At 42.0% G+C, this 60,948-nt stretch overlaps 1 protein-coding gene across 1 annotated transcript; it reads right to left on the bottom strand.

Annotated features, from left to right (window-relative positions):
• Positions 1-23,455: 23,455 nt before the first annotated feature.
• LOC117543294 (alkylglycerol monooxygenase-like) lies at positions 23,456-59,085 on the bottom strand. The gene is made up of 12 exons (XM_034211472.1): positions 58,962-59,085; positions 58,617-58,768; positions 47,884-47,987; positions 46,974-47,069; positions 44,950-45,016; positions 44,715-44,780; positions 42,963-43,042; positions 42,462-42,596; positions 40,576-40,692; positions 37,226-37,308; positions 36,721-36,826; positions 23,456-23,745 (listed from the first exon to the last, which is right to left on the bottom strand). Exons 1-12 carry the CDS (start codon positions 59,066-59,068, stop codon positions 23,665-23,667), a joined length of 1,194 nt encoding a protein of 397 aa, XP_034067363.1. The 5' UTR covers positions 59,069-59,085; the 3' UTR covers positions 23,456-23,664.
• Between the last annotated feature and the right edge of the window lie 1,863 nt (positions 59,086-60,948).

The raw sequence follows: 60,948 nt of genomic DNA, 5'->3' as shown, positions 1-60,948 counted from the left end.
CCTAGGTCTACCCCTTGGTCTCTTCCCAGCTGGACGTGCCTGGAACACCTCCCTAGGGAGGCGCCCAGGTGGCATCCTAACTAGGTGCCCGAACCACCTCAACTGGCTCCTTTCGACGCGAAGGAGGAGCGGCTCAACTCCGAGTCCCTCCCTGATGACCGAACTTCTCACCTTATCCCTAAGGGAGACACCAGCCACCCTGCGGAGAAAACCCATCTCGGCCGCTTGTATCCGCGATCTCGTTCTTTCGGTCATGACCCATCCTTCATGACCATAGGTGAGGGTAGGAACGAAAATGGCCCGGAAGACAGAGAGCTTTGCCTTCTGGCTCGGCTCCCTTTTCGTCACAACGGTGCGGTAAAGCGACTGCAGTACCGCTCCCGCTGCTCCGATTCTCCGGCCCATCTCACGCTCCATTGTTCCCTCACTCGAGAACAAGACCCCGAGATACTTGAACTCCTTCACTTGGGGTAAGGACTCATTCCCTACTTGGAGTGGACAGTCCATCGGTTTCCTGCTGAGAACCATGGCCTCAGATTTGGAGGTGCTGATCCTCATCCCAGCCGCTTCACACTTTCATACAGATCATACTAATGCCCTCGATTGGTCTCTGTGTGTCATTCAAGCTCGGGAGTGTGTGTATGTGTGGCGCGAGCGAGCGAGGGAGAAAGCACGCGCACCGGTTACGTGTATTGTTGTTAGCATCTGGTGCTAGCTAGCTGCGCTAACGGATATCATGAGCTCTCAACAAGGTGGAGGAGAGTCCTCTGCTGTCAGACTGATGCGGCTTTCACACCAGCGCTTTTCCCTTTCTAGCTCCGAGCTAGAGCTTTTCTGGTTCAGCTCCGGTTTCCCTTTTCTGCTCCCGCTCTGTTCACACCGCCCAGCACCCGACTGGTGCTGCCGCTGCTGCGTCATGACGTCACCGTTTACATAGCTGATTTGCTCCCCAACGGCATTACGGCGCTCACAACAACAACAACGGGGAACTGCGTCGGGTCGATGATCGTGTTGCTTTTAATCACACGAAGCCAGATTAAATTGAATAACGACTTCTCCAACCTTATACTTTGCTCCAGAGTGCCGTGGTTCATTGTTTATTAATGTGTTTCTGCAGCATTTACCGACCGCTGCAGTGTTGGCTGCTCTTCCACGGGAGTTTATTCTCCTCCGTTAGCTCCCGGTTAGCTCACATTGCAGCGGCCGCTCTAAAGTATTCACTGTCCGACTCACACAAGCAGCTGATACATATCCCCAGTTCCCCTTAGCCTAAGTGAATGTGTGTCAGTCTGAATTGACGCTGTTTGGTATCACAACGCTGTTATGAAAGTTTCTCTGGTATAAAATGGGTGATGTTAGCATAGCAACCGAAGCTAAACTGACTACTTGCTATTGCTATCCTATTGTGGCATAAACCGTTTTCTACAGGCACATTTTACCGGCGTGTTTTTATTATGATTCTACTTGTGATAGTCGGACACGACAACCTGTGCAGCCCATGTATTGATTCCATCCGATAGCTGCTATAATACAAAACAAAATGTCTGCCTCTCTCCACAATGATCAATAACAGTGAACGGATGGTCAAAGTAAGGTACAAATAAACAGAATCACACGAAGCCTGGTTAGTGTTGCCTGACTTTATAAAGTGTGTTTATAAGCACTACTGCTTGTAGGCAGGCATGAGAGTCGACCCATGTTCAGGGGAGGAGGGTTTAGTTTCCTGCACGCCTCGACGTAAGAGAGACGTAAGCGACGCCACCTCTTAGCTCCGAAGCTCTTGCCTCTAGACCGACAATTTTTTGGAGCTGGAAGTGAACCCGATTCCGGAGCTAAGAGCCGGCGCCGCTGCGGTGTGAACAGGAAAAACCGACGCTTTTCAGGCTCCAGCTCCGAGCCGGAGCTGAAAAAGCGCTGGTGTGAAAGGGGCATCAGAGACTGATAACTACAACTCAGGTGAGGTAAAGTGTTTAGATAGTTAACTTAGTCTAAGTTCTCTGTGGGACTCAAACGGTTTGGTCACCATTTATGTAAACACATATTTCCATTTGAGAGGTGATTAGTAAAATATGCATGAATAAATTAAAAAAAAGTTAACTAGGTGAAAAAAAACAGGAAAAACTTTTAAAACTTGTTGAGAGCTAAAACTAGTCTTTGCTGCTGCCTCAAAGAGGAGCAGGGGGAGATGAGGGAGACAGGAGAGGCTGGTTCAGGAGCCCAGACACACTCACAACTATAAATGAACCAAAAACAAATAAATAAACAAGTTTCAGTGTTTTTTCATATTGGATATGGTACAGTATGTTATTGGTTATGGCCATGTTCTTATGATTTTATGATTATTATTATAAATGTATACAGTTCTGTTTCATATGGGTGTAGTCTCTTTATTTCCCCCTCAAAGTGCACCAGATTGATGCATTTAAGTCCAACATTTTAAAAACAATCTTACCGGGGGAGCATGCCCCCGGACCCCCCTAGAGGATTTGAGGTCCACCTCCACTTAAAATATGTTCACATGGATAGGTTCCTCAATAGATTTGCAATTTTTTTTTTAAATAGTGACCCATGTCCATATGTTTATTCTGGGGTAGTTTTAAAGTTTAGGGCTATCACTATGGGCAGCAACGCTGTAAATATTGACAAATAAATCCAGGAAAATGGCACAAAAGAAAACTGGTAGTGGCCTGGCTGGGTGTATAATTCCCGGCCTGACTTATTGTCCCAGTCCGGCCCTGCCGTGGCGTGCAGTTGTGACGCTCCTATGCTCCTTCAGCTTCATAAAGGGACGCAAATAGCTTTCAACTGATTTCAATGTATTCCCATCTGCGGCGAGATATATCATTTGACGCTCATGGAAGCACGGCATTCGTTTGTGTCGGCTGCCCTTAAAGGCAATGTGAGCGTCCATTCCCATTGGATAACGGAGAATTGTACACCCGGAAGTAAGTATTCCCCTTACTGTCGATTGATTTTACAGTGATATCTGCACTACTCATCGACTAAAAAACACCAGATTATCCTTGTTAATTACACAACATTGATTGGTTTAAATTGTGTGCAATGCTTTTGTATTTTCCCCTTCGATTCGGAGAAACAAATATTTTTTCGGAGTAAAAGATGGCAGAAGACACTACACTACCCAGAATCCCCAGCTATCGTTTAGGACTACACCATGTGCTCTGTTTGACAAACCCCATTTTTTTTCACCATTCATTCCAATGGCTGTGATCTTGTCACGTGATCTTCAAATTTCTCCCTGCAGAAAAACAAAACATGGCCGAACTTCGTTTTATTCTCGGTGGAAAATGCCTATTTTAAAGTTAGTTTGGCCATTAAAATGCGTTTTGATGTCATTTGATGCGAGAAATATGAGTTGTTATTTCAGATGATGTGTGCAGTGGATGTACATGATCTTTAGTTTGCTAGTTATTACGAAGATTACTTCAGGAAATTGCGTCCATAGAACGTTTTCATTGTTACCAAGGTGGTTGCTAGGGACGCTGCTATCGATATTATTTCTGTTATGTTGTGTAACTGTTTAATGGTGTTCTCTTTATTGCTACCCCCTTCCCCGTCAATGTATAGTGTTGGTCCACAGCGCAAACGTATTAGTTTAACAAAATCCGCATCTAAAGATACTATAGCGACCCTGCATAGGATGTCCAGGGTGTCACTCAGGCATCCCCCGTCTCTCTGCCAATCATAGAGCTGCACAGTGATGCTGGTTGAGGTGTTGGCCTGTGGTTAGGGGAGCGGACGGGGGAGGGCGGGGAGTTATGACGTAGACACTGCTATATATATATATGTGTAGGGGTAGGGGTTGGGTTAGTGTGAGGTTGAAACCACAAGTGTACATGTACCTGTGATCATCTGTTGTCAAACAAGAGTAATTAAAGCCTAATAACGAGAAGCCTGTTTCCGACTCACCTTGTGAACGCTACATTGGTGTCAGAAGTGACTTTTCGAACGGAGGACGTCTATCCTGACGGGAGTCCGTAACTGCGTCACGGAGCTAGCCGGGAAGCTAGCGGAGATGGAAAAGTTCAGCAAGATGGGAGTGAAGCAGGAAAGTAGTGATGAAGAGGAAGATGGAGCATGCGGGTGGTCGAAGGACATGAGTAGAGAGTTCATGAGTGCACGGCAGAGTCCTGCACGGGTCTGGTTTTTAAGACCCGCTCCCGCCCCGCACCCGCGACATGCAATACCGAACCCGCCCCGCTACCCGCACATATTGCCAATTAGTTCCGCAACCCGACCCGACCCGACGGCACAAGATCCGCAACCCGACCCGAACCCGCATAGCCTATGAGCAGTGAAAACGTGCAATTATTAACACACGCAGTTTCATATTTGTCTCAGAAAGCGTGGGATGTTGGTTATTTCCTCCATCTAGGATGACACAAAAAGCCTCCCAGACGTTGGATTTCGCTCTTGAGGAAGTGTTATTGAAAATGCTGTATTCTCCGCTAGAGAGCTTCACCTCAGCCATTTTGAATGTGGCGCGCACAGCAGCAGATTGATGCGCTGCAGAGGTTATGATTATGCGCGGTCCCGCGGGGGAGAGGTCTGAGGATTTTAAACATTAAACTAATTTATTATTATTTTAATATATTTATTATGCAATACCCGCGACCCGACCCGCATCATCTTTGTTTTACCCAGAACCGAACCCGGAAAAAAGCGTTTGAAAAAATACCACCCGCGAATCACCTTTTTTGCGGGTCACCCGTCGGGTACCCGCGGGTACCCGACCCGATGCAGGACTCTGGTGCACGGGAGGCGAGAGAGCGCCTGAGAGAGTCGGCGGTGAAGATGGCTAGAGACGCGGGAATGTCTCCGTCTTCAGCGGCATTTCGCGCCATTTCCAAGCTGGATGTAAACAACAATGGCGGCGCCCATCAACCAGCAGCAGCCGCCGCCGGGTCCGTGAAAACACCCAAATACTCGGGTAAGGCAGACTGGGAGGCTTTCCATGCCCAATTTGAAATACTTGCACATGCCGGGGGGTGGTCAATAGAGACTAAAGCACTACAGCTAGCTTTGTGCCTCACAGACGAGGCTCTTTCATGTCTGCTACTGCTTAGCCCTGTGGACCGACTCAGCTATGAAGCGTTAGCGGGGGCTTTGAAGAGGCGGTTTGGACAGTGTTTCCCGCCAGAGCTGCTCCGGAACGAGTTGAGTAACCGCTGTAGGGAGTGTGGAGAGACGCTGCGTGCGTTGGCTAACAACGTGGAGAGCCTGACGTGGCGGGCGTATGCACACATGCCACCCGGAGTGCAGAGTGAGCTGGCACGTGATCAATTCATCAGGGCTCTCCGCCCTGCGGACTTGAGGGTCGAGGTACAGCTGCAGCATCCACAGTCCTTGCAGGCGGCCTTGGAGATGGCTGTGGAGAGAGAGAACGTGTGGAGTGGAGCTGCTAGGAGCAGCGGAGTGCCGGCAGCACCGGCTGTGAGGAGCTGCAGGGAGGAGAAGAAGCCTGCATGGGTTACCGAGATGACGAAAATGATAAGGGCTGTTTCTCTGCAGCCAACACACAGACCAAGTACCAGGGTCTGCTGGGGGTGTGGTCAGCCAGGACATTTGGCCAGAGACTGCCCCAAGGCACCCCGGGCCCAGGGAAACGACGGGGGGGCCCGCATAAAGGAGAATATGTGGAACCAAGCCCAAAGACTCCCCAACCAAACCACAGCTCTATTGCCACCGACTCAGACATCCGAGGAAGGAGCCCGACAGCACAGCCGGGGGAGCCAGACTCTACGCTCTACTGAAGAAGATGACAGCACAGGCGTGGAGCCTGTCGTCGCGGTGGGCCGTGCTGGTGGGGACTCTTGCTATGTCCCTGTCGATGTGGAAGGGGTGCCCTGCGCTGCACTGGTGGACACAGGCTCTACAGTAACCCTGGTGAGAGCAGATGTGTTGCCCAGTGGGACTATGTTCGAGCCGACATCGGTGCGTCTACGCACAGTCACAGGAGAGTTGGCGGCTATGAAAGGAAGAGGCGTGCTGTCTGTGTCGGTGGGGGGAGTTGAAGTGCGGCACCCCGTGTGGATAGCGGATGTACAGGACCCGTGTATTCTGGGTTTGGACTTTTTGAAGGCGACGGGCTGCCTCCTGGATCTTCAAGCAGGCACAGTGAGTTTCCGGGGGGGGCCTGTGATTACTATGACCCGTATCCACAACCCTGCTGAGCCTGCGGGGAGACCCCCTACACCAGGGGTCGGCAACAGGCGGACCGCGGTCTGGATCCGGACCCAGACGCCGACCTATACGGACCCGGAGCTATAATCAATACATTAATAGGGTTTTTTTCGGCTCCTCCCGCTTTTTTAACGCTGATTTGGTTGACTTGTGTAATTCGTGGAGAACCGAAGAGTTTTCGTTTTGGGGGTGGGGGCAACTTCTCACTTCAAAAAAGAAGAAGAAATCTAGACCGCAAAAATAATTAAACAAGTGAGTACCTGTTTTTCCTGGCCAAGGACAGGTTCCTTGAACACAACACGAGCGTAACGTGTATGTCTCGTCTGAAAGGAGTGCTGACAGAGAGCACCGGAACGCCGCTCCAGCCCTTCAAATATTGCAGTACCGATAAGGAGCCGTACACATGCCGCAGTGTATGCGTGGCTCTGTCTTTGGTTGTAAGCACAGTGGCGATCTGTTGTTATTAGCATCTGGTTAGCTAGCTATGCTAACGAATTTAAAGAGCTTTTCTACAACCAGGTGGAAGAGAGCTCTCTCCTGAGAGGCTCAAATAACCTCAGCTCAGTGAGGTTAAGGCACATCTTGATATGATCATTATAGTTATTAATGAGACTAAATGAAAAACAGTTATAAAATACTATATGACAGTAACAAAAAAGTTGTTAAAAATAACAAGAATAGAGTTTAAAAGGGGAGTGATTTGTAAAAATATCCAAAAAGAAAAATATGCTTACAGTTCTGTTTCATATGGGTGTTGAGAGATGTATCCATAGATCTCTTAATGTTGCTCTCAAAGTGTACCAGATTGATGCTTTTAACTTCAATATTTAAAAAAAAATCTTCCCGGGGGAGCATGCCCCCGGACCCCCCTAGCGGAGGTTAGGTCCCCCCCCCCCACTTATATCATGTTCACATGGATAGGATACTAAATACATTTGCACACATCTTGTGTCTATATCTTTCTGTTTTGGTGGTCATGCCACACCGTGCACATGCATGCATACGTGAGTCATGGTGAGATATCTGGATTAAGAGGTTGCTTTTTCTTTGCACAGCATGAAAGAAAGGCCAAATGAATGGGCTGTGATTTTAGTTTTTTTAAGCAGAGGTTGAGTTCAATAATTTGTACGACCCTCGGAGGATGTTGTAAAAAGTGAAAGGAAAAAGGTTCCCCACCCCTGCTGTAAATAATAATAAAAACCCTTGATTTTTAACTTAACATCTCTGTCTCCTATTGATCTGAGTATATTATAAAGAATATCAGTTAATTGAAGCATTATAGCACAGGCCTTTGTCAGATGGTATTACGCTGTTTTTTTCTGCTTCAAATAGTTCTCTCTTTTTTCACCATACCTGTGTTTGCATCACTGTAACCAATGAGCACCTGCATGTGTATGAGAATGGCCCTGACTCCATGTCAGCCCAGATTTACAAACTCCTGGAAGGACAAGCTCCAGCTCAATTCTCACACTGAATTTAAAAAAAGTGAGTGAAGGACTGCAATATAAGAGGGAAAGAAAGAGAAACTTTAAACGGTTCAATTGTTATGATGTGTAAAGACTGATATTGTTCTATAATCGTCTGAAACTGTTAAGTCATGATGTGAAACGGTTAACAAAGAAAAAGGGAAACTCAAGCTGCTGCTGCACTTTATTTTATTTATCTAAAATTAAGCACTTTTAAGATGCACACATTTTCAAAAGATATTTTATTTATTTTCTCTATTTTATTTGTAAATGCAGCCCGAGAGGAACATTACACATATCCACAGTATTTAAGTAATGTTAATTGACAATAAATATTGTTGCTTTTGAATTGTACTTTCTTTATTTGATTGGCAGTCAGTTGTTGATTACATGCAGACGTTGATAAAGCTGCAGGCTACTTCAATATATATATCACACTAATTCATGAAGCAAGTTAGACATTTTGATGTTCCGGACCTTTGCATGGGGAGATTTTCTCTAACTGGACCTCGTTGAATTTTAGTTGAAGACCCCCGCCCTACACCCACCGTGAGTACCTTAGAAACCGAGGAAAACCCTCTCTCCGTTCCGGTATCCCCGGTGACGCCCACTCAGGACAATTCCCCACCTGTCACCCCCGGACTGCGCCACCCAAGCACAGCCCCCCCCCCCCCCCAGTTACCCCAGACGGAGGTAGAAGAGGCTCAGTCTGCAGTATTGGAGGTGTGGAGGAAGAACTGTGGCGGCCTAAATCCCAAGCAGCAAGAGCAATTGGGGCAGCTTCTGCTAGAGTTCCAGGGCAGTTTTGCCATGAAGGAGGAGGAGGTGGGCCGAACGCATCTGGTGGAACACGAGATTGATACGGGGGACTCGCGTCCCATCAGGTGTCGCCCGCGCCGACTTCCCCTGGCTCGTCAGCAGGCTTGCGACGAGGCAGTGCAGAGCATGCTGCAGGCAGACATTATCGAGCCCTCCGACAGCTACAGCACCTGTAGTCATGGTCCCGAAGAAGACAGGTGGCTGGCGGCTGTGCTCAGACTACAAACCGGTGAACGGGGTCACCAAGAAGGATTCATACCCCCTTCCCCGCATCGATGAGTCCCTGGACCTGGTCGCAGGGTCGTCGTGGTTCTCTTCCTTGGACCTCCGCAGCGGGTATTACCAAGTCCCTCTTGCCCCAGAGGCCAGACCAAAAACGGCTTTCTGCACCGGCCGGGGACTATGGCAGTTCAAGGTCCTCAGTTTTGGGCTGTGTAATGCCCCGGCCACCTTTGTGCGATTGATGGACAGGGTGCTGTCTGGGATTCCCCGCCAACAGTGTTTGGTTTACCTGGACGACATCCTGGTGCACGGCAGCTCGTTTGAGGCGGCCCTGGGATCTCTGAGAGTGGTGCTGGAGAGGATCAGAGCCGCTGGCTTGAAGCTACATCCAGATAAGTGTGATTTCCTGCAGAGAGAGGTCACTTTCCTGGGCCACAAAGTGGGGGGGGAGGGCATCGGCAACCTGCACGAGAAAGTGCAGGCGGTCACAGGCTGGCCAAATCCTCGCAACCAGAAACAGCTGAAGAGTTTCCTGGGCCTGGCCTCATACTACAGGAAGTTTGTACGGGGTTTTGCTTGCACTGCCGCACCCCTGTTCCAGCTGCTGCAGAAGGACAGGGATTTCCTGTGGTCTGAGCAATGTCAAGCAGCGTTTGACGGCCTTCGGCATGCCTTGAGTGAATCCCCGGTTCTCGCCCCAGCCAACCCCAGGCTGCCGTTCACCCTGGACACAGACGCTAGCGGCGTTGGGGTAGGCGGAGTGCTCTCCCAGACTACACCCGAGGGGGAGCGGGTGGTGGCATACTTCAGCCAGGCGTTCAACAAAGCGGAGCGACGATACTGCGTCACCCGCAGGGAACTTTTGGCAGTGGTGCTGTCCATCAGGCACTTTAAGTACTACCTGTGCGGGCAGGCGTTCACGGTGAGGACGGGTCACTCTGCATTACAGTGGCTCATGACGTTCAAAGAGCCAGAAGGGCAGGTCGCCAGGTGGCTAGAAGAGCTCCAAGCTTTCGACTTCAGGGTGGAGCACCGGGCTGGGGTGCGCCACACAAATGCAGACGCTCTCTCCCGCCGCCCGTGTGCCGCCGGCGGATGCCACTACTGCGAGAAGAGAGAGACTCGTGAAAAGGAGCTGCTGGAGGAGGACATCGTCTGTGCGGCAGCGCAGCAAGTGGAAGAGGTTATCTGCCGGGAGCTCCAGACAGTGGATGTGACAGAGTGGAAGCAACAGCAAGAGCGGGACGCCGTTCTACAGCCTGTACTGCATTGGGTTGAGTCGCAGCAGCGGCCACCGTGGGAGGAAGTGGCAGTGCTCTCCAAAGCAACCAAGGGGCTGTGGTCTCAGTTTGAGACTCTACGTCTGTGTCAGGGCGTACTAGAGCGGGCGTGGAAGGAGCCAGCAACGGGGGAGAAGAGGTGGCAAGTGGTGGTCCCGAGGGGTCTGCAAGAGGTCGTACTCAAGGCCATGCATGGAACGGCAGGCTCTGGGCTCTTTGGCGTCACTAAGACTCTCCGGCGCCTTCGTCAGGGCTGCTACTGGGGGCAGTGTAGGAGGGATGTCGAAGACTTCTGTCGCCGCTGTGATCCGTGTATGGCGCGGAAGGGCCCCCCTGGTCGTTCCCATGCTCCGCTGCAACAGTTTCCCGTCGGGGCCCCGATGGAGAGAGTAGCGGTTGATGTGGTGGGGCCTCTACCCTTGTCAAACAGGGGTAACCGCTACGTTCTCACGGCCATAGACTACTTCACAAAGTGGCCGGAGGCGTATGCTCTCCCTGATCAAGAAGCAGAGACAGTCGCAGATGCCTTGGTGGCTGGCATGTTCAGCCGTTTTGGAGTGCCGGAGACCCTGCACAGTGACCAGGGGAGAAATTTCGAGTCCCGGGTGTTCGCCTCCATGTGCTCACAACTGGGCATGCACAAAACACGCACCTCCCCCTTGCGACCACAGAGCGACGGACTAGTCGAGAGATTCCATCGCACCATGGGACAGCAGCTGGCCATCCTCACGTCTCAGCATCAGCGCGACTGGGACGAGCATCTGCCCCTTGTGCTCATGGCATGTCGGTCTGCAGTCCAGGAGTCCTCAGCCTGTTCGCCTGCCCTCCTCATGTTGGGGAGAGAGCTTCGAACCCCTGCTGTGTTGGCGTTTGGTCGGCCACCAGATTCCCTAGACACGCCTCCAGGTCTTGAGTACGCCAGGAGACTTCAGGACCGCCTTGATTCCGCTCACGCCTTTGCCCGCGATCAGCAGAAAAATGCTGCGGTGAGACAGAAGCGGAACTACGACACCAGGACCAGAGGGCAGCATTTCCGGGCCGGGGAGCTGGTTTGGGTCTACAGCCCACAACGAAAGAAAGGCCGGTGCCCAAAACTGGACAGTCAGTGGGTTGGTCCCTGCAGAGTACTGGAGAGGGTGGGGGAAGTGGTCTACAGGGTGCAGCTGCCACCAAAGGGGAGAAAAGTGGTGCTCCACAGAGACAGGTTTGCTCCATACAGAGGAGTCGCTTCCCCACAGACCCAAGGAACATCGGGCCCCACAGCCGTCCCCTCGACATCCCCACTCAGGCCCCCCGGCGAACAGAGCAGCAGTCCCCCCATTTTTTCGCCACCTGGGCCAGATCCGGCAACCCCGGTCCTCCTGACCCCAGTCCCCCTGCCGAGAAGGCAGACACGACCCCCGGGTCGCTTCAGAGTTTGTTTGGTAGAAAAGTTATAGTGAGACCCCTCAGTTCCTGTAGAGGGCAAGAATGCGCCCTGGTCTCACTGGAAGGGATGGTAGTCCACCCAGACCTTCCTAGTCAAAGTACAGTGTGTAGATGTAGTGTTGTGCTGTGTTTGTTTGTTACTCGTGGGCGAGGAACTTTATAGTGGGGGGTAGTGTAGCGACCCTGCATAGGATGTCCAGGGTGTCACTCAGGCATCCCCCGTCTCTCTGCCAATCATAGAGCTGCACAGTGATGCTGGTTGAGGTGCGGGCCTGTGGTTGGGGGAGCGGACGGGGGAGGGCGGGGAGTTGTGACGTAGACACTGCTATATATATATGTGTAGGGGTAGGGGTTGGGTTAGTGTGAGGTTAAACCCACAAGTGTACATGTACCTGTGATCATCTGTTGTCAAACAAGAGTTATTAAAGCCTAATAACGAGAAGCCTGTTTCAGACTCACCTTGTGAACGCTACAATACGTTATTTTCCCTTGTGTAATTCCAGTCTCACATCTCACAGCACATCGTCATTAACAAATACCGGAAACAGACCGAAAACATTTTTTTTTTTGCTTGCTTTTTTGCTTGCTTTTCTCTTTGAAAGTCATCACATAACGGCATTGTAATACACGGTTCGGCTGCATTAAATATTACATATCTGCCGTAGTTCTCTATTTATAGAGCCCTGATGAGAAGACTTCTAGACAAACATGAGGAACTGCCGCCAACACTGAAAACGTGACGTGGATCATAAATATATCAGCAAAGAGACGCGGTGGACCCGTTCAAATCCAGTTTTGGACAGTCTGCCGTGGTTCCATCCCATTTCAAGTGCTGTTCGACGCTCTGCGTAACCCTCGGAGCATACTCTCCAATCACAGAGCTTGAGGACTATCACGGGGTTTGTCAAGCGAAGCGGAGAGAATACTTACTTCCCGGTGTAATATTCTCTAAAGCAAATGAGCTGCTCCGACCCTCGGTCCTGATGGACTCCAACTTGTGTTTATTAATCAAACAAATAAATAAACACAAGGATAATTATGTGTTATTGTTGAGTAAATGGAGAATTGCACAGGGGAAAATAACGTAGGCTATCTATGCCACAATTTTAGATGCGGATTTTGTTAAACTAATACGTTTGCGCTGTGGACCAACACTATACATTGACGGGGAAGGGGGTAGCAATAAAGATAACACCATTAAACAGTTACACAACATAACAGAAATAATATCGATAGCAGCGTCCCTAGCAACAAGTAACAAGTAGTTAATAATAATAAAAGACATTAAGAAAAAGGCATTTTAAACAGTCATTAAAAAGCAACACAATCTACCTGCATGGCATTACTCTAAACGTGTAATAACGTGCTTTAACCAGTAGGTGGTTTGGGTTAAAAAGCTGTCAAGTTTACAGTGTTAACAAAATAAAATATACTGCTGTTTCTGGTTTAGTTTACGATGGATTTTAGTTATTGTTTTGATATTTGTAACACAAAAGCGATGGAAAAAACCCACAGCAAGACAGAAAAGATGGTCTTAACATGACCCAGCGGTCTAGTAGTTAATAAAAAACAATAATATCAAAACAAAATATTACTACTAACTTTATTGTGAAATTCAAACTGAACGGTAAAAGAATAGTTTCCGGTCTATTCTGAGCCCGATCTCTCAGTGCTTCTCAAAGTGTGGTCCGCGGACCACTGGTGGTCCGTGAGCGCCCCCTAGTGGTCTGTGAGTATATTGGTAAAATTTCACATTTGAAATAAATAAATACATTTAAGTTTTCCGCACTCTCGCGGGAATATCTCCGTAATGGAGCAAGCTTAAGTTTCACTTTCTATTGCGTGATATAGCCCAGGGCAACACCTTCGTCACACATGTTGCCACCTGTTTGTACCATTTTCAGGCGATTTATAATCTGTTCTAGAAAAACGATGTGTTTTGGGATATTTGTGGAGTTAGGTGGTCCGCGAGTGTTTTTTTATTGGTTAAGTGGTCCTTGGTATGAAAAAGTTTGAGAAACACTGCTGTAGATAAATAAAAATAAAGAACTACGACAGATGTGTAATATATTTAATGCAGCCGAACCATTTATTACAATGCATTCATCTGATGACTTTCAAAGAGTACAGCAAGCACTGCTGAATAAAGTATGATTTTATCTTTTACGAAACGTTTTTTTTTTTCATATGGAATACAGTTGGAGGCAGAGATGGGGACTCGAGTCTGTGACTCGGACTCGAGTCGCACTTAAGTCGCACACACAGAGACTTCAGACTTGACTTGGACTCCTGCTCAAAAGACTTCGGACTCGACTTGGACTCGTGTTTTGGGACTCGTGAACAATCATTGTATTTTCTATTTTTGGCGTATTAAAGGTGGGGTAGGTAAGTTTGAGAAACCGGCTCGAGATCGCTAGAATTTGAAAATACACAACCGGAGAAAATCTGCCACTTCCTCACAGAGCCCCTCCTCCAACACACACGAACGCACACATGACCAATGAGGGCACGAGATAAGTTTGTGCCCCGATGGGAGGCTGACAGGCAGGTAGGCCATCCAGTTACTTTAGCCGGGCCGGCTATCGGGATGTTAAGAGCATTCCATGGAATATAACAAAAAGTGTATCTCGAGCCGGTTTCTCAAACTTACCTACCCCACCTTTAACATTAACATCATGGTAACACCATGGCGACCGGCGGCACACCTGCAGCTGTACCGCTTGTAATTAGGTTCAACTATAAAAACTTCGAACAAAACGCCGGCGGCACCAACAAAAGGAGCGCACACTGCAAAGTCTGCAATATTAAAATCAAGGATGCTGGTGCAACAACGTCACATTTCATCAGGCACTTGAAAACTCACCCGGAGAGGTCAGTCACATTAACGCATATGGACGGTTAGCAAACATGTTTAGCTCAGCATCAGCTATGTAATGTTAACTTAGCTTGCTACTAGCTTTGTAACTGAATATTTGAAAAGATGAGTGAATGTTTGCTTGTCACACTTGTTTGCGTTGAGTGGCGTTGACATCCAACTCTTGACATGACATAAAAAAGGTCGGTAACGTTAATCATTACGTTCCGCTGCTACCATCTACTGGCTAACGTTAAACGTAGAAAAATACATAGTTACATACATAAATACATCTGTCGGTTTATAGGCAGGTTACAGGTTTATTGTTGACCACGTAACGTTAATGTTACAGGTTTATCAGGTTACCATTACACTGGGTTTGAGTGAGAGGATAGAGGAATATGTTTATTTATAGTAGACTTAAAAGATGTAATTAGAGACCCAGTGTAATTAAACAATACGGTTGCAGAGGTCACATTTTAACATTTTTGTCCACTGGCCAAATGGCTAGCCTAGTGAATGTTGAACTGTTACCAGCCACTCAATAGATTGCCATTGTTATTTATGGCTGGTGCGTGCAACATACAGTACCAGCCACTTGCATGATTTACCAGCATTTGGCTGGTAAATGGTGTTAATGGTAGATATCTCTTTTGGAACAGGTCATTTTTTAATATCACCAGTTCAGTATATTTCAGATAATATTGCAGCAATAGTTTTTTAGTTGCAAATGGCATAGAACAAATGTTTACTCTTAAGTACTTTTAACACAGTTTCCCTGCGGGGGATTAATAAAGTATTTGTGATACTGATTTCTGATTCTGAAGTGTTTTGCTTATAAGTTGTTTGCATTTAGCTAAAGTGTGATGTTTTTCCTCATATTGCATTGCAATAGCCTGTTTAAAGTGATCATATAACAAACAACTAATCAGTACTGATACTGTATGCTAATAGATATAGGAGTGATAATAATACAGTAAATGCTTTGAATTTCTTAGATATAGCTGTGCAGTATTCTTAACAGACTGGATAGCAGCAGACAATAGAAGGCTTATTACAACCAGAAGAGACATGAGACTTTTATTTTTTAGAGACTTGAGACTTGACTTGGACTCGTGACCAAAGACTTGAGACTTGATCAAGTCTCACCCCACAAAGACTTGAGACTTGACTTGGACTCGTGACCAAAGACTTGAGACTTGACTTGGACTTGCAAAAAAAGACTTGTGAACATCTCTGGTTGGAGGTCAACCAATCACAGAGCTTGAGAACTAATCACGGGGTTTGTCAAAAAGAGCACATGGTGTAGTCCTAAACGATAGCTGGGGATTCTGGGTAGTGTAGTGTCTTCTGCCATCCTTTACTCCGAAAAAATATTTGTTTCTCCGAATCGAAGGGGAAAAATACAAAAGCATTGCACACAATTTAAATCAATCAATGTTGTGTAATTAACAAGGATAATCTGGTGTTTTTTAGTCGATGAGTAGTGCAGATATTACTGTAAAATCAATCGACAGTAAGGGGAATACTTACTTCCGGGTGTACAATTCTCCGTTATCCAATGAGAATGGACGCTCACATTTCCTTTAAGGGCAGCCAACACTAACGAATGCCGTGCTTCCATGAGCGTCAAATCCCGCCGCAGATGGGAATACATTGCAATCAGTTGAAAGCTATTTGCGTCCCTATTGAAGCTGAAGGAGCCTAGGAGCGTCACAACTGCACGCCACGGGACCCTGACCAAACGTCGCTCCTGGACGATTATGGACTGAGAGTGTGTTGCAATGTCAGGTTAGAGAGAAGGTATGGAAATACTGCAAAATACTTTAAAATTGCTTAGAATATATATGTGTGTGTGGTGGGACTCCCCTCCTTTCCCCTGCAGACAGTTGGTGCAAAGCATTGAACTATATTATCAGAGCATGAGTCACTGGAACATGCTGTGGCTCTGAGGGAGCAAATCACATTTGTTCGCTCTTCCCATCTGCCATGTAATGAGGAAAAGAGGAAAAAGAGGGAGCCACGCAGACATACAAGTTGAGCTGTAGTGTGAATTTGGTTTAAGTGTTAATACAAAGATAAAACGAACATGTATAGATTAAACACACATTTAAATGTGATGACATACAGATACAATTACATATCATTGAGAATCTGCTCTGTTATTCTTTCCATTTTTGCTGCAGTGTGGGTCGGACTTATTTAGATTTCCGTTGATGCAGTTCGAGTATCTGCGGCTACTGTACTTTTATTTATCTTGACAGCTCTTTAAAATCACTTTGACATTATTTATCACCATCAAAAAGGGACGAACCAATGTGATTACAAATTAACTTAAAGTCACTTACCATTTCACCAATGATGAAAGTGCCAACTAAACAAGTGGTAGGCAATCTTGTAAATTGCATACTGTAATGAGGGGAAATTATGATGTAATGCAGGTGTACAGGGAAAAAATGTAGACAGAAATGTTAAAAGTAAGTAAGTCAAAGTTGGAAATTGTGTTTTTAACTAGCCCATGACCCCCTATCATTCTGAAAAGATGAGTACCCTGATACACATTAAAAGATTCAAATGTTGCTTTAAAAGTCATAACTCATTCACGCCACTGTTTTAAAAAATACTTCTTTCTCAACACTTGGTTCAAAATGTTGTGAATGCACTGAGGTGTACTAATGAGGTGAATCACAACCGTGAATCACAACCATGCATGTACCTCAAGTACTGTAGCAGTCGTCAGCACAACAAAGGTGAAGTTGTCTGGAGCATTCGGGCGTTCAAACGTTTTCCTGAACACTGCTGATGTGATTTGTACTCGACCCAGTGAGCAGAACACATTCTTACGCTAACGCAAGCACTGTGATGATATCAAACTGGCATGTGAATATCTTCATTCACATCTCGTGGGGAGCAGAAAGGGAGCTGCACTCCTGACTTTCTCTGCGGTAGGTTGACATTTTTTGAGTGTGGTTTTGTCTGGCCATATTTCATTTTCTTTTTTTATCATTAACAAATCCAATTTGTATCTAAGGCGCTAAGCATATTCCCCTGTAGCATAGAGGTTGTCCAAAAAAAAGCTTACAAGACTAAGATTACAGCCATACTAACTGCGGGGCTGTACTTTGAAACAGTAGCACTAAATTAATGTTAACACTAGCATAACGGCACAAAGACAATGTTAAAATGCTGGAAGTTACAGGAAGGTAGGAAGTTTACAATGGTTACCATCTTAGTTAATCATGATAGTGGTCTTATTACTTGTTGAGACATCTTACTAATGTAGCCTGGTCATAAAGGATAGAGCAAGTTTTTTACATTTCGTGACATCATCACTGTGTGCCTCTCTTTGCGGATCTCTAAATGTCAACAGGTCTCCTAAAGTGACAGCTGTTCATTTACAACAGTTTGTCAGTAACCATCTCTATTAATAGTTGTTCACCTGGTTACACTTATAACCCATGTTGTATAACCACATTTGAATTCCCTAAAATGAATCCTCTTGGAACCATGAATGTCTGTACAGAAAGCTTTGCTGTCTACATGCTGTGTGTACAACCATCAAAGAGCCACTGTTGCACTGACTGACACAATTCCTCTTTACCATGAACACACACATTGTAATATGCTCTAAAGAACCACATGTTTATCAAGAGAGAGACAGAGAGTTATTGCCATTCTTAGGCAATAGTTGAAATAAGATTAAATGTTTAGATGAAATAGTTTTTCAAAATGCATTGTTGCTATTTTCAGATAAACCAGAGACTGTAAACAAATAAATAACCACTGTTTGTTTTTTTGCCCTCTTTTACATTACAGCCAGATAATTCTCATTGGCTCACTCATTGATCGTCTTTCTCTAGCAACATTTCCTCGTTCCATTAAGCGAGACCCCCGGCAGAATTCCCTCACCGCCCATTAGGAGGATTTCATATAAAGGTGAAGGCCATATCCTTCCACACTGAGATCAATATGTCAGCTTCTCCACTGGTCGGATGATCGCTTCAATAACCCAGTGGATCATTAAAGAGCAGAGAATAAAAGCAGAGCAGCACAGAGAAGGGCTCTGCATATTTGCCTGTAAAATAGTATTCAGTAACTATAAGGTCACCTTTCATATAATGAAAAGAAAAATATCAGTCGATCAACGTGGGAGAAATGGGTTTATTTTTCTCTTTTATACCTAATGAGTAGATTACTGCTTCTGTATTTGCCTTTATGATCCTGATACTTGAAGTGTTTGAATTCTACTCCACAAATACTACACTTTAACTCCATTACATTTGTCTCAAATCTCTGGGTAAGTACTGTATCTCCATATTTTGAATGCTATTTTAGTGAAGGAATTTGAAGGACTGAAGTATTTAGTGTTATTTTAAGTGCTAAGAAATGATTCTACTTATTAGGCTGAATAAGCTATACTTACATTCATGTAGAAATCTATTTTGTGGAGATATGTGGTTCCGTACAGCCCAAGAGTAGTCTATATAAAAAGAGCTAAAATTAGCACAACATTAAACATTTAGACCAGAAAAATGCAGTGGCATTATAACTAAAAACATCTTCTGAATGTATACTTGTGAAATACTGACAGGGATGATTGTACTGCTCTATCTATAGTTTAAGTATGTTATGTTATAATTAGGGCCGGGACTTTAACGCGTTAATTAAGATTAATTAATTACACAAAAATTAACGCGTTAAAAAAATTAACGCATTTTAATCGCACTTATTTTTGCACCGCGGAACGTTTCTCACTGGATGAGTTTCAGGCGTACCGATTATACTGGAGCACCAACTAACGTTCATGACTTCAGACAACAACAAACCACAGTGAACAACAGTGGGAAATGTTGTTTTGAAAAACCGACGGATGGAAGCGTCGATAAGAGCACGGTTGTGTGCAAATTATGCAAAAAGGAATTCGCATATCACCGCAGCACATCAAGCCTCAAGTATCACCTCAATGTAAAACATATAGCAGCTAGCGTGGAAGCTAGCGTGGACGTTAGCCTCTTTTATCGCGTTCACACCAAAAAGAGCCGGTACTAAAATTAGTTCATGAGAACCTTTTTACCCCCACGAAAGTCCCTGCTAGAGAGCAGAGAGCTGCTAGAGAGCAGGGACTTTCGTACGGCTCTCTTGTGAGAAAAGAGCAATATTTCTGATTGGCTGGGCGGATTGCAAACCACGCCCCGTAAAACTCCCAAAAAGTTTTGTGAAGCCGCCATTTTATTATCCTCGCATTAGCATTATTAGCATTAGCATTATCCCAGCGCAGAAACGCAGAGAGACTAACTTATGGCAACACAAAATAAAACATGGGAGCGGTGGAGATGAGGAGGTGTCGGCGTTCTGGCGATTTACTCGGAAGGCTTCAGTAGAAGCTGCTGGGAGTCCCAGCAGCTTCTACTGAAGCCTTCCCCAACTCCGGGGACCTCCGGCCGGGGACTTTGGGCGGCAGTATACGCCGTGAAGTGGTTTGCGGCCTGCCAGTAAACCCAAAGCAGAAGAAGAACAAGTGACGTCAGCGGCTTCATTTGCCTAATCCACCCCCAGGTTCAAAGAGTTCTCATGAACCTTTGTGGGAAAAGTACTGCGGTGTGAATGCGCCTAATGGTATACTAAAATCCATGTGAAAAAAATTGCTTCTCACTGTTCTCAGGTCAAATATTTATGTGATTAAAAATGCGATTAATTTCGATTAATTAATTACAAAGCCTCTAATTAATTAGATTAATTTTTTTAATCGAGTCCCGGCCCTAGTTATAATATGTACATACTGTTACTCAAGAAGAGATTTGAATGCAGGACTTTAAATTTTGTTTTTGGAGTATACTTTAACCTAGGTAAGAATCAGAATACATCTTTCTCCACTGGATAAAAGTAACCTGCAAATTAATATACATTGTTTCAGTTCAAAGTTGAAGTGTAATCCTCTTCAGACAAGCTTCCTTTAACACTCAAACCCAGCTTCTTGTTCCTTATCATGTAGGCTATAGCTAAAGACATTAGCAAGTCTTGCTAGCTAAATGCAAAAGAACACATTTACCTGAAACGTTATTGCAGTCATGATACTCACATCTGTTTGTTGACATTTTCTGTTGTTGAAAAAGGCTGGGAAGAAAACTTCCAACTCCATTTACTTTGCATGTAGTGGAGGAATGAAGACATGCTAATTGCTGATACCATTAGCTTAGAGAACAGAGGGTCTAACCTCGGCTTTTTTCTGTGGTGAACATTGTGGGTTTCTTTACAAAACACAAAATGGACCACTCAAAATAATCTCAAATAAAATCCAGCATATTGTAATGATATAATATATATAAAAATGCATTCTATGTGACCCCCTCATGGGTTCAAACCATGGTTCAAACCTGTAACCATGAGTTGGCCACACCCTAATTAGTGATGTCACAGCAGGTGCTTGGTTTTCACCCCTGCTGGAAATTAGTGGCAGTGACATCACTGACCAAGACATGAACAGTTTCAAGATTCAAATTCGAAATAAACTATTGCTCAATAATAAAGTTGAGGAGGTTTCTTTTAAAATTGTACACACAATATATCCAGCAAAAAAGACACTGCAACGATTTGGACTTGATATTGAAGATTCCTGTACATTTTGTAATCTACAAGAAGAGACTATTGGCAATTTTTTTTATGAATGCTTGTATTGTAGAATATTGTGGTATGATGTAGAATGTTTTATTAGGAAAAAGACGGGACAAAAGGTTCAACTCCAAAATATTTAATCTGAAGTATCAAAATGTATTTTTCTTTCCTTTTTTTCTTTCTTTACTCTATGTAATGTCTTGTTGCTTTGTATGTCCGCCCCTGGACTTTGTTGTATGTATGTAGAATGTATGATGTTCATGTATGATGTTGAGTAGATGAAAAAATAAAAATTAATTAATTAATTAAAAAAATTCCATTTTTGATTTATATGCGCAACAGTAACAGTGAAGCATTTGCAGTGAAAACCTTTTTTAAATATGTTTATGTAATTGAAAGTTACACAAGTAGAACATGTAATGAGATTTTAAACCAAAAATAAAGCAAGTTAAAATATAGGGCTCAAATATAAAAACGACAATCAATTAAAGTAAAGTATAAAGCATTCATATTTGACAGTATTTCAAATAAATGAACTGAACTAATAAAGAGAGGTAGTACTGTATATGCACAATTATAAATACATATTCAAAGATGTAAACAGGAATGTAGTCAATGTAAAACTATTACTGCTTTTATTCATTTGCTTTTTTTACCTACACCATAAAAAGTGTTGCAAAATGTCATTGTACCTGAATATAAAAACAAAAAGATGTATCTTCTTGTAGTTATAAAACACAGAGGTGATTAGTGTTCTAGGTATTCCCAGAGTCATTTTAATAGTGCACATGTACATCCAAATGAGGTCATTATGTACCAACAGATGTGATGTGCACCTGTGGTGTGAACACATTTATTAAGATTTCTGATATTTCAGTGAAGCCCATGGGTACAGATGCTGTACATATGTACAGCATCAGATGCTGCATACAGATGCTGTACATATGTACAGCATCTGTAGACCTGTTAATATGACACATCATGAATATTCATACCGTTTTCACAAAATCCAGTCATTTACATAAACCGCATACAGTACTGTGGTGTTATCATAATTCTTTCATAGTTTCACACTGAAATTATAATGTTTACCTTAGTATGTAAACAGTACTGCTTTTATGAAATAATGTGTTGTGGGAATGAGATCAAACATACATATAATAAGATATCTTTCTCATAATTTCCACAAACTCATATTTTGCATTGTTTATCACTAAATCAATCAATCAATCAATGTTTATTTATATAGCCCAATATCACAAATGTTACATTTGTCTCAGTGGTCTTCACAGTGTGTACAGAATATCAGTATGACAATACTAAACAGTTGTTAATTATTTATCTAGGTATGATTTTGTGAGAGGAGGATTTTCCTATTATTTATAAATATGACTTTGATATATCAGGGGTTAATATTAAAGTTATGTTTAAGTAGTATCATATAAAAGTACAGATTTTACACACAGGGCGCAGGCATAGGATATTTTTGCATTTGGTTTCTTTGTGATGAGACTGATCTCACACCCAATAATTTATTTAATATCAACATATTTAAATGACATGGAATATTCATCTTTATGCATTACACCCGAATGAAATGAAATTATAATCTATCATAACAATATATTTTTAACATCTAACATCAAAGTATTTTTCCTGCTTTTTTTACTTGACCTTAATATTTGAGTGTATGACTTAATGCCTCCCAAAACCATGGATGTAGTGTTGTTGAACACAGCTGCCACTTGTAAACAGTTTGTGGATTTACAAGACTTTTGGCGGTTGATAACAGCACCATCTGCTGAGGACTGTGTGTCACTCCCACACAAGATCTGGAGGCTGGGAGGAGGAATTAATGCGGACAATCTGCTCTTTCCACACACACACACACATACACACACACACACACACACACATGCTCGCACACGCACACACACACGTCACAAACCTCCAGGTTGTCTGGTATTTTTAGGGAAAATTAAAAGTGGAGATTACAAATCTTTTATTGCAATAAGAAATTGAAAAACAATGTGTAGTGCAAATCAAAATTAAAAGGCAAAAGTACAAGCAGCATTTATATATATATATGTTGCATAGTAAAGGTAATATTAAAAATGTTAATGTATTAGTACTTTAATTAGCACCGCAGCACCTCTGTTATTACAGTGTAGACAAAAGCACAGAAGGCATTTATAAGGAGAGAGAAATGTGTCATGTGAGAGTCTTGTTTTATGGCTGCATGGTAAAGCATAAACAGACCTTAAACAGTTATACATAAAACGTATAAAGTGAATCAAGCAAAAGCTGAGATAACTGCGTCTCGTACTCTAAACATGGTAAAGCAGCGTTCAGTTATTATGTTCCAAATATCTGGAACAAACTCCCAGAAACCTGCAGGTCCGCTGCAACTCTGACTACTTTTAAATCCAGGCTGAAGACTTTTCTTTTTGTCGCTGCTTTTAATTGAACTATTCACATCTTAGACTGCACTGTAACTTTTATCCATCTATTTTTTCTTTTAATGTTTATTTTATTAGCTTTTCTTTTTAATGACTGATTTTAAATGCCATTTTCTTAATGTCTTTCATTTTTTGTAAAGCACTTTGAATTGCCTTGTGTTGAAAAGTGCTATATAAATAAACTTGCCTTGCCTTGCCTTACATGCAGATACGTTATTAAACAAATATTTAAGGTGATTAAAACGTATAAATATGGATTTATGTCAATGTCAATTTTGACTTAAAAAAGTCAAATGTGGTCTGAGTCTTCTTATGTTGACTCAGTCGGTCTTCTTCCTGATGCTGAACATCTGGGAGAAACTCCGCAGAGCCCAGTAGAGCAGAGAGAGGGAGACAAAGGCCTGGACAACACACACAGAGAGAAGGGTTAGCAGCAGATAACTCATTATACTTTCTTCAAAATAACGAATGTGGTACCATGTAGGAAATCAGAACGTGAAGCTACACTGATTTAGCCAAGATGACAGTGTAGGTGACTGTCAGAGAATCATTAAGAACAGACACCAGCAGTCTGTTCTCTAAACGGGTTTGAAAACCGGCTAAGATGTTTGACTGTAAAAGGGTTAATGAGCCGACAGTTTGTAGGGCATATAATAAAATGCTGTGTTGATATATTGAATATCCAGTGTTGGATGTTATTTTCATTTAAATGGATCGCCAATTAAACTGCCATTTAAGTGATTCATTGTTTGTTCTATTAAATATCAGAAAATAGACCAAAAAACATTACAATTTCAGAGAATAGTTTACCTATGTTTTTTTTGTTTGTATTGCTTGTTTAATGTTTAGCCCAGTTAAATAAAAAATGCTGTTGCTTTGTGAAATAGACGTTCAATTTTCTCGATGTTTACTTACATTTAAGTATAATACCGCCAGGGAATGTATTTATCTGGTTAGTTTATTTAGCTAAGTTTGAATTATGTGGGCCTTTACCTCCCCTCTCACTCCTTTTTTTCTCCAAGCACAGGCACATTGCCTTCTCCTGTGATAAGGCAGAGTCATTAACGATATCTGATTCAGATAATCACAGGACAGCGTTGATGGAGAGGGTCAGAGAGCAGGAAGGACATCTGGGTCCATCTTATCGGGGGATACGTCCCTGGGGACAGTTTAACCTGCCGGAGACAGGATTTACAGCGTCTTGTAGAATAATGGTGATTATGGATTAGGAGTGGTTAAGTATCAGTGACAGGGGAAGATAACTTTTGCGCAAAACTGTGTCACATCGGTGTCTCAGAATATGTCTATGTCAATTCTCCGGCTGTAAATTCCAATAAATCTAAAGTATCTGACATCAATTCAAAGCTCTCCTGTGTGCTCCTTGTATTCTTGTTCTTTGCTCCAGAAATGTCATCACATATTGAGAAACTGGAACCAGCAAAACTGTTGATTCATTCTCTGAATAATCAACTAATTGATATCTGTAAATGTGCCCCACTCTCGACAGAGAATAATCCCTTATTTGTAACAGAACAGTACGTTTTGAAACATTAACTTGACCTTTTTCCCCTTGCATGATTTGAAGTGATTTATTTATATACATTTTCATGTGGATATTAACTGACAAACATTTCTGTACCTCGACAGGACACTGAAAGCACTACGTTGGTTGACTAGAGAAAAATTATTTTGATTCTGATTTGCATGCTGCAAAATGTTACACTGAGTAAAAACAAGATGGTTTTCATATAATAATAAGAAAGTGTGAAAGGTATCATTTACGACCAGTCAACACAAACACTGAAAGTGAATCCCTAATTGAAAGATAACAGTGAGAGGCTGCGGTCTCAGGATTATGTAGAAAGTGGGCTCAGAGGTTAAGGAGCAGGTCTTCTCCCCTGATGCTCTCACGATGAGGTCGAAAAGGTCTCCGTCACGGGGGACTTCGTTTTCCGAGCAGGGGGGGGGGGGGGTTGTGCCAGAATACGCCCTCGCCTCCACCCCTCGCTGTGCTCTGGCTCATAAACTGCATCCTACATCGCAGGCCGAGCCAAAACCAGACCGCTGTCCATCACAGGCAAAAAAGCCTGATGGGAAAAAGCAACGTTTCCTCCTGGAAACCGCAGCTGTTTTCCTCTGAGAAAGACTCGGAGTGAGAGAATATAACACAGACCCCTCTCTTCTGTTCAACCTCGCACTACCTGCCTCCACTGAGGGACAATAAAAGATTAACGATAGAAAAAAAGGAAATAAAACAACTTTTTAAAAAGGTGTTTTTTTAATCCACTTACACCTACCTGTCAAATGTGTGCGTTCCCACATCATTCATATACCTGTACTGTTAAACTTGGAGATATGAGATCAATCACAAGATTATAAAACTATATTCTGATCTTTGGTGGAATGTATATATTTATACAGAGTATTTTCGATTATTTATTGAAAGTATTTGACTTTTTACTAGTTTATTTTTCAAATAGAAGACAATATGATGAGCTCATAAAATATGTTGAAATGTTATAGAATAAGCAACATATATATTATATATATATACGTAGCTATATAGTAAGTTAATACCTTAACTTTAAAACTTTAAGAACATTTCGCAATTAATATGTACTTTTAAATAATCATAACGGAATACTTTTGCAGTCTGGCATTTACCCAAAGTAAAAGTAAAGGAACTGAATACTGGATTACCCGCGGGCTTACCGGGAGTTGTGGATACAAGTAGTTTCCAACAAGGGAATCAGGACTCATATCAAAAGTAAACATTATACAAAAATGTGGCTTCTACTCGATAAAGTTGTAACCCACACCCTGCTGCTCCTGGTAAATCCACTTAACAATAATTTAAATATGACAATTAAAAGTCTAAATTCATTAAAGGAAAAACAGATGCAACAATACAATTACATGGGGCTTATTTGCATCCATCTTGGAGATGGATTGGGATTGAGAGGTTTTCCTGAACCTTGCAAATCACATTTCAGTCTGATTGAAACATGCCAGAAGTTTCTATCAAAGCCGCATGTTGAGGCAAAGGAAGGGCACCTATTGTTCTATGTTCCCATCTCTCCTCTAGCCCCACTACGCTACATTTTAATGGACTATGGAGGAAATTCATGTGGGACAGATTACATAGTGGAAGGAAGCGGGTTTGATCGTCTACAAATAAGCACTACAGCCAGACAGCAGCGGCTCCCAAAGTAGAGATCTCAGCAAATCGTCTCACACTCACTTTGTTTTGGGCAGAAGGTACTTTGTTAAGGGAAGTAATACAATAAAGGCACGGACATGTGGCTTTTGTAGGGTTTTTTTTCCTGCCTCATTGTTGAAGTTTATTTACTTAGGGGGATACAGCTCTTAGTCTTTTACTGGCCAAACGTTCTTCAAAATAACTTTGACATGGCAGATGTTAGGTAGCACTTATAGTCTGACAAGTACATCAATATTGGAGTGTTCTCGAGGGGATAACATCCACTACCAACGTTTTTAATATTTCTACTTTAACATTATATGCACTTTGGTATCATTAATGAAAGTACTAACACTTTCTGCCACGCTCCATGAACAGCACACTTTCTGAATGTTGGTATGGGATGCAAAAAAGTCAGAAATGGACGTCATTCTGACTGTTTTGTATTCTTATGCCACACTAGGAACAAACGTCATTTATTTTTTATCCCAGTAATGGTAAGTATCCATGAAGAGATACCTGAAATAAAACTGGTAAAACAAGCTATCCTATCTGAGAGTACTCACAACAGTCCCGTAAACTGTGATGTAAATAGCTGCACTAATACAAATAGGAAGACAGTAAAAAGGGATATTCCTATTTATCACCAGAATCAACGTAGCAGCAGGATGGTCAGACTGGCAGCTACTTGTATGTGTTCTTTTGCTATTGAAAATACTGTGAAAGTTGTATCAGACTAACCCATTGTATTTCTATTGTCTATGCACATTACAAGCGCTATGTCATTTTTAAATAGTCAAATTATTATGGCAGTTCAATGCCAGTTCTACTCTCGATATGTTTCTATGCACTCTGTACACAGTTTAAAGGACTATTGTGACTCCAGGTGGCTTGCTGGCTCTGGCTTGCATTCATCTACAAGGGTCATAGACCTTTTGCTTTGTATTTGATGTGGTAGCCTGTATCAGTGTCTGCGATGTATTCAGGCAGCTAATGTTAGCTTGCTAGCTATCTGAAGATTTCCAAAATCAAAAACAGCAGATTAATTGATTGTGCAGATGTTCTTACTCTATCTGAGCTGAAACGGATTATTAAGTTAAAGCATGTGGTACTGACAGTCCATAACTGGATCAGATAACCTGTATTTTAAATATGTGTAACGGTGCTTTGCAGGTAGTTCAAGACTTGTATTATTGTTGGTCAACTTTCTCGCCTTCAATAACACCTAAAATGTGATGCTTCTGAAATAGAATAATTGTAAATCCTCCCAAGGATTGAGAAAATTTAATTTACATGATTTAAGGGTATACTGCCAAGCCCTAGATCTAGGAATAACAAAGTTGTTTTTCAACCTTTAAAATAAACATTCAAATATGTAATTCAACTAGCATTACAAGCCTGGTGTATTGTATTGCAAGTTTCTTAAATCCCAAATGTAATATTGTTGAACTAGCTGCAACAGAAACGACTAGTTAAGATAAGAGCTTCGTTAACTTAAGACATATCATTTCCCATCTTGGGAGTTTTATTCTCCCAGACGGTGTCATCATTGTTCTAAATATCTTTGCCTGAAAGGGAAAACTCTCAGTACTTAAAAGATGGTTAAATATTAAAATAATTATTAACAGCCATCTGTAGCTCCAACATCAAAATATCAGTATTGAACTCCAGAATAGAGCTGCTCAACTCAACAGGGATCTGAGTCATTTTGTGAGCTGGTGATGGATATATAGCATTGGGCAGCAGATACATTAAACACCCAGAGTGCATTCTGGTGACTTCCATCTTCCAGCCTTCAGCGGGTTAACATGGCAGAGCCTCGCTGTTCTGAAACGCAGCTGCAGTCGTGATTGAAATGAAAACAAGGCAGAATGGCTGCTGTCAGACGTGTGATATATGACCTGTAAATGGGATGTTTTCAGAGCTCCCTCTCCATATGGCTGCCTACAGTCCACCAGACCTGGACTGAACTGTGTCGGAAAATAACTTTTTGTTTTAACCTGGCTGCAGAGCCGGAGTGGGTGGAGTTTGCTGCATCCTGATTACATTAGTGAAAATAAACAATAGTAAATAATTGTTATAACGTGGAGCCGTATTTAAGCCGTATTTAAATAAAAAGAGTTCGGGTAAACAACGCAAAACCCATTCTCACATTCTTTTACTGCATGTATAGTTCAGCCACAGACAGTGCACAATCCTACAGAAGTACACCTGCGCGCACGCACACACACACAAACACACAAGCATTTACACACACACACACACACACACACACACACACACACACACACACACACACACACACACACACACACACACACACACACACACAGAGAGAGGACTTCCTGCTCATTATGAGCAGATATTAGACTTAGACATACTTTATTGTCATTTCAACAAGACACAGAGTGTACTATTAAAACGAAATGTCGTTGTATGTATTCAGTCTCTGTGCTCGGGTTGTTAGACCAGACTCAGGAAGGATATGCTGAGCAGGTTAATGTCCCACCAGAGATTTAGAAAAGTGCCTGCTCTGTAGCAGAGCCATGAGAAATATCGCCCTCACACTCCCACACATAACACAAACACACAGACAGACACACACACACACACGTACACACACACACACACATACACACACACACACACACACACACACAGTGCAGCCAGAGAAAACACATGTGAAACAGCAGTTGCGCGGTGAATGTGTAGAAAAATACAAAGTGGTCTGATGATACGCCAATATGGAAGATACAGTTGTTTAGAGGTTTTGCTTTTCACATATGGTGTTTGTCTTCTTTCACCATGTGTCTGCTAGGAGGTCATAATTAACATCAAATAATGACTCATCCAGACCATTATGTCTGGAAAGATAAATCCTTGAGAGTATCTTTTTACTTCACTTCAGACCCCAGCAGCATGGCACCGCTTCAGCCTCAATAATAGAAGCCCTGAGTCCATCACTAAGCACAGTTCCCTGGGGGCCACACTGCTGGACCAGATGGTGCACTAGTCGGCAGAAATGTGGAATTCAGAGTGAAAGACACATGTCCAGGAAGCGAAGATAAAAGACAAACACACAATATGGTGGATTGGACAGAACACTGATTTACTGGCAAAATCAAGTCCCTGTTTGTATTCACAATGAGAGAAGTTGTCTGGGTGTGTTTAAAGAGGCAATAACCAACAAATATGGCAACACAGATGGTATGGCTGAAATCTGCGCAACAAACATAATCAATACAGATCTGTCATCCTACGAATATTTATTCGACTTATCTAAATCTGGAATAGGATCAGATAAAGAACACCATTTATCTCCACAGATATTACTACAACCCACACATCTGGTTGAAAAGTGCAAGGCTGAGAAGGCCGCTAAGGGATTTTGAGAAGAGAAACGTTGAGCCACTTTTAAAATAAAAGGAAGTCTGTTCTAAAAGGAACGTCAGGACCTCAGAGAAAAAGGCTGGGAGAGTCATAATGATGTTGTGAGTTGTCAGGTATGTATATTTGACTAACCAGATCAAAGTGTTGCCTTTAACTCAAGAGCCCATCTTTTTACATCACAAACACAATCTCTGAGAGCGAGATGGAATATTTCATATATAAGAGAGATTCCTACGGCAAATCACTGAGCTTTCAGATGCCAGTGCACCCCAACTAAAAACCTGTTTACATTAAGGAAGTCAAGCTCTAGAGCAGTCAAGTAGAGTCCTTAAGGCCTGGCATTGTGCTTACCCTCGAAACATCTCCTTTGACTCTGTGTGCTTTTGCCTGCAACAGTTATTCTGTACAAACCTTTCTATTGAGTGGCCTTTGCTTTCTGTAGTGGGAGCTGTGTATACTGTAGCAATCAAACTCAAAGGCCACTGTTGAAGAAGAAAGCAGGAACACCTGAATCATTTATTTGTAAAAACATTTAACATGGGCTGTACTGTATGTTTGCCATCTGATTGCCACAGAAGATCTCTAAAAGGCCCAAAATAAAATTTAAAATAAACAGATATTGACTGATTAAGGGTAGAAGATCAGCCGGCTAGGGGCTTGCACAATAATAATCCTAGCACCCTGAGACTGGGTATTATAAGGGGTAAATACTTCAATCTAGAGACCTTCTCGTCAGACCCTGTCAATTGGTTCACTGTCAATGTAGAAAATATGTATTTGTTGAGGTCTGTGTGTTATAGTTGCCATTTCCAGTTTTGCAACCTTAAACCTGAAGTCTGTTCGAACCCCCTACTGCTCACAACTCCTGGCATCTGGAGACATTTTCCAGCTCACTTCAGCCGAGATACTGTAGCGCAAACTATTGGGAAAAAGCACCATAAGGAATTTCATTTTACTACAACATCAGACGTGTGATTGTTAGCCAGTAAGCCAATGAGCGTGGCGGGGAGAGAGAGTAATAAACTGAGGGAAGAGTGATGAAAGCTTGCACTGTAATAAAGATTGCTAAATTAATAAGCTTAGCCTTTATTCAGTCTGAAAACGTTTTCAGTAAAAATCATTGACTTATTTCTATTTGAACTTTAGGAAAGTCTTTTATCATTTGTTATGTTTTAAATTTTGGAAATTGGCGTTACAGTTCTGTGAAATCTGCTTTATGTGCCTTTCAGAAGAGGGAGAAATGATACTGTAAGAAAAAAATACTACCGTCCGGTTCAATCAGGTTCACATGTTGGCTCTGAGGCTCTATCATAAACTGGATGACTGTTGTGTTTCACCCATGAATTAAAGCACAAATAGGAAGACAAATTCAAAAGAAAGTCAACGTTGGACCCAGAGTCTTAGCCCACAAAAGCCAAACCAAACACTGCTAGAGAACCCCCAAAGGGCCAATTGCTGTAAGATTTCCATAGCTTTACCTGGCAAGTGGTTTGACAACATAAACCAAGCGGTTACTCTTTGACGGGCCCGATCCCCTGCACATTGAGTGATAATATTTCACACTGTGTATTGTCGACCACCCCGCTGTTTACTCCAACGGAACAGTTCTACCCAGCATTTCTCTTTCAAATCCCTCCATTTTCTCCCTGGGAGGAGATTTCCTTTCCTTTCCATTCCTGCAAGCTCTCAGATGATGTCATGCTCGCAGAGTTTCCATTGCTCCAAAACAATCCTGTTAACCTCAGCGCTGCTTCTTGCTACCACACATTCCTGCTTCAAAAAAAGGCCACTGACCCCTTGCACCTGAGATTTGGCGAGTGGAAACTACACTCTCAGATAACGCTGACCTCTCACCTTATGCTGCCTTATCTCATGGCTCATGGCTGCGATAGCAGGACAAAGGGTTGGGTTTTTCACTTTTGCAGACAAATCAGGTGATGTGTTTAAGATAACATCACTTTGTGCCTTTCTGTTTGACATAACCTTAACAATATTGTTCTGACCTCTTCCTCTGGCCATGGATCATTTATCTTTCCCTTGAATGTCTGACAAAAGTGATTTCAGATTGGAACCCTATCAGCACAGAGATGGAAAGATTTTAATGTTCAAGATTGGACTGGATCACATAGATTTATATCTGCTTCTCAAATGTCCAACTTGCATGAGCCAATGTACCACTTCTTGAACCTATTAATGATATGGAAACAACCCAGTCATATTGTAAAATAATAGGAAAGTAGACAATATTCTGAGGCTTTATTATTCCTTATGGCTTATGTTTGCATCTTTCATAACTACATAAAAGGAGAACTGACAGAAATAAAAACTGAATGGCGTGTAGACTACACTTTCAGTGGATTTTAAACCAAAAAGTTAAATTTAAACATTATTTCTACTCAACAGGAAGCCCTGAGACGCTCTCTCGCTCTCAACCAAAGACAGGTGTATTTTTATGAGCTCTCCTCTTAAATTACTGTGACTTCACCAGCAGTTGCCGTTTTGAGAGAAGAGCTGATTAATTACTCTGCGATATACAGCGTCTGAGTTCAGCTCCACAGCATGATGCCCTGTGCCTTCAGGCAAACCAGGGGCCCACACAGTAACAAAAGCATGTGTTACATAATTACAGTACAAACCAACACCCCTGATACTCAACACACAGAAATACATGATTAGACAGCGGGATATCCCACAGACATTATAATGCTATCAAGTACAACCCTGCAATAAAAACTATGTTTATATTGTGGATTTGCTGTTGACAAATTGCAAGAAAAGTGCTTATTTAGGTAATTACTGAGAACCCCACATGCACAAAGGTGAAAATATAGGTGGGCTTTTTGATGGAATAGTGAAAATCCTGATCATTTAAATGTTTATTTCAAGTACAAACGTCAAGCATTTGCAGCAGGCCCGGTTCTACGGGGGTGCATAAGGGTGCATTGCACCCTCAGTTGAGTCGTTATGCACCCTCATTAGAAAAATGAAAAGTGAAAAATATTACATATATAATAACAATAACAATAGTAGTAATAATAAGAAGAAGAAGAAGAAGAAGAATATAATTTAAATAAAATAAATTGTAATTGTGGTTAAATAACATTGTCTGCTGCATTTATTTGGTCACTTTAAACGGTAAGTAACGTTATTATGTCAGGTGCGCGTGACCTGTGCCGCTGCACGTTCGTCACCTGCAAGGTGCTTACACAGCAGTCAATGATGGACATCAGAAAATGGTTAAAACAACCAGCCCTTATCGCCAGCAGTAACACTGCATCTACTGCAGGTAATAACAGTTCAGATCATGGGGACATTAAGTTACCCCCGGCCACTGTCGTGGACAATAACGTCCTCCCGCCCGACTCAACGGCTTTGCCCGCCTCGCCCACGGAGGCGGAGCAGCCGCAGCCGTCTCCGTTGCCCCAAACACCCCCCACCCCTCAGGGGCCCGCAAGTGCCAGAGGACCTCGGCAAAACAGAGCCTGCCCAGGTATATTAAAAAAAGTACCCAACTCGCCTGTACAGTGTACTGTACTGTAAGGCGCTCATTTTGCAGCTCATGGTTTCAAAACAGATTGGCTGGAATATTCCTGTAAAAAAGATGCCATCTTCTGCTACAGTATGCATGTAGACATTTCGGTCTTGAAAGGGGAGTGATTTGTAAAATATCCACAAAGAAAAAGTAAATCTGTTTACAGTTCTGTTTCATATGGGTGTTGAGATTTATCCATAGATCTCTTCATTTTGCTCTCAAAGTGCACCAGATTGATGCTTTTAACTTCAATATTTAAAAAAAAATCTTCCTGGGGGAGCATGCCCCCGGACCCCCCTAGAGGAGGTGAAGACCCCCATAGAGGGTGTTAGGCTGCACTCCCCACTTATAAAAATAGCACTTTACCACTGCACCCTCTCTAATCTCAGATGCACCCCGAGTCATTTTGTTCTGGAACCGGGCCTGATTTGCAGATACTGTATTAGCTCCAGTCCTTGGTTGCAGATATCAGAAGCAGTTGCACTGTGCGTGAGGTAGGGGTCTGTAAAGTTGCTAATTGCAGTGATAATTGTTTATTTTTGTAAATCTGATGAATAAGCCGAGCAAACTTTTGCATATTCAAGATCTCTGGATTTTGGCATTTATTGGCCCAAAAACATATTTAGAAAATGTCCCCATTATATAGTTTGTGCAGTCTCTATAAAATGTCCCACTCAGTCGGTTACATCTTAGTCATAAAAACTTTTATTAATCTTATACATGTATCTTAAAAAGGAAAACGCGCTAATGTATTATTACCAGATTTCCTAAATCTCTATTGATCTCAGTGCATGCATCAAAAAGCCATAATCAGTTGGGTTGTTTTTGTGTGCGTCCATAATGACACAACCTGAGATTGGTTTAGGATTGAGATGAGTACAACTACTCTATACACACAAGTAAAGATGCTCATACACAAACACACACAACGGCACTCGCACAGACAGCTATAACCTCATACAACCCGCCCCCCTGCTCATTCTCACACCCGGATACCAGCCTCGTCTCATCTGAACCAATTCTTCATGTGCGCCACACAGACGGGGGTTTGGGGCGGGCGAGTGGGCGGATGGGAGAGAGAGGCAGCCCTGGTTTACAGGTCAAGCCTGCAGCTTTACAAGGGAAATCTCCAGAGCCACTATAAATACCACTGTGAGCTTTAAGGGTGCAGTATATCACACCACTGGGTTTGATGGACCACAAACCAACCTAGTTTTTTTTTCAGTCACCCCCCCTTTTCCGAACTGTACAGTCGCATGAGCCTGAATACAATTAAATGTGAATTTACCCTCCTCCATTTCGAGTGACTGTTAATTGATTGGCCCGACTTCAAAACACGCCCCCCCACTGCAACAAAGAGTTGGCCGTTCACCTCACACGTCAAACCCATATATCATTAAAGTACCTTCAAGTTTGGGGGTGGTTTCATGTTTTTTCCCTTTGCTGTAGATCTGAGCAAATGGCACAAATATGTCAGGAACCAATTGAAGTAAATTGTGTGGATTTTCAATGAGCCCCACCTGCAAGCAGGACATTTATTTAGCTCAAGTTGATGTACTGCGACTTGAAATGAGGCCTAATGATTCGCTTAAGGAAACGGCTGCATACAACTTACAGCGTTGTCAAAGTGACACAGCCTTGCAGCACGTGCAGCATGAATCAAGACGTTTTATGCTCTGAAGCTGATTGGATATGCACTTAAGACATTATAATTCATTCAGTTTCATTCCATTTTACGATGAGAAAACGAAAAGGTGGCAAAGCCTCGAGTTGTCTTTTGAACACCTGAGCAGCACAGATGTGGAGTCAGAGAACAAAAAAAGCTGCGATTCAGCGCTCACGTGCAAATCTCATCAGGCAGCTCTAGTTAGCGGCAGACGGCACTAATTGGTTCCAGAAGTGTTGCTTTTGTTCACACTGGCTAAGATGGCAAGCACCGAGGGCGGGCAGAACAAAAAAAAAGAGGCCGTCGAAGGGAGGGAGGGGGGGGCAAGTAATGAGAGGTCAGCCGCCATCTACAGTTAGGCTGCCAGAGCCAGAAAGGCACGCCAATTTTATGGTCAATTGGGAGGCGCATCTGGACTCATAGATCACAGAGCTGCTGGGCTGGACTTAGCACCCAGCTCAAACACATTTCAGACCACACAACACACACAATCAGACGCTACACACACACACACACCCACACACACACACACACACACACACACACACACACACACACACACACACACACACACACACACACACACACACACACACACACACACACACACACACACACACACACACACACACACACACACACACCACACACACACACACACACACACACACACACACACACACACACACACACACACACACACACACACACACACACACACACACACACACACACACACACACACACACACAAAGGGGTACATAATGCTGTCATTTGAAGATTTAGTTTAGGGCTATAATAAGAAAGATTGTCTGTCTGTCAAATTGACAGTTGGAAAGTATGTATGATGAATCTGAAAATGCAAAAGTAAGGAAAAAACCCTAAATGAAGGTTCACTGGCTTCCGGTAACTGCTAGAATCCACTTCAAGACAATGGTACTTGCTTACCATGCAGCGAATGGATCTGGCCCTTCCTACATCCAGGACATGGTTAAACCGTACACCCCAGCACGTGCACTCCGCTCTGCATCAACCAAACGGCTCGCTGCACCCTCGCTGCGAGGGGGACCCAAGTTCCCATCAGTAAAAACACGTGGGTTTGCTGTCCTGGTTCCAAGATGGTGGAATGAGCTCCCCATTGACATCAGGACAGGAGAAAGCTTGCATGTCTTCCGGCGCAGACTGAAAACTCATCTCTTTCGACTCCATTTTGAGCGATAGAACTATTAACAAAGCACTTATATACTAATAAAGGGCTGGCTTATCTAAAGCCAGTTGAGTAGCACTTGAAATGTTTTAGCTCTATGAAACATGATGTACTTATATGATTCTGTTTTCTTCAAGTTTGTATTTTGTTGGTCGAACGCACTTATTGTAAGTCGCTTTGGATAAAAGCGTCAGCTAAATGCAATGTAATGATTGAAATCTCCAGAAGAAAAGTGTTATCTTATTTTGTGTCCACTATGCTAAGTATAACACAAAAGTCTTCTAAATGCAAGCTATTTGGTATATTTGTCAGTGGAGGAAGTATACAGCCTTATAACACTGCTACTTTAAAATGAATTATAACACACTACACGTGGTCTTACCTGTGTGGTCACAGCCAGTGTAGGCAGCAGGGGCTTCATATAGCCGTACCTCTGCATTGTCACCATGAGGACGCAGCGTAGCATCTCCAGGACAGCCGCTCTTGGCCTGCAAATGTCAACCAACAACACTTTCAGCTTAATACCTTCACCTGTATGTACCTTGACTAAATATCCAGGACACATTTCTGCTGTGGTGTAACAGAGATAATCACATTTTTTAATGGGAGGCCATTCAATTTCCAGAGCTGATTGAGTCCAAATACATTTGACCCCTGACGAAGATGAGATTGCGATCTACTAAGACGTCAATTCCAGTAAAAGAGATGGAGAAGCCTTACTCAGATGGGTGAGTGTTATTCTTATATAAAGACCGTTCAGATGTATCTTGTGACCCCTTGGAGTCAACATGCTGGGGGTAGAGCCATTTCCCTTTTTCTAGTCTTACTTAATACATTTACAAGTTACTATAACATAATTAAAACAGGAACAAATGTCAGTACTGTACCTCTGATCGATAAGGAAGCCCATGGAAGTGAGGGTGAGCAGAACGTAGCCGGTCATCCCCAGCATGTTAAACTGTGACAGCGTCTAGGAATCAACATATGTTCGCATGCCATGAGACTTTTGTGGTTGGGAAAAAATACATTAGAATTGAAACCTTAAATTAATATCATGGCTGGTTAAGTAACGATCACAGGAGACCTTAGTGGGAGAGCAGTAACAAACCACACGTCTGTTTGACTGTTTACTTGGCAATGCCAACCAAAACATCTCTTACCTTCAGAATAAGTGTACTGGCACATTCAGTATCCCGCAGCAAATGTAATCGGCCTCTTACTTTACACTGACATGCCTAGTTCATATAGACACGATGGGTCTTGACGGGGGACTTGACCACAGTGGAAGAGCCTGCAGTTTGTATCCCGATAGCCCCTAAGCTGAGCCAAAACAACCAACATCGCATCAGAAATTCCATGCAGACTCTCACTGACCTTTTGAGAGCTATTTGGGATGAACACAAAAAAACTGAGCGGTATAGAACGTGATGTACGGCCTAATTCGTGTTATCTAACCTATGGCCTTGGCAGGGGCCGCAGCTGGAAGCCCGGTGTCTCCTGAGGATGCCACGGGCTGTCATCTTAGGTTTATATTTCTCCGACACTCAATACAGAGTCTAACAGCCAAATCTTACTGACTGCTCCCATACTGTTCCGACCCAGAAGGCCATATAAAGTAAACATAAAATCAACCCATCAACAGGATGCAATAAAACTGTATGTCTTATCCAAGAGTCGTAATCCATAAGCCCCGACAAGAACTTTATTGTGTGGAGACCCTCATGGGAACATAAAGGGATGATATAATTATGTTTTCTGTGAATCAAACAGGGGGGGGGAATTCTGGCCTTGTTCCATCTATCAGACTGAAGGAACCAGACTGTCAAAGTGTATTAAAGTTGATTCTTGCATGAGAGTTCAAAGGCTACAGATATAGTTATTTTTAGCGAGAGGAATTATTTTGGTATCAAAGGTTATGTGAACTTATCTGTGTTCAATAACCCAGGGGGTTCAGCTGCTGAGACACTCTTGTCACATGATCTTATGTGTTTGTTTGACTCTCTGTCAACACATGCGGTCAAGACGCCATGCTCGAGAGAAAATCCCCTCCAAATCCCTCAGAGTCGTCAGGTGGGGTTACACATATGAAACCCTTTCAAAAAGAACATGGATGAAGAAATGCTTTTTTCTTCGTGTTCAATTGTACGTTGAACAAGTGTCAAACTGCAGCAATAACAGAACAGGATAGAAATGAAAGTTAACATCTGGTGGCAGCGTAATGATTGTGTTATTCTGTTGTCCCCTGAGACGAGGCAGATTAAGTCATTATTCAGGCTTTTATTGCAGCCGTTATTATGGGGAAGTTCATGAGGGTTTGCAGGACAGAGTAACCATTGAGGAAATTCAGCAGTAGCAAAATGTTACTAAGATAATATACATCCTATACTCTTCATACTTTTTTAAATATAAAATTCAAATCTTCATTCAAAACTTCACACGCTATGGACATTTTCTTATTTAGGATTATTTTCACTCCCAGAGATTTAACTGCTCGGTGAACAAAGTACTAAGATATTTAATTTAAGTACTACTAAAGTATTGGCATTAAGATAGAAAACCAAAATCAGAAGTGCCTATTTTAAGACTAATGTATAACATAAAACCTGGATGATAATTATTGATGCAGTCGTGTGTCAGCATCAGTTTTCATCTTACCTATAATAATAATACATCATATTTGTGTGAGTATAAATCTGAATCTGCATAAGGATAGCATTGTACAAAGTTCAATATTAACCTCTGATGTATAGTGAAGTAGAAGTAGTACAGTATTTACAAATGTTTGGTAAATGTACTTAGTTTCTTTGCACCATTGTAAATGCTGAGGGTTGACATCTGACACAAATTAGTATGAGCTTTTAGAATAAATCTGCTTTAATCACACCCAGATTACACATAATTAGAGTCTGAAGTCCACACCTTTAGCAATCATCATAACACACGAATGTTATTGAGTTGTTCTGAGATAAGACTTTATGGCATGGTCAGTTCCTCTCCCTGCCTGTAATAGAAACAGTTTAGCACCCTATAATAAAATGTGAACGTTGGCCTGCTGCTGATGTAATTGAAGACTAGCCTTCCTTTATGTTTTCATGGCTTCAGATTAATGCAATACTCATAAATTGCCCGGCAGTGTATAATCAATTGTCAAGCTGAATAAGCGCCTAGCGAACATGTGGGTATAAATACATAAGAGTGACATGATTTATTGTTGGGCCAGAACGCTCACTTTGTTATTTTCCTTCCAAGTCCTGATTGCTGCATCCTGAAGGCTATTTGGGTTGGGAAATGGTTGACTCGACAATTAAGGCGTTTGTGTTCACTGCTGGACCACCAGCTGGTGTTTCATTCGCCGAGAGGGAGGGGAGCCCTCGACCCTGGAAAGGAAGTGTGTGTGTGTGTGTGTGTGTGTGTGTGTGTGGTGTGTGTGTGTGTGTGTGTGTGTGTGTGTGTGTGTGTGTGTGTGTGGTGTGTGTGTGTGTGTGTGTGTGTGTGTGTGTGTGTGTGTGTGGTGTGTGTGTGTGTGTGTGTGTGTGTGTGTGTGTGTGTGTGTGTGTGTGTGTGTGTGTGTGTGTGTGTGTGTGTGTGTGTGTGTGTGTGTGTGTGTGTGTGTGTGTGTGTGTGTGTGTGTGTGTGTGTGTGCGTGTGCGAGTTTGTGTACCACAACTGAAGGAGCACCACGGAGGTAGTGATCAGAAAAAGACAGGCCATTTTATTTGGGAGTTTGAAGGGGCTGGGCGTGGCAGCACTTTTTGGCTAACCAAAACTATGCCTGGGGAAAAAAGGCTTCCAAAGATAACTGCTGAGGAGACCTGTTTCTCTTTTTTGTGACGGAGGAGGAAGGGGGTCTTTTGGCTCGTTGAGTGGAAAATAATAGACAAAGGTTGTTCTAAAGGGGAATGCCGATCAGTCACTCTGTCATGATGTTAGTCAGAGCTAGTCTTTTCCTGCTGGCTAAGTAGAGGACTCTACTCGACCATGGACCAGCCACAACAAACTGCATAATTGGGTGAAATAATGTTGGCATACAAACATGCAGCACTCAGTCTTAAATTAGGAGCCCTGGACCACCTTGTCATACTTTATATGAGGGATAAATGTAACCTAAACATAACAGTAGTCAGTGTGTGACCTAGAAGGTCAACAGTTTCAACCTTACAGAATTCACTCCCTCCTTCAAAAGGACTCCCAATGTGCTTTTAACATTTACAGTTTGTCGTATAGGACAAATACATACCATCTTGTTGTCAAACACATCTTGGTAGGTCCCCAGCGCCAGCAGGAAATGTATGATCACATAAATTTGTAAAGGCAGCGACCAGCTGGGATCATGAGGCACTTCCTGTCCGGTCAACTGCACATGGAAAATAAAATATTTTTAATTTCTCAATCCCTAATTATTGTGGTAAGGAGAGTAATATTCTGGACTGATTCTCACACCACATTTTGACGATGATTCACTGAAGTTTATCTCATGTTTATTTAAACATGTTCAGAAGATTTACAGTATGGTTGTACTGGTCAGGGCAGTGAAACACTCATAACATGACTATTTATTAACAACCAGCAAAAATACATATGAAATATAATTTTGGGTGTATTATTTCTCAAGGACCATTCAACTGTTTAGAAACCAGTAAAGCTACAAAAATGAGCAAAACGCTACAAAAACATGTGTTGTTATACAAATGTGTCCTTTTCAAAATATAAGTTGTACTGATATAGATTGTGTAGCATCCATTCTCTCGTAGAAGGGATTTAGTAATTGTCCTTGTTTAGGCTCTTTTAACCCAGAGGTTATGCATCCATGCATGTCACCTTTTAACCACTCATTCATTTCTTCTTTTGCTTTCTATTTCAATTTCACACTCAATCGTGCACTTTTACACTGCAACCAAAACAAACTTTGTTTTCAGCTTGTTGTTTTTATAAAGGAAAGGAGAATTAAAACAGCATCAGGGCAAGAGTTGGAATAAAGTAATGCCAAATGAAAACTAATAGAGAGGAAAAGTGAGTCAGTGAGAATATTTGAAGCCTTTCAAAAAGGAAAATGTATTAATTGAACTCATAAATGTCATGTTTAAAACTCTCTGATAATCTTACTTTCTTCCGATAATTTTTTTACTTCCAATGTGTTTATTTTCACCACAAAAAGTACTTAAGTTGCTTCAATCTCTTTCAGGCTGAATTATAAAAATGGGTGACAATTAGTCTGCTTTGTTCCGTGCAGAAAGTCAACAAGCATTTACTGGGTGCAGCTGTTTTCCCCAAACACACAGTATTATATGAGTCCTTTCTTAAGAATTCCCTGAGTCATTGACCTGTTTTAGTCTGTTTCGGACCAAAAGTAATTATGCCTGAGGGCCTTGTGTTGAAACTGCATCCTTTTTGGAATGGAGTAAAAAAACCTAGCCAATGATTCCTGTGTCTTATTCAGGGGGTTTCCCAGGATCCCGAGGAACCAAACCACCACATGTGGGTTCCCCCGCATCCCATCCCCAGCCCTGTAGGTATTTCAGCACGCTGCTCTGCTTATTCTCAAAGAGCTGAAACACGTTCAGCCTCCTCTCCTCCCTCACTCCCCCTCTTTTTCCTTTCTTTCCCTCAGCGGCAGATATCAACTAGCAGCCGTCTACACAAGGCCTTTCAAGATATTTCGGTTCAATTCCAGCTCTGTCCGTGTTTAGAATCACACCGCTGGGTTTAAAGGGGCCAATTTAATTGTTAAGGCAAAGGGGAGGTTTATTTTTTGAGTGTGAAGCATGAGGGAACTAAATATGTGACACCATCAGCGTTATTTCAAAGCTAACCGCCGGGGCATTCGACTGGAGCCTGTATTTCTTTCTGCACACACACACATTCACACTCAACTGCATGCGGTTTTAATCCCGCAGACTGCGTTTAAAGACGGTGAAAATGAACTTATTGTGTTCCCTCAACAAAGGCTTTGCAGCTTTTATTTGATGTGGCAGTTCCTTGTAAAACTTGTAGAATATGTGAATCCTTCAATAAGGAATGCTCTGAGTCATTTAGTGTGTTGCGTGTGTAAAAATGATGGGTAATGAAGCCAGTGTGCTATTCTGAAAAAACAGATATAAAAACAGGGACATTGTTGTTTACTACCTTGGGATTGTCGAGATGGTCACCAAGCCGAGGTTTACCAGGTTTCCAACTCGGGCCGTTGATGAATGTCAAACATTTGTCGCTGATAGTCTTGAAAGTGGTAGATCTTCTCCCCAAATACAAATAGTAGTGTAACTAAAAGAGAATAAATTCAAAAGGTCAAACATCAGACACAACATTCAACTGATGGATGTTAATGAAGCCGTAACGGCTATGGCTTATCATGAGTAGAAACGTTTCTGCTTTCATTGGGCAGGTCATTGCTCACAGTGAGGGCAGTGAAAATAATCACAACATCCACCTCCTGGCATTTCACTTTATTGGCCTCCTTCACCCTCAGCTGGGCAGTTTGTTTAGAGTGGAGTAATGTTATGATTACCAAATAGCCACTCAGCCAGCAAAGGGAAACATGAGCCTATGCCTCATTTACTAAAAGGTGTTTGCACTCAGAGGGATGGAGGTGAGATGCTGGTCGCACCAATGATGGCGGATGGAACCCACCTGAACATAGAGGATCTCAAAGGTGTTGATAGGGGACACCAGGCCAAACACCACTTTGTCTTTCTCTGCAGCAAAGGTACCTGACAAGGACATGTACAATAATGTGAAAAATATCATTAACTCTTCCTATGTACACTTGTAACCAGCATTAAGAGCTTTCAAGCATTGATTGCAAAATTAGTCCAGTCTGGAATATGACATATACATTTTCCCAACTTGTGGATATGAATACTCCAAATCAGGGGCGGTTCTAGGGGGGGGGGGGCAGGGCAGTGCCCCCCCTAACACTGACCCCTGACCCCCCCTGTGGCCCCCCTAACAATGAAAGTTTTTTTTTTTTTTTTTTTTTAAATGTATATTTTCTGGTACTCGGTTTTCCAAAAACCGCAGGATTTTGTTTCTGTAATGTGAGATTGTGCAGACACCCTTATGTAAAGTAGAGATGTAACTGTTCATTGCCTTTATTTTTATATAAATATGGTGTTAGTGCAAACATTGCACTATAACTTAAGCTGAAGCTAACAGTAATAACTATAAGATCTATCTGAAATAAATAAGTGTACTGAAACAAATACCAATAACTGTATTGCATTGTTTTCTAATGCGCAATTACTTCATACTGTCTAGTTCTCTTTTTCGTCCTGCATTTATTGTGCCCCCCTCAGAAAATAACTGGCCCCCCAGTGGCCCCCCCAGTCAAATTGGTCTAGAACCACCACTGCTCCAAATACAATACAATACTTTAAAGAGTAATATATAAAACCTGCAAAAGAAGAACATTGATAAAGTTGGCATCACAGCTCCTGGGATAAAACACGTAAATCCTTCTGCAGCCACAGAAAAAAACAGCCGAAGGGAACTCTGGATAACATTAACCACAAAATGTAATCAGTTACCTCTCGCTGACGTTTAGTGGAAGAATTGCTGAGTCGTGTATGAAGGCTGCAGGCAAACCTACATTTTAAAGAGTCACTGTTTCCCTTCATGCTGATGCTATAATGGATAGTACCGCAACTTTTTATAGAATAATGAGAGGCAAAGCGTCACAGACACCAGTACTGATACGAACGCTGAAAACAGCTCACTAATATCATCTTTCAACCGTTTCATGGGACACAGGAGGAGACTATTATATTTTTAAAGAGAGACACGTAACAGTCACATCTAAAAGCCCTGTGAAACCACAGGCTGCTAATATCTTTATATGACTCATTAATATAAAGCACCGAACACTCTCTGCAAAATTGAACTATTGATTTTTAATAATATTTACAAAAAATGCATATAAATATACATTAATATGGGGCATAACTTTAAAAAAACAAACACATTTATATCATCATAAATGTGAGTTGGCTACACATCATCAAAGTCAGGGTATGCTTTAGCACTTCCTAGTGTTAAGTACACTAAAACATCCCTCCTTAAAAGAAGATAATCTTGCAGCAGTGAGCAAGAGTTAATATCTTCTATGTCCGTAGGGGGAGATAAGGCTGTCATTTAGCAGTAAATGCTAATTTAGCAGTTCATGAAAGAAGAGGATAGGGTATGTTTTATTGCAAAGCTAAGAAATGGAGGCAGTCTTTAGTTTTAATCCTAATCCTATATTATGAATATAACTGTTCATCAAAAACATTCAGAATCTTTACTTCTGGTACTGATCAAATGCTAATGCCCGCACTGATCTCTATAGTTAGCAGCACTGAGATTATCTTCAGGATTAAAACCACATTTCTGATTACTTTTTCTTACCAAATAATCGGTCCCATATGATGAGAATTCCTCCGTAATTCTTGTCAATGCAGTAGCTGTTCCTCCCTGTTGGAATAATATTTTGTCTGATGAACAACAAACATATTTAAACTAACCAAATCAGTCCAAGTGTCATTTTAACATTTCAGCCTGTATCACATATTTATGTTTGCTCTTCCTGTTAATGTTAAGTCTAAGCCATGGAAAAATCTAAAGACAAGAATGTCGTTCTCACCATGATGAACTTTATGATGTGTTGGTGTGTTGAAAACCCACTCTAGAGGTCCAAGGTTTTTGATCAACTAAAATAGAATAATGAAACCCAACAAATTAGTAAGAAATGTAAACATATAATGTGTTCTGTAAATATCATCACAACCCAATCTCCAGTTCATCCACCGGGGAGAATACTGTAATTGTGTTACATAATTCTATCGCAACATGTCCATTTTAATATTTTGTTGTTTACATGGAGATTATTTTGGGAGGATATACATTTCAATGTATTACAATTTTGGGGTAGAGACATATTCTGACTTGACAGGGGCACTAGACAAAAGGTCAGAGGGTTAACAAAGTCATAAAGGTTCATCGTCTGAAGATCATAAATATGTGCCAGTTCATCTGACTACTGACAACTGACTAATCATTTACTCTAATGTATTCTTTTGTATCAAAGATGTACTTGCCAATTTTATGTAATACTGTAATTCTGACCAACCAGAAAACAAACAGATTGCCTTGGATAACTTTGCGAATGATGCTTTATGGTAGACTTGTTTCTTGTATTGAGTTAGGTCACCTATGTTTGTTTTTATGTGAAAAAGAAGAGCACCATTAATATCAGTATCAATCAAACACTCACAAATAACCATCATTTTGTTTGTTTCCTCAATCAAAATCAGCTCAAATCAGTTCAATTGTTTAGTGGAGAACAGTATGTGTCTGCTGGTAGGATAAGAGAACAATATGGCAGTTTGTAAAAATAATCTCATGTAAAAGGACATTTTTTGCATAAAACTAAGAAACATAAATCATGTTATTTTCTTTGATATTAAACAGATGCCCCAGTGAGTCATTAAAGATTACAGAGGTCACACAGAGCATATTTCACAAACTTCATGTTTCTATTCTTGATGAAACTCTCAGATATTTTGATGTTTGGCATCAGTACTGCAGACCCCTCAGTCTGTAGAAACGTGCACGGCTGGACAGAATTTCTCAGTGATTCATTATTCCCATGTAATGGCTGCGTCTGGCAGTCGAGCGTGAGAGTTTTATCTTGAATGAAAAGGGTCTCCACCACTTCACTCCGGCTCTGAGGCTGAAGCGGCGCAGCGTATAGCGTGCCAATAAATTACATGACATCAAAAAAAAAAAGCCCCATAAAGGAGGCATAAATTACATCCCTCCAGAAAATTGTGACTATTACGACTGTTTTCACTAATAGTGCACTAAAAGATGGAAGGCGTTCCAAATCCATTCATTCCCTCTCCAGATTGTGGGGCTTGTAACAGTGATACTCCCAGTCGCTTTAAAGGCTGAGAGCGGTCATGCTTCTGTTTGGAATATTTCATAAAATCTCATTATTTTTTATTGAATACAGGTTCCACTGCAACACGGGGTCTACAAAGGCTCGACTCAGCAGACATATTAGTATTGGCACGGGGAGAAAGATAACTTTACAGACTTGTGTTCAGTCGGATTACCCTTTTAACTTTGCACACCAACCATGAATGGAGGAGAAGAAATGCAGACAGAGCTACACGTGCTGCACGAATAGACAATATATTTACAGATTTGACTAATATTACATATTCCTATTTGAGAAGTATTTTCTTTATCCATTATTCTATTTGAGTTACAACTAACAATGTATTCAATTGAAAGAAAATGTCTATTTAAACAAATCAATTGATCATTTCATTCCCCTGCAGTATACAGTACACAAGGGCAATGTCACAAAGAGCATCTTAATCTTTTCCTAACACTTCAAATGCAGGTAAAAAGTCAGAGTTTCACTCAGAGACATAAAACAGGACGCAGGAGGTACAGGAGGTAATGACTGATAGTAGTTGTTGTTTTACTGCATCTGTCCAATGGTCACATTCTTTAACCATTAAACATCATTATCGATGCCCACTCCCCATTATCCCATCTTTCAATTTTTTAAAGATCCAGATCATATCGCTGTTTTAGAGTTTTCCACAAAAACAGTCAATTAATAACAAAATATATGACCAGTGTTTAAACATTTACCTCAGTGTGGATCCAGAACTGGTAGAGAAGGTTTAACTGTATGTGGACGGCGAAGACCGTGGGGGGTGCAAACAGAGCCATGGGCAGGTAGAAAATCTGAGGAGAAAAAAGAGAATACTTTATACACAATGTCCTATTTCACTAGCATAAAGCTTCATTTAGGAACACATCCAGGGATTTATGTGCAACAGATGAAACATTCAAGTAACACTATCACTAACATATCTTACATTATTGCTCCAGATGTGTGGATGCTGGTAGAAAATCTGACACAGGGAATTACTGGTGTTCTTTTCCATTTAAAATCTCTCAGCTAGTAATGTCACTCTGAAATTAGGAGCACTTGATATAACTTCGACAGATTTACAGATAATTCCGCCAATAGTCGATCTCTTACCAAAATATTAGTCCAACGTTTCTACGTTGTCTGTGCTACTCAGCCACATGTGACCTACTTTTAATAGTTTAGAGCTTTAGTGGTTGAGACAATATAATATTTGTGTCTGTTAATATGGTCAATGTGTCAAATGAATGTAGTCGAACATTTTTGCCATGGCTCTGACATGACAGACACATTGGTTTCCGACCAATCATAGCTCTTCTTGCTACACAACGTGCATGACGTCATCGAGAATGCAAACAAAAAATGGCATCAAATCCTAATAGTCATTATCACAGGTATAATTGAATTTGTCACCGTACTTGTCATCCATTCTGATCCATTCTGATACATTTTTGTCCCATTTAATTGTTATTGAACTAATTGAATTCAGTATGAGGGAAGAAGAATAAGATATTTCTTCACAGACACCACTTAGTATTATAAATAATGAATGTATTATTCTCATTTATATGTTGACAATTAGATAATCAACCAACCTATCCTTTGAGAGCATGAATTATATCTTACCCATGACGTGAACTGCTGGGTGAGGGACTGTCTGAGGGCGGTGGTTAGGTTGTAGTACTCTGAACTGTGGTGAACCTGGTGAGCAGCCCAAATGAAGGACACCTCTGTAGGAAAATAACAAACACACACATAGATCCAACATGAAACAGGAGCCCAAGAGTCCAAATCTCAGCGGTTATCGCTGCATTACCTGCTCATTAACATGTTACAGAGCTAACATATAATCTTTCATGAGATTTATATGCGGGCCTTGAACCCTCACACACATACAGCTGCCTTTACATCACCACAAGTGATTTATCTCAAAACCCAACCTCCCCAGATGAGTAACTAAACACGTTCAACCCCATAAGGAGTAGTTTGAGTCCTGCTCCTGGCCAGCCGTGATGAAAACCTGAGGCTTGAGTGTAACTGGCCGCTGGAGGAGGAGGCGTTCAGGTTCTTATGGCGGTTGGGGGTATTCGGCTGCAGCTGGTTAGTGTCCAGCTTGATGTCCCAGTGCTCCAGTTTACATTCCTCTGCTGTGTTGTGATACTTGCTACATTAATATCTGTGTTACACTTCATTTTAACATCCAACGGAAACATGCTTGTTAAGTTTCACTGGATTTTGGGCTGTTTCCGGACCACCCCGTCTAGTCTGTGCTTTTTGGCACCTCCAGTCCACTCTGGCCTTTGCAGCAGTACAAGAGAGAAAAGTAACCTTCAAATATCCCAGAACCACAGAGCCCCATATAGTCTATGTATAGAGATGTATTTGTTATAATAAAAGCAGCCCAAGTTATTAAATGAGGTTTAAGTTTTATGAAGCAGCCTTGATGTGTGATTAAGGGATCAATTATCAAGCAATTAAACTTCTAGCATTACACACTGTGTGTGAGCCCAAATACACATTTAACACTATTTTTAGCTTGATGACGATGCACATCTTTTATTTGTCTAAAAAGTTGTATGTGTCTTAGATAGGACCGTAAACAAATATTTTCTTTTAGACAACAACATGACAGTTTGACCCTGCCAGGGACAGAACCTGCAGCGTCTTGTAGTATAATGCTGATTACTGATTAGGAGTGGTTAAGTGTGTTGGTTTGAGCGGAGGCTGTGGTGTCACTACGGTGTCTCAGTAAATGTCTACCATGTGTTTCCAGTTCTTTGCTCCAATAATTTCATCACACCGACATCTTGAGAAATGTGATTATTCGCTTCTAGTGGATAGTAAAGAACAGAAGATAGCAATATGCAATATAGCAAAACAGCAATGTGTTGTTTTACAAGGGGTTATGAGGAAAAATATGTCATGGCCAACTGAAACGAGGATATAAAATATATCAAATAACCACCTTTAAACTGTGGCCACTGCAGCATTATCAGTTTCTCTGGTTTTATTATTTATTTATTTGTATTCTATAATTTACTGACAACATTTCTCTTTGTTGGAATTCAACAGACACTGGAATAGAATGGCTGCCATACATATAACAACTGAGTAGTCTCCTAATTTTCTCCAGAGCTGTAGGCTCATTTCTTTTTGCCAACTTAAGCCTCTCCTTTATGTAGCTTTATATTTACTGTGCAGACATGAGGGTTGTCTTAATGTTATCGTCTAACATCTAAGTCCATGGCTGACAAGGTAAAAAAAAGATTTCTTAAAATGTCAACTAGTCCTTTAACCTATCTGAGAATGCCAAAACCATCACATTTGAATTTGTGAGGTTTTTACATTGTAAAAGTGTTAAAGCTCGTAAAACTCTTCCTCTCTCGCTTTTTAATATACTTGTGAATGGTAGCAAGGCAGTCGAAAAAACACTGGTCTGCTGCACCTGAACAAACACAGAACTGAAGGTATTGAAGGTGTGCAGTGTGAGCGGAGTAGCACCACAATCTGTCCGGACACGTTCCCAATCACTGCAACTAGGAGGACTTCCTCAAGTGTTTGGGGAAACCCAGAGGAGCTCCCAAGCAATCTCCACACCTTGCTTATTTAACAGGGTTATTGCTGGGTTTCAGAAGGTGTGAGAGAATAAATGTCACAAGGAATGTTTTTGGAAGCGTCACATACAGTGTTAAATTGTGTTTTTTTGTATTAAGTCTAAGGAAAAGGGCTGGACTTTATTTCAAACTTTATTTGCCCTCTCAACGCAATAGTTTGCAGACAAGGCAAGGGTGTGAGATGAGAGAGGAAACACACCAATAAATCTGACGGCATCTACAGCAGTCAAGCTCTAAAATTATGACGCTTCTTCCGCTCTGAACCATGGGGGATTCAGAGAAGAACTGTCCTGCTAAAAGACATATTGAGAGGATAATCCAGTCTTTGTTTAATTCCAGCAGTTTTCTTTTTTTCTTCACAATGGAATCGTGCTTGGCAGGGCCTAGGACTAAGGGCAGCTAAGATTGATGCTTCTTGTCATTGATAGGAAGTAGGAATCGCTAGGCTTCACTGCAAGCCCATGTCCTCATCTCGGACTCTGCGGGACGCTGCATAGTTTGGCAGGGCCTATTCAGGAGGGAAACCCTGTTAATGGTGAGAACCAATGCCACAGAGCTCGCTTTCCCAGCACAGAAACGCTGAGGACGGCACTTCCATGAGGCCGCCAGCATGCCTTAACTCACGTTTTCTCAGGAATAACATGCATGAGACGCGCTAATGATAGACAGTTTTGACACTTTGTATGAGTCTTGGCAGGTAAAATTACAGCATTGGTTGATTATTCAAAATGTTTACCAGACAAGTACCTTAAAGGTGGGGTAGGTAATTCCCTTCAGAAACACTTTTTGTTATATTCCATGGAATGCTCTTAACATCCCGATAGCAACGAATAAATTAAATGCTTTGACAATAAATATAATATACAAATATTTCTTCTGTGGAAGCCGTGGCGCTGTGAAAAGCAAGTCCAATTATCTGCCTCGGCCCGGCAGATCATTGGATGGCCTACCTGCCTGTCAGCCTTCCACCTCGCGCACAAACTTGTCTCGTGCCCTCATTGGTCATGTGCGCGTTTGTGTGTGTTGGAGGAGGGGCTCTGTAAGGAAGTCTGAAGGAAGGGGCAGATTTTTTTTCGGTTGTGTACTTTCAAATGCTAGCTTACTCGAGCTGGTTTCTCCATTCTTACCTACTCTAACTTTAAAAGTGGCTGTGTGAATGACGACTAATAACGTACCTTTGTTCAGATGGCCTCCTTCAATATGAGCCCACCTGCAACTAAAATACTGTAAGCCTTGCTATTCTGGTATTCAAAACCAGGAATCACCATACTGTGAGACGAGGTCTGGCAGTAGGGTGATGTAATTCTACGATTTCCGATCATAATGACCTGGTCAATACTGTTGAATTATATCATGACACATAATCAAGGCCTATAAGTCATCATCAGTCATGTTACATGGCTGAGTTAGACTTTAACAGAGTGTGTTTATGTTCAAATCAACCCTGTCAGGAGCAATGCTTACATAACCGAGTCGTATAAACGCCAGAATGCAAAGTCCTATTGAGCTCCATGACTTTAGCTCCAGTGGAGTCCTGCAGTAAGTGCCGATAATGATCAATCGGTATCTCGATAATGCTGCCACAAAAGGAAAGTATGACTAGTCAAAAAGAAAAATAATCATCAGAGAATGAAGTCCCAATCGACTCTATTTAACCAACAAAACCCTGTGAAACGCTTTAACAGGTCAATCAATCAGCTGCCATATCATCACCCTCAGCGACAAATTCCTGGCACTAACACACGGTGTCCTTCATGTGCAGTCCTCTGAGTGGTGGGCCGACGTGTCAATCACACGGGTAATGGCCTGTGAACAGCCCTCTAGTGTTTGGATTGGCGGGTTCTTGGATGGGGTGCCAACACAAACAGCGAGTTCTGGACTCGGTGGGACAGTCAGCCAACTCCCCTCCGCTGCTGCCATACTTCATGCTGTCCACGCAGCTCAGTCACACACACTAAACTAAACACACTAACCCAGGTCAGGCCCACTTACAGCTCTCACAAACAGGCTTTAAAAAACGTATAGAAAGTGAAGGGTGACATAAAGTGGCTTTTCTGTTATATTTAATATAATCAACACTGTATCACTTACAATTCTATTAATGCTCACTTACTGAAATCCCGTATATAAAACTGTTTTATACTTTGCTGCTGCTCTCTGTTGTTAACATAAAGGAGATGATAGATTTTATATTTGATGCTGTAAAAACCCAGGGTTTATGGGAGATTTATAATACCTAGATAAAAAGAAATCAACTCCCATTTTGTACGTGTGTTTGTCAATGAATTATAAAATGAATATTTCGACATATTTATGACGAATATAAAAAGGGCAATCGTTTTTATCCTAATAACTGAATAATAATTGTTTTTCCATTTTGATCAGAATTTCCATCCAAATTAAATTCAAATACAGGAAACTAAATAAAGAAGAGTTCTGCATTTTAGTTTTTCATGTGTTTCTTTGGGGCGACAAGATGAGACATGGCCGAGTTAGCTTGATGAAAAGGTTGTGACCGTACTCTGAAACTACAAGCAATCCACATGTGAGGCATTAGCACTCATCTTCATGTTTCATTCACACTTCAGTCAGTGCAGGTTTGTCCTCAGCACTGCTTGCTGGTCACCTGTTGATAGAGGGAAGTCTGTAGGGAAGGAAGCACACAAGGGCAGCAGACATCCTAACGATGGCCTCCGCTGAGCTCAGCGACCCTCTCAACGATCATAACACACTCTTCTTTTCTACACTTTGTTAAAATGCCGCGCACACAGGCCCTGTGGACATTATCTCTTTGTGATGACTAGGTTCAATCAGAGCATTTCTCTCTCTCCCTCTCAGTAGACGTTCTCTCTCTTTCATCGCGCACACAGCAGACAGAGAGTGTGAGCGCAGTGACCTATAGATCACTGTTGATGTTATCCCTGCCTCCCATGAGACCTTTCACTTGGTCTCTGCTGCTGCCGTGAGCGAGACCCCCACATCCTGACCACACTGTACAGACAGACCTAGCAAAGCAAGTGGGGGCCCATATTCTTCTGTAGGCCCTGCAACCTGCACCGGGCCAGGAACTCGCCGTCATGGTGAAGATTTATGGAGACCTGAGCGCCCGGGGAGGGTGCAGGTTAACCCCCCCAGCCCCCGACCACCTCCGCCCTGCCACACAGCCCAGAGGAGCTCCTCTTTAAACAATAACATCCACATCGTTTGAGTCCCGACGGAGGAGCAGAGGAGATATGCTGAGCACATCTGTTTCTCTTGACAACTGCTGCTGAGGGGAGTGGGGGGGGGGGGTGCGGACACACCCGCAGACAGGGAGAAGAGGATGTAGTGAGGTGCTAGGAGAGGAAATGTTGATAAGGGCTGCTCGGCAAGGACCTGAGGGTAGAAACTGTTCAATACTGTACATATTGTCTGCTAACATTTTTGAAGTGATGTGTTTTACAAAAAAGAAACTATCACATCTTTTGTGATATAATAGAGAAAAATATACACAAAAAAAACTCAGGAGAAAAATTGACCACGACTGGAACGTGAATGGGTCAACATTGTGTTGTATTTATAAAGTGTTAGTATTTTACAACATAACATTATACATCCTATAAAGAGATACTATTCTGAGAGAAGGGATGAAGAGATGAGGATGTGTTGCTCATTTCCCTAATGACTTAAATGCAATATGCAAAACTCGTACCTCTAAATGTAATAGTCTGGCTGCCACCTCCTGCATTTCCATTTCAAGACTGGACATATTAGAATCACAGGTAACACAGTAAACCATAAAGATTTGCGACAACACAGGATAAAACCTTAAGAGGAAATTAACTAAAATGGCAGGTGAGTAATGACCAGAAAGATTCAGTAAGACAAAACACACAGAAAATAATGTTCAGCAGAGACAGATTGGAGAAACCCGCTTTGTTGCTTAAGGCAATTTTCTTACATCACCTGACAAAACAATTTGCTTTGAAAAGGCACTTTTAGAAAATAAGTCTGTGCAATAACAACAATCTTACAAGCTGATTGCACTTCACACAATCTGTTTCAATCTGTCAAATGGTGCTATTAATCTGTCGCGGCACTGCGATTTAGGAAAGAAAGAAACAGATTTAAACGGAGACATGTCATCATCCATCAGCACTGCTCCCGTGTGTCGAACGAAAAAAATGTGGTTCTAGTGCTGGCACCATGCTCAGAGGAAAAGAGGACAATCCTGAAGCCTGTCACTGGCAAATATGTTATTTGTTTCTAGCAGTAGCATAATGCTAACTTGCAGTGTACCTTTTATGTTGTATTGTACTATTTGTAAATGGATGTAGCAGCAATCACATTTTGATCTTTCATTTTGACACAGCCTTTATTCTCTTAATTGATGTATATGTCACTGTTTTGATTGACAACCACAGATTTCTCCATGTTTCTCTCAGGACTGTCAACATTCATCTGGGATTACATTTATTGGTATTACAAAATAAATTGAACCAAAAACAAATTATTCAACAATCCTAGATTTCCTGTCAATTATACCCCCCCTTCTCTCCATAACCAACAGCTTCACACTGAAAATGAATCCATCACTCACTACCCAACAGGAAATCCATCATATTAGGAAGCAATGATAACATTCCACAGGGACTTTTAGGTGATTATCGGATGTTTCTGGGCTACAGAGCAGCAGCAGCAGCCAGTGTGGTGAGACGACTGTCGCGCAACTCCATTACCTCACGTATAATCAAGAGTACAGACAGCTGACTGGCTGATTAATGGCCTCAACTTAGCTGACATGCCTGCATATAGATGCCGCCCGAGAGCAGAGCTGCTATTAGTGGCGCTTGCGATATGAGGTTAGAATAAACAGAATCAACAGGGCTGTCAACAATATGGCCGCATCCGAACAGTCAGCCTCCTGCTCACCCAAAAGCATCTGGTTTCAGGACGGTCAGGAATAGAAACGTTTTAAATATATAGTCTGTCTGACAGCGAAAGCAGCAGACAATGTGGGTGAACTTGGAATTTATTTTCAATTCTTATAGTTCACCAGGTTATTAAACCAATGTCTATAATAAATGGTTAAATACTTAGCAAGGAGCATGTTATTTCAGGGGTAAGAGATATACAGTACCAGCAATCTGTCACCAACTGAAAGCCTCTTCTCTTCTCAAACACAATATCAAACCACATTTTTTTTAAACAGCAAGAACAGATACAACCATGACTCACTAAAGCTGCAGTATATCGATTCTTGGACATGCAGCAGTGATAAGAGTTTAAGTAAATATAGATATCAAAAGTTTAGATAAACGAGCACTTCATTTGAGTCTGTGTGTGCACAAAGTTCATTCAAAAGTTTGATCTTCCACATTTACCTCTTGAACCACAACTGGTCTTTGGCTACGCGGATCAGATCTAATGCCAAACAAAGGCCACAAATATGGTCTAGCCACAAGCCACAATACATCTGTCATTGCAGAATCCTGAACTTCATCCAAAAGCCTGCAGACAGGGGCAGCTCACTTACTTCAAATCTGTTGTTATCACAAAGATCACAGCGTCTGGCAAAACCAAGCGGTAACGTCTCCTGAGTAAAGATGGCATCAGCACAGGCCGATGGCCTTTCAAAGCTCTTTCCACTTAATTAGTTTTTAGCTGCCCTTTCATGTGGAAGTCATGTGAGGGAAAATATGAGAAAAGGGGCCATAAAACTGGTCACACTGAAAATGATATTCTTCACTGAGGCTAATAAGGGCTCTTACAGTACTTCCCAGCAGAGGATGTCATATTTCCCTCGTTTGTCTTATTATGAAAGATTAAGATGATATCTCATATGTCTTGACACAATTGGATTAGAGATGCAGGGTTCTTGCTGTTTTGAGGCAAAAATCAACTACGAATATGAGTACTATAAAATAAGACTTCTAAAGAAGCGTTACATGACAGTTTGACACTCGTTAAATTGCTGAAAAATACGTTATAGCTGCATCCTACATCTGTCTCATTCCTCGGTGCATTATTATAGGAAACATATATTCCACACACTGAAAGGCTTTGGTTGAATCTTGTTCTAGGAAAAGATGGAGGTCGGAGGTTAACCGAGATGACCTCGGCTGACCAGAGTGACGAGTGAGGACCGTGCGGAGCCTGCGCTGCGGTCAGGGACAACCGCTTCACTTTGGTAACGAGGGGAAAAGCTTATATCCTGAGTGAGCACTTCTGAGGAAATGAAAGCAAGTGGAAAAAATATTGAGACGTCTAAATGATTCTGCAGTTAAAAATAAATAAAAAATCCGACCAAATAAACCAAGCAGATATGTGATACAGTGAACGTCATTCCTCTGCACCGTGAGGCAATGAGGGCAACAGCGGGAACACACACTTCATTCAGTCACACATTACAGCTGCAATTCTAAAAATAAGGTTGGAACATCCATATGTGCTGCTCAGCCTGGTTTCATAGATCAACAAACCATGGGTTGTATGCATGATGAATTAGGCTCGAACACAGAGGGTTAAATAACAAAAACTGCTCAGCCACAGCAACATGCCAACATTTTACACAAAATGATAATGCCCCAAAACTGTGTATCTGTACAGGATAGGGCTGCTCGATTATGGCAAAAATCATAATCACGATTATTTTTGGTCAATAATTGATATCACAATTATTAAATACGATTATTCATTGACTTTTAAAACATCCATATATTGAACTTTAAAACAAATACAAATAATAATTTGATCAGTATCGTTTTAACTGTTGATTACCCTGAATGTATAATTCAACTGAAAAACCAATACAAAAATAAATTAAATAAATTATACATTTAAATAAATAATATCAAAATAATAAATACCAATAAACAAGATCAACAAATATTTTGGAGCATACTTCCACAAGCTACTAAACATATATAAATATGATAAATAAAAATAAATCAATTAGACTAAAATAAATTAGATCAAATATGTTGCAGTGCACTGTCACAACCTAGCAAAGCAAAATAATCGTTTCTTTCGATTATGTTGTTTTCGTAATTGTGGCAGGCCAAAATCGTAATTGCGATTAAAAAACGATTAATTGCACAACCCAAGTACAGGACAAGTCTTATGTAGTAGAGTGCTGCACATTGGAATCATGTTTTGATGTACAAATGAATATATTAATATGAATGTGCACAAATGTCATTAAGAGGATGAAAAGAACGGGACAGGCAGTCTCTGCTTTCAATTTAACAAGAGCTCTAAGCATTTTGTTGAATAATCGATCATCTCAGTTTACTTTCAGTTTCAGGCAGACTTTGGATTACATTATTTGGGTTTCAGGGGCGAACAGATACAAGTATTGATTTTGCATGCCAATGCATCAGTCTGCAGCAGTGGCAAACTACTATCACTACTAGACCTTTTGTAGACACACACACCCCCCGCCAAAAATCTTACTAAGGTTTTCACACAATTTACACAACATTTTAAGAGTTCATATTAAAAAGTTCCATTATAATGTCACAGATACAGTACACTTTGATTGATTTACTCTTCACAAAAGCAAGGGCATTTTCACTAATCTGATGCTGCAAAATGTTCTTAAATCCAAGGACAATGTTCACAGTCACGGTCACCTCAAAATCATGTCGGTCAGTTCTTGGTGAGTCGGTTAAAAAAAAAACGTATGTTTAACCAGATTTTCGACTTTCAGCCAAAACTATGTGGACTAGACAGCGGGCAGCTTGATGTGCCACTGACACAAATAAACATCTAGTGCAGGCCACAGATAAATAACTCTCTTCCGGTGTGCTTTGTGGCAGCTGAGCATCTGGCACGTGCATCAGTTGAGCCAACACACAAAGGAAGAGTCATTTTTAAAAACATGTTGAGCCACTACTGTACAAAACTGTATCCGCTCTATATTTTATAACTGGTGTTATAGTGATGCTGCAGGACATCGCTGCTTTAGAGTTGTGACTGTATGCAGCTTGTTGCTGTGAGAGCTCCGGGTTAAGACCACATCTCTCTGGAGGCCACGGCCTCTCACATCTGCACAGCTCCAAAGCAGCTGCATGTAACTCAAAAATAATTGCTTCCTCCACAATGTCCAGGACAGCATGATGTGTGTGCTCCTCCCTACAGGGATGGTAACTAATCAACATATTACAACCATTTATCATCAGCTGGCTTTGTAGTTTTGTGTTAGTATTATCTGAGGCACACGTGATAGATGAGTCTGTTGGTATGATTCTGGTAGGTAGTGGAGTTATACTGGCAAAGTAAATGTACAATTCAATATGCTTATCACTGAAAACACAACACCATTATTTTTAGAATTTAAAATATGTAAAACTTACAAAATGCATCTTTATATCATGTATGAGATGCCTACTGAATTTAGCCATATTTAAAAGAAAATATAAGTTCAAAACAAACTAACGATTTGTATTATCAGTGGAGAAGAGGATTACACTGCAGGCATATTTGTCAAGTTTTGACTGACGTTCAAATCGATTCCAACAGAAAATGTGGTCACAATTTAAAACCACCATGAATCCAAGCGGACCACATACACTGTGCTTTGCGATGAAGCAAAACTTAAAAATATGTCACATCTTCCTTTTAAGCCAACAGAGGTAAAAGTTTCTGTGTAATACCATAGTATAATACACATTAAACATTTTAATAAACTACACTTTTAAGCCGTGATTAACTAAAGCCTTAGTTGTGAGCTGTGAACGTCAGTGTGAGTGTTGGTGCTGGTACCGTGAGCGAGGCGGTGCACCCAGTAGTAGCAGAAGTCCACGCCAAGAAAGGCGATCCACCAGGTCCAGGCCGAGTCCCAGGGCAGCTCCAACAGGCGGTACCGGTCCCACACGAACATGTAAGCAGTCAGCTCACAGCCTCTCATGAACAACCTGAGGGAGTCAGTACACAGAGAACATGTTCAGTTCAGTTCATTTGTGCATCTTGACACACTTTTACTATCTACAGTACCATATTGATACAAATGAGTTAACAAAAAAGTATTTTTTTCTGGTATGACATGCAGCTCCACTATCTGATTATAAAGTATAGTACGGCCCAACTATGAGCAGCTCAAACACTCACAGTGGGATTCTGGAGATCATTCCAGCAGATACAGAGGTGAGTCCATCACTGAGGGTGACCACTGGGGCTCCTGTCTTCAGAAAACCCACCACCAGCTCCAGCACCATCAGCCCTACAAAGAAAGGAGTAGCCTACACACACACACACACACACACACACACACACACACACACACACACACACACACACACACACACACACACACACACACACACACACACACACACACACACACACACACACACACACACACACACACACACACACACACACACACACACACACACACACACACACACACACACACACACACACACACACACACACACACACACACACACACACACACACACACACAGACACAGATAATCAAGATTCAGCACTGTTACAAACTGTGAAAACAAGACAGTTTCAAGCTGTGTCTCAGCTTGAATATTTGTCTTGGAAGAAGAGTTTAAATCTTGCAGGACTTTCATGTCTTGTGATCCATGTTTATTTCCCTTCACCAGTCTGGAGAAAATGGTCTTAAGCCACAATGTATTGGCAGATTGGAGACCACAAACATTTGTCTGAGCAGAGCTGCACTGGCGGAAAAAAGGATCTCATTGTTTGCTTTAAAGATCAGGGCTAGAAAAAACACACCATGAAACTTAATTGTCTTATAAATACAGCAAAGTCCTCTAGATCAGTGGTTCTCAACTGGTGGGTCGCGACCCAAAAGTGGGTCGCGGACCCGTTTCGAGTGGGTCGCGGATGTGTGAGTGAAGAAAAAAAAATTGGAATTTCTTTTTTTTGGGGAAAAAGTCAAACTTTTATTTTGAAGGCCCAATTTTCTAACGCTTTGCATGCAGTAGGCGTTGGACTGTAGGCCCGTCCACACAGCGGCGTGCGTTGACGCTTGCCGGCGGGCGTGTCTGACACTCGACCAACAACCAATCACATGAATCTCCTGCCCCTGACACACAAGCAGCGGTTTGATTGGCTAGAGCTTGTACTGGCATATGATTCGATTGGCTGACGCTTCTGCCGAGGCGTCAAAAGTTGAACATTGCTCAACTTTTGCAGCGAGCCACGCCAGCAACCTCCGCGTCGCTTCCCACGATGCAGTTCGGCGTGACCCCATTCAAAGTGAATGGGCAGAAGCGTTGGAAGCTTCAACGCACGCCGCTGTGTGGACGGGCCGTAAGTACCGGGGACCATAAACGGTTTTGAAAACTTCTGTCACATAGTGATCATCTTCTCAATAAAATATCTTTGCTGATGTTTTTTCGAGTCTTGTGGCCAATCAGAATCAAGATTGTTGCCGGAAGTCCCCACGGAGAATAACTTTGCGGTAGAACTATTCTTTATACATCCATAGGTACAACTTCAGATACAAATGAACACATTGAAATATGACCCCCGGTTTGATGATTGACAGGTCACAGAACAATGGGAGCCACACAGACTATCTCCTCTTTACTCTTCTCGCAGCAAGATGTCAGAACAAAGTAAAAAACAAACAATGGCATAAAATATTATTAATATGTCGGGTAATAATAGATTTATTTATTTTCTTCTCAGAGTGTACCAGAATGCATAGTTTATGTTAGTATTTCTAAAAATCTCCTGGGGGAGAATCCCCCCAGACCCCCCTGCTGGGGTTGGGTTTTCAGCATGTGTGCCTTTTTATATAGTTCAGCTTTGATTCCATCATCTCATTAAACCTTTTTTAAAAGCATACTTTAGTTATGTGAAGGGATATAAGGGATATATGCACTGTACTTCACTTTAGTTAATATTGTATGCTGAAAAGTGTATATATTACAGCACAATTTTTTGTTGAATAGATTTCAGTGCTTCAAAATGTTGGGTCGCGATGTATTGACCAAGTAAAAAGTGGGTCCCGAGGCCTGACCAGTTGAGAACCACTGCTGATAGTGGTAAGATAGTTAGCATGTTAGCTTAAAGAGCCTGTGACAGCCTCCCAACAACTGGTGTGCAATGA

Source organism: Gymnodraco acuticeps, unplaced genomic scaffold (genome assembly GCF_902827175.1).
Source record: "Gymnodraco acuticeps unplaced genomic scaffold, fGymAcu1.1, whole genome shotgun sequence".
Lineage (NCBI taxonomy): Eukaryota > Metazoa > Chordata > Actinopteri > Perciformes > Bathydraconidae > Gymnodraco > Gymnodraco acuticeps.
The sequence above is the reverse complement of the archived record's forward strand: the minus strand, read 5'-3'. Positions and strand labels throughout refer to the sequence as shown.

Bases quoted from the DNA above. Each gene is read 5' to 3' on its own strand.
- LOC117543294 (XM_034211472.1), bottom strand. From the start codon at position 59,068: ATGGTGCTGGAGCTGGTGGTGGGTTTTCTGAAGACAGGAGCCCCAGTG. The intron at 47,070-47,883 runs GTAAGATATAAT...TTTTCTCCTCAG, and splicing joins CCCAGCAGTTCACGTCATGG to ATTTTCTACCTGCCCATGGC. The intron at 43,043-44,714 runs GTAAGAAAAAGT...TGTCCTTGTCAG, and splicing joins CATATGGGACCGATTATTTG to GTACCTTTGCTGCAGAGAAA.